General features: G+C 37.6%; 4 protein-coding genes across 4 annotated transcripts; 2 read left to right on the top strand and 2 right to left on the bottom strand.

The window, feature by feature from the left end:
• Positions 1-20,537: 20,537 nt before the first annotated feature.
• On the bottom strand, positions 20,538-23,329 carry LOC111919982 (glutamate receptor 2.9). Its single transcript, XM_023915556.3, has 5 exons — positions 22,967-23,329; positions 21,857-22,848; positions 21,470-21,758; positions 21,003-21,400; positions 20,538-20,904 (listed from the first exon to the last, which is right to left on the bottom strand). The coding sequence occupies exons 1-5, from the start codon at positions 23,217-23,219 to the stop codon at positions 20,638-20,640; spliced, it is 2,199 nt and encodes a 732-aa protein (XP_023771324.1). The 5' UTR covers positions 23,220-23,329; the 3' UTR covers positions 20,538-20,637.
• Positions 23,330-39,006: 15,677 nt separating this feature from the next.
• Positions 39,007-42,333, bottom strand: LOC111919983 (glutamate receptor 2.8). The gene is made up of 5 exons (XM_023915557.3): positions 42,021-42,333; positions 40,709-41,889; positions 40,276-40,588; positions 39,811-40,208; positions 39,007-39,641 (listed from the first exon to the last, which is right to left on the bottom strand). The coding sequence occupies exons 1-5, from the start codon at positions 42,250-42,252 to the stop codon at positions 39,186-39,188; spliced, it is 2,580 nt and encodes an 859-aa protein (XP_023771325.1). The 5' UTR covers positions 42,253-42,333; the 3' UTR covers positions 39,007-39,185.
• Positions 42,334-58,041: 15,708 nt separating this feature from the next.
• Positions 58,042-60,323, top strand: LOC111919984 (uncharacterized). Its single transcript, XM_023915559.3, has 2 exons — positions 58,042-59,055; positions 59,158-60,323. The coding sequence occupies exons 1-2, from the start codon at positions 58,926-58,928 to the stop codon at positions 59,385-59,387; spliced, it is 360 nt and encodes a 119-aa protein (XP_023771327.1). The 5' UTR covers positions 58,042-58,925; the 3' UTR covers positions 59,388-60,323.
• A 3,893-nt stretch (positions 60,324-64,216) lies between these two features.
• On the top strand, positions 64,217-68,375 carry LOC111920014 (uncharacterized). The gene is made up of 12 exons (XM_023915592.1): positions 64,217-64,418; positions 64,502-64,602; positions 64,740-64,997; positions 65,091-65,304; positions 65,377-65,712; positions 66,118-66,180; positions 66,289-66,978; positions 67,093-67,486; positions 67,582-67,699; positions 67,962-68,014; positions 68,080-68,206; positions 68,361-68,375. The coding sequence occupies exons 1-12, from the start codon at positions 64,217-64,219 to the stop codon at positions 68,373-68,375; spliced, it is 2,571 nt and encodes an 856-aa protein (XP_023771360.1).
• Positions 68,376-72,089: the final 3,714 nt, after the last annotated feature.

Here is a 72,089-nt window from a genome sequence, read left to right as displayed (position 1 = left end):
TCATTAGTTGATATGAAGTTTAGAACGTTAGAAGTGAAAATAACAACATTTAAAGTTAAAGGCCCAAAAGTGTCAAGTTAGAAAAGTAAGTTGACCAAAGGATTGACTGAATTAATAGAATGGACTACAAAAGTTATATAATGGATGGAGAATGACTTATTATGTCAAAACCTAAGGTTAAAATCACAAATATTGAAGTTTTGTGAGTTTTGGCCAAAACTAGTAAACTTGAGGGATTAAATGTGAATATATTGGGGGAATAAGATGCATTTATTTCCTCTCATTCATAAAAAACGTGGAGAGGAAGGTAAGGAGCTCTCTTATGGTGATTTTCTCTTATTTTGCATCTAAGAATTGATCCAAGACAAGATTTGAGCAACCAAGCAAAGGAAAGAGGAATCTAAAGCTTGTTAGGTATAGGGCGTGTTTGGCAAAAGTAGCTGTTAGCTGGAAGCGGGTAGCGGTTAGCTAGTAGCATGTAGCTGGTAGCTGGTAGCGGGAAGCTGTAGCTTTTACTTGTTATATGAATGTTTGACAAAAGTAGCTGGAAGCTTTTGAAATATATAAAATTACATAAAAGGACAATTGATTAAAAATAAAAAAATATATAAATATATTTTTAAGGGTAATTATGGAAATTGATTTCAAAAGCTCCGGAGCGTTTTGTTAAAAGCTACATGAAGTAGCTTTTAGAATTGGAGCGTTTTGTTAAAACTAAAAGATAAACGCTCGTACTGCTAAATGAAACTTTTTGTTTAAACTAGAGCGTTTTGTCAAAAGCTAAAAGCTAGAAGCTCTCAAACGCTTCCAAAAGCTCCGTGCCAAACACGCCCATAATCTATTATCCTCTAGCTCTAAATTTCAAATTCAAGGTTTTGCGAAAAATCCCCAATGTCAATTTTGGCTTCAATTGTTAATTAGGGTTTGGTTTTCTAACCTCCCTTGATTGGTTTCCATGGTTCAAATCTCAATTCAATCATCCCATTAATAGATTTGATGATTTGGGTAAAAAGCTCCATGAACCCTAGAAATCCAAATTTTGGGATTTCATGTTTATATGTTATATTGGGTTATGTTCAATGACCTACATGCCGTTTGATGGTGATAAATACAATTGGAATGCTTCAAGTCATCAATGATGGTAGAATCATGTTTATGCTAGAAATAGAACTGAATTGAGTGAAATGTGATGAAAACAATGGAATCCTTTATTTATGAGCATTCGATGAGTATATGACACTCATGAATATGAGCTGGTACTAATAATGTGATTTGAATGAAAGAACATGAAGACTTGAATGATTTCTAGTTGAATTTATGAAATATTTGGTCATAAAGGTTTTTTGGGAAATATATGGATTACTACATAGATTTTGAAATCTAAGAAGTGAATGACATTCATGAACATGAATTGACACTCTAAGGATGATATTGGAACAAAACATGAAAGGATGCTAGTAAGGTTTTAGCTCTAGTGATTGTTTTGCTCCAAAGGGCAATTTGGGGATATGGAATGAAATTAAGGATTCCATAGGTAAATTAGGTGTTTAAAATGAGATTAGTTATGGTTTCATTCACTTGACAACATCCTATTGAGTTTTCAACAAGTTTGGGACAAGTTTTGTGGACTTTGGAATGTTCACGTGCAAAATAGACTAGTTTACCCTTCTTTTAACACTCTAAACGGGTTTTAATGAGTACTTAAGGGGTTAAGAGGGGTATTTTAGTATGATAAACACTTCTTAACTATGTGTGAGAACCCATATAATTCGTACAAAGTGAATTGGAAAGGGCATTTAAGAATATGCAAAGTACATAGCCTTAATGAGAAAAATGCACATTTTGGAGCATAGTATGGTTACGTAGGATTATGGTAAAACCTCTCATCATTATGGTAAACCTTACTGTCAGTACGGTGAACATTGTCTCAAAAGTTCTTGTTTTTCACCTTTATGTTTCAAAACATTACCGAAACCTTTTAAACATATACCTTTATCATATTAAAGCTTAGGAAAAATTAAGAACCCTTGTAGGGGTATTTTGCTCATTTTAAGGATTTATGTCCATATATGGTTTATGTAGTGTTTGAAGATGATTTCTTTAGGGAAAGGAACTAGAAGAGGACTAGATAAACCTACGTGTGATTGAGGTGAGTATGTGTTGGTATTTTCCCACTGTGGGGTACATGACAAAATGTTTTTATGATAGTGAAACACTAATGCTTGATATATGAAATGATTTGAGATGAAAGTATCAAACGTTTTTTGGAAATGATATTTTGAAAGAATGCCTTGAATGCAAGAATGTTTTTTGAAAGAAAATAACGTTTTGCAAGATCGAATGTTTTGAAAATATGTTTGAAATGTTTTGAAATATAGATGTTTTGCTTTTGAAATGAGTTTTTTTGATACTAATGTATGAAATATGTAAAGAATGGAAAGTAATGACAAGAAATAGAAAGTAATGAAAAGAAATGAAAAATAATGAAAGGAATCGACAAGTAATGAAATTAATATATTACTTGAGCCATGTTGTCACTATAATGGGATATAGAGGAATCTACCAAGGTGACGCCTCCTTTTTGCGAGATAGATGTCTTAATGGAAACAATGCCTTGGTGGACTAATTTTGTTCTTTCCACTTTGGTATAGACTTGGGGATATTGCTAGGTCCTAAGTATAAAAATGGCAACGGTTCACACTAGAATTAGCCCTTAATGAAAGAAGGAATGAAATGTGTTTTGAATGATGTTATGACTAATGAAATGTTTTGATATGGAATGGAATGTGGAAAAATGTCTATTTGAAATATGTTTTACAAAGATGAAATGTTTTGATATAGAACAGAATGTGGAAATGCGTACTTGAGATATATTTTGCAAATATGAAATGTTTTCGATGAAAATGTGATAAATGTTTTGGGTCACAAACCCGTATAGTTCACGAGACATTATTATCTTCCGTATCTCTTTTTAATGTCATGTGTTTAAGGTTATAGATAAGGAGTAAAGATGATAGAAGGAAGTTAGAAGTTAAGAGATAGAGAATAGAGTGGAGTTGTCAAGTTCCTTATTCATATTATTGATGTAATTCATATTTGCTTGCTATAGTTATATGATGCTTAATGGTACCACCCAAAGTTTTAATTGTAAATGTTTTTATGGGACCGGTTTTACTAAGTGTGGGTTAATACCCGAATGTTTTTATAACCATAACACTTGAAAAAGTTTTAAAATTTTTGAAAAATTAGGGTGGTACAAAAACAATAACCACGTTCACCATTATTTATTTAAAGTTATTTCAAATACTTTCTTATTTATTTAAAGAATCCATTCAATAAAAAATTATTGTTATGCCATGTACCCCATAAAAAAATTCACAAATACTCACTTAGGGAGACTAGGTAGCACCTGGTCTTTAATCCACTCCTTGCAATCCAAATTTTGCTTCATACCTAATTAAGCATCCCTTTATTCATTACATAAAACTACTTTTCACATTTAAGCAACCTACATTTAAAAATTACATAATACTTCACTAATTACACTTAGTGTAGTTTGGTCTCATTATAGAAATAAATTAATCATATGGTCTAGGTTTCCAAGTATATCACATATCATGTAGGTCTCATTTTTCATAAATAACAACTTATTTTCTTTCTACTGTTTCACTTATTTAACAACATGCTTCAATTCTCATAACTATAACTATGTAATGACTATATTAATCTAATCATCCTAACATTATTCCAAATCCATTTCAATAGTTATGCATGCATTATAAGAGCAAAATACTCCTCTTGGACATTTTTGCTATTTTTGTCACACTTTATCGAAATAATATTTTTTTCTTGCATGTATTGCTTTACTAGTTGTTATTTAAGCTTAAACACGTTTTGTTAGTGTTTTAGACTTGCTACTATAATCCCAAGATGTCATTTGGACCAACTCTCATTTCAATATTTTTTGACACTTTTCTCATTTAGGCATTCTATTTTGCCTAAACATGATTTTCTTGAATTTTAAGATGACGTTTCTTTAACTTTCAGGTTTTAATATGTTTATAAGACAATATCAATATTTAGTTAACAAAACATCTCCCATTTTAATCACTTATACAAGATTTGGTAATTTGAGCCGCTAAATTTTCTAAATAATAATTATTTTAGTTCTAATTTTTCAACATATTTTGTTGCCAAATCCATCCAACGTTACATAAATATCATTAAAACCAATATTCCACACTCATGTGTGCTCGTATATTTTAAAAGTGTAACATTTTAGTTTGACCATTTTGGTCATTTTTTTTGGCGTAACTGAAATACCTATTTTCTCGATCCAAACTTTCTGTTTCTTTCTTTTTTTCATTTTTTATGATAAGGGATCATAGTAGTTAAGTTTCGGGTCGTTGCGAAAAAAAAAAACAATTTTCACTTTTAAAATAGCTATTTAACGGCCATTTTATCAATTTTGAGCCTTTTTTATCAAACTTGGACATTTTTAGCTTATAACTCATTATTCAAGTTCAATTAACTTATTCTAAGCTAATATTATTCAATTTATCCAAAATTCCCGAATTTGTAAAAAATCAACCAGAAAGTCAAAACTGACGATTGTTTGACAACATCGAAAGTGAACCTGGAGCTGACTTTAAACCTTCACAACATTTGCATATGATCTCCAAATGAGTTGATTCGTTTTGCTGCACCTTCCTCTCATTCCACACTATATGTTATGATCAAGAATCAATTGATTTAGACATTTATAGCTCAAGTTATAAAGCTCCAAAAATGATATCTCCACACTTTAATTTTTCAGCATTAGAAAAATTCAGCATTTCCAACCTTGTGCATAATTTTTCCTCAACTTTGTACATTCATAAAGTTTTCATACGAAGTCGGATTTGGTTGATTCTCTTTCCTATGTACTTTGTGTTGTATTGAATACAAATTAGAACAAAGAATCAACCGATTTGTTTCATTTATGCTTAAGTTACATAGCCTCAAACATGGGCTGCTTGGCATAAAAATACTAATATATTTTTGCACTTATAAAATTACCTATTTTTATGGGTCTTTCCATTCCAGTAATGGATTATATGTTACTTAAATAATTTAATGTATTCTAAATTCACTACTAGAAACATGGGTTTTAGAGACAGACGAATCCATCGCTATTCCGTCGCTAAATGTTGTTTGCGATGGATTAGCGACGGAATCACTCCATAGGTAATTTAAACGTGGCTAATTTCTCGGCGAGGGTTTTAGTGACAGATCGGTTTTTCCTTGCGACAAATGTAGCGACAGAATATCCGTCGCTAAATGTCACTCAATACATTTACTCAGGACATTGGCGACAAATTTTGATAAAGTCATTCCATCGCTGTTTTGTCGCAAATTTTCGTGATCAGTTTTTTTTTTCATAGCTAATCTCTTGCAAAATTCATATACTTATTTTTTTTCCGTCGCTGATCCGTCGCAAACTTTAGACATGATTTTTGTTTTCCATAGCTAATCCCTCCCAAAATTCATACGTTAAATTTTTTTTAATTCATTGATCCGTTGCAAACATGTAATATCATTTTTTATTATGAACCTAAACGAAAAAAAATACTACAATCATCAAATTATTATACAAAAAAAACAACAAATAATGACACAACCAAACATCACAATACCAAAACTATCAAAGTTTACCAAAGTATCATTCAAAAAACATTCAAAACCAAAATTTTATATGCTAGTGGAGATCTTCGATAATGATACCATTACTTCAAATTAAATAACACACACAATTATTGTTTATACAAAAATACCAAAAGAAACAACTTTTGATATCTTAACTTGGTACTAGTATCTTCGGAATTGCCGAATCCTCTTGCACGTACTGATTCCATTACTGTTTTGACATTGGAATTAGTGACAGGGCTGTCTGCGATTGCATGTACTGATTCCATTACTTGCATGCCACCAATTTTTACAAGAGTGACAGATTTTGCATCCCCTGACTGGAAAAGTAACTTTTAAGTGCATATTTATTTTTAATTTAAATAAAATGTGTAACAGCCCGGATCTCCAGATATTTTATTGTTTTAATATTTTGAGTTTTGAGAAGGGACTCGGCGAGTTGGAGCTCAGACTCGCCGAGTAGGGTCGCGATTCTGGACGCGGGATTCGTTCGGACTCGGCGAGTCCAGGATATGGACTCGGCGAGTCCACGCTGTTTAATGAAACCCTAATTTCTCGGGTTTGGGACCTATTTAAATGGCCTTATGGCCGTCATTTGCATCCATCATTCCATAGAGAGAAACCCTAAAAGTGCTTTAGCGATTTGAGAGTGAAAGGAGGCATTTCTTGACATTTGTGTGTTGTTTAGCAAAGAAGAAGGAGGCTCTAGCCAAGAGGAGGCAAAGGGGACTGCTATTTGGTGGATTGGAAGCTTGACCCTTCAATCTAAAGGTATAATTTCGACTCATCTCCTGTTTTGTGAAGTATATCCGATTTTAGGGTTTCTTGTGGCCTTGTTGAGTTGATTTGATGGCCAAATAGTCCCATGCTAGTGATGAGACTTCGGATCTGGATCCATAGAGGTCCAGAGAGTCTCATTCTTCAAGCTTTATAGAGAACAATGGAGGTCATGACCTTGTGTAGTGAGATTTGTTGAAGATTCTTCATAATTAGTCATATAGAGGTTGTTAATGCATCAAGACTAGGACTTTACGTGATGAATCAGTCTAGGAGGGCCAGATCTATGAATTGTTGGAGTAGATCTGACCTTAGAAGCAAGTTTGAGTGATTGCATGGAATGGACTCGCCGAGTCCGATGAGCAGACTCGGCGAGTAGCTTGAAGATTGCCTTGGACCGGCCAGAGAGTGGTCCAGACGAGTCAGGAGTTGACCCAGTGAGTCAGGGCGAGTTAGAGAGGATTGTCATGTGGTCTGAGTCGAGCTGGGACTCGCCGAGTCGTTCTTGAGACTCGGCGAGTTGAGTCGGGGTGGTCCCGCGGTTCTTCCAGGTGGAACTCGTCGAGTCAGGGGGAGTACTCGACGTGTAGAAAGGGAATCCTAGAGAGTTGGTGAGAACGTCTAGACTCGCCGAGTTGCCGCGTGCACTCGCCGAGTCCGGTCAAAGTTGACCGTTGACCGTTGACCTGTGTTGACTTCTTAGGGATAGTCAACCTTAGAGATAAAAGTGTTAATTAGAGTCTTGTGATGTTATAGGAGGATTAGAGCTCGGAGGATCGAGTACGAGGGATTTCCAGGGATCGTGAGATACCGAGACACGCGAGGTGAGTCTTCTCACTATACTTTACCTTGAGTAGGTAATCAGAGTCATGTGATAGAGTATGTGTATGTTATGTGTATGCTATGTGTTGTACTGCATGATGTCTATGTGATTTATGTTGTGCATGCTTATAGAGTTGGAACCGGAAGGTTCCCAGAGTTAGAACCTGAGGGTTCACAGAGTTGGGTGCACGGACCCATAGAGTTATGGCCTCGAGTGGCTAATATGTGTTTTATGTGTGGTATTTTGGGGAACTCACTAAGCTTTGTGCTTACAGTGTTAGTGTTGTTGTTTCAGGTACTAGCGATGACCGTGGGAAGGCGCCGGCTTGATCTGTACACACGTAGAGGAATTCGATATAATTATGTGATCTTGGGATTTGTATGATACATATTGGAATTTGAAATTTGATGTTTTATGAAATTAAGAGAGAAATGCTTTTATAAATTGTGAAAAATAAATTTTAAAATTTTCAGTGTTACAAGTTGGTATCAGAGCCTTGGTTTGAGGGATTCGAGTACACCTTCGGGCGTATTTGAACTCAAACTGAGGATTTGAGATGTATTTTCAAAAAGAGTAAAAGATTTTCGAAAAACGCAGAGCAAGAGATGTGTGTACGATCAGTCAGCGCCCGAACGGTGATTTCCCAAAATACCTTTATATATTATGTGATATTGATATTGATATGATGTATCCGCATGCTAGAGTAGGCTAGGTATTGCTATTAGGACTAGAGTGGCCTGATGTGTGATGCCTTAGCCTAGAGAGAGGTGAGCTGCTATGAGATGCTTGAGAGTGAGTAGGTAGCAGCAAGGGACTTATGAGAAATCTATTAGAGAGTAGTCTATGCATGATAAAGTACTTGAGACCTGGGATCCAAAGAGAAGGACTTGGAGTGTATTCTGGTGCGGTGCGGACAGTAGTATTGGGCCCGTACTACTGGAAGCACCGGAGCAGTGTGCAGCGTAAGTCAGAATCTTTGGAATGCCAAGAATCAAGGAGAAAAGAGTTGTCGAGTGTGAGCATACTCGTGTGGATTCTAATTTATCGTATGTTGTATTTCAGAGGTAGATCATGGTGAGGACACGTTTGATGCCCGAGAGGAGTGGTACCAGTGAGGAGGAGATCCGCCGGATCATTCAGGAGGAGGTGGCTGCGGCCATCAGGGCAGAGATACCGGAGATGTTTGGGTCTATAAAGACCACCTTGATTGAGACGTTTGATGAGCGTTATGCCGCTCTTTCTGAGGCTGCTGCTGCAGCGGCTACCGCAGCGATTGCTGCTGCGAGGCCGTAGGGTGGGGATGCGTTGCTGTTCCGTGAGTTCAGCAACACAAAACCACCAGAGTTTGATGGTACTCAGGATCCGGTGGCAGCTATGAGGTGGATATCTGATATTGAGGGGTGTTTCTTCACTTGCTCGTCTCCTGAGCATTTGAAGGTACGGTTCGCGCTGAACCAGCTTCGCTTGGGAACGAAGGACTGGTGGAAGTTTGTGACAGCGCATTATTCGCCTGCTGAGCTTTCTGCGGTGACCTGGGAGAGGTTCACCACTATGTTTCGGGATGAGTACGTTCCCCAGGTGGAGAGGGAGCGTTTAGCACAGGAGTTTCTGACCCTCAAGCAGGGTACTGAGTCTGTTACAGCGATCACGAGGATGTTCCACGAGAGGGCGATGTTCTGCCCTGAGCACGTGTCCACTGAGCAGGCACGTATGAGCCGCTACTTGAGCATCTTGAGGAGGGATATTCGGGAGTTCGCTGCGAACTCCTCGTACCGGACATTTGCCGAGCTTCAGGCAAATGCCCGGAAGAGGGAGATTGAGCTTGAGACCCAGGCCAGGGAGGAGGCAGAGTCTCAGGGGAGGGATCGGCGACCGGCGTTGTCGCAGCCGGCCGCCAAGCGGGCCAAGCCTGCTGATCCCAGACCAGGGAGCCAGAAGGGCCGCACTTGCGGAAAGTGCGGCAAGGGTCATGACGGAGTCTGCCGAGCAGGGTCTTGCTACAAATGTGGTAAGGAGGGGCACATGGCCAAGGACTGCCCCAAGGGGTTTGCAGTGTGCTTTCACTGCAACCAGACCGGACACCGGAAGGCCGAGTGTCCGCAGTTGCGCGGAGCATCTCAGGGGTCTGCTCCTGCCGCCATCAGAGTTACAGAGAGTCGGCCTGTGAAGGCCGAGACACCGAGAGCTCGAGGGAGAGCCTTCCAGCTGACTGCGGAGGAGGTCCGCGCTGCGCCCGATGTTGTGGCTGGTATGTTTCCTTTCGTGTATTTATTTTGACATATGATGTTATGCTTATATTATGATATGTGTAGGTACTTTTCTTGTGAATTCCGTACCTGCTTTAGTGTTATTTGACTCGGGTGCGAGTCGGTCTTTTGTATCTTTGGCCTTTAGCCAGCATATCAGTGCTAGTCGTGAGGCACTGAGTCGGCCTCTGAGAGTCTCCATAGCTGATGATAGAGTGATTTGTGCCGCAGAGGTTTTCCGGGGATGTGTGTTAGAGATCTTCGGGATTGAGTTTCCGATTGATCTGATTCCTATTGCGATGGGTGATGTTTGTGTCATTGTGGGCATGGACTGGTTGAGCCGATTCGGCGCGATTATCGACTGTGAGCGTCAGCTGGTGACTATACGAGACCCTAGTGGGGGAGTTCTTTCGGTGTACGATGAGGGTACACGTTCGGGATCAGCCTTTTGTTCGGCCGCCAGGGCGAGGCAGTGTCTACAGCAGGGCTGTAAGGGTTTTGTGGCGTATGTGATGGATACGCGAGCGACTTCCGAGAGACCGAGTTCAGTTGGGGAGGTACCGGTGGTATGTGAGTTTCCAGATGTCTTTCCCGAGGAGCTGCCGGGAGTACCTCCTGTGAGGCAAGTAGAGTTTGGTATTGATTTGGTTCCGGGGGCTGCGCCTATAGCTAAGGTGCCTTATCGTCTTGCACCTCCAGAGATGCAAGAGTTATCCTCGCAGCTTCAGGAGTTGCTGGGGAAGGGATTTATTCGGCCGAGCAGCTCGCCGTGGGGAGCACCTATTCTGTTTGTCAAGAAGAAGGATGGTTCATACCGGATGTGTATTGATTACCGGGAGTTGAACAAGCTGACGGTCAAGAACCGTTACCCGTTGCCGAGGATCGACGATTTATTTGATCAGTTGCAGGGAGCATCTTGGTTTTCCAAGATCGATTTGAGGTCGGGATATCATCAGGTGAGGGTGCGAGATGGGGACGTCCAGAAGACAGCTTTCAGGACGCGTTATGGGCATTATGAGTTTGTGGTGATGCCTTTTGGGCTCACCAATGCCCCGGCGGTGTTCATGGATCTCATGAACAGGGTATGTAGGCCGATGTTGGATCGGTCGGTGATTGTATTTATCGATGATATTCTGGTGTATTCGAGATCTAGGGAGCAGCATGAGGAACATTTGAGGGAGGTCCTTGGGGTACTGAGATCGGAGAAGCTTTATGCAAAGTTCTCCAAGTGTGATTTCTGGTTACGGGAGGTCCAGTTCCTAGGACATCTCGTTAACCAGGAAGGGATTCTGGTCGATCCGGCCAAGGTTGAGGCGGTGATGGGTTGGGAGGTGCCAAAGTCACCCTCTGAGATCAGGAGCTTCCTTGGATTAGCAGGGTATTATCGGAGATTTATCAAGGATTTCTCCAAGATCGCAGTGCCGCTCACCAGGTTGACCCGGAAGGGTGTTGCATTCTCATGGGGTCCCGAGCAGCAGACCTCCTTTGAGACACTTCGCCAGAGGTTGTGCGAAGCCCCGGTATTAGCTCTCCCGGAAGGGATGGAGGATTTTGTAGTATATTGTGATGCATCGATTTTGGGGTTGGGTGCGGTGTTGATGCAGAGGGGTCATGTGATAGCATATGCATCGAGGCAGCTGAAGCCTCATGAGACAAGATATCCCACGCATGATCTAGAGTTGGGGGCAGTAGTGTTCGCCCTCAAGATTTGGCGCCACTACTTATATGGGGTTCGATGTACGATATACACGGACCATAAGAGCTTGAAGTACTTGATGGATCAGCCCAATCTAAACATGCGTCAGAGGAGGTGGTTAGATGTGGTCAAGGATTATGATTGTGAGATCCTGTACCACCCGGGCAAGGCCAACGTGGTGGCCGATGCGTTGAGCCGCAGGGCGGAGAGCACTCCATTGCGAGATGTATGTTTGAGATTGACCATGATAGCTCCGGTATTGGATGCCATTCGTGGGGCACAGGCCGAGGCTGTGCAGCCGGAGATGCAGAAGAGGGAACGGGTCGTTGGTTTGGTTTCAGAATTCGTTACGGATGGGCGAGGGCTTATGACTTTTCAGGGTCGGATTTGGGTACCGTTCGTGGGTGGTACGCGCACTTCCTTGATGGAGGAGGCTCATCGGTCGAAATTTTCGATCCATCCGGGGGCTACGAAGATGTATTTGGATTTGAGGAGAGAGTATTGGTGGCCCTGTATGAAGAGGGACGTCGCGTGGTTCGTTGAGAGGTGCTTGACCTGCCGTAGGGTTAAGGCCGAGCACCAGAGACCGCATGGCAAGTTGCAGCCATTGGAGGTTCCCGAATGGAAATGGGAACAGATCACTATGGATTTCATCACCAAATTGCCGAGAACTACCAGGGGAGTTGATGCAATTTGGGTGATTGTGGATAGGTTGACGAAGAGCGCTCACTTCCTTGCCATCAGTGAGAGTTCTTCAGCAGAGAAGTTGGCAGAGTTATATGTGAGGGAAGTGGTATCTCGGCATGGGGTGCCGATCTCGATTGTTTCAGACCGTGATGTGCGCTTTACTTCCAGATTCTGGAAGAAATTTTATGAGGAGTTGGGTACTAGATTGCATTTTAGTACCGCATATCATCCCCAGACAGACGGTCAGAGTGAGCGGACGATTCAGACGCTTGAGGACATGCTTCGAGCATGTGTGTTGGATTTTGGGGGTAGCTGGGATGCGTATCTACCCTTGGCAGAGTTTTCCTACAACAACAGCCATCATTCGAGCATTGGTATGCCACCCTTTGAGCTGTTGTATGGTAGGAGGTGTCGGACCCCCATTTGCTGGGGAGAGGTCGGGCAGAGAGTGATGGGCAGTACCGAGATCGTGCTTCAGACGACAGAGCAGATTCAGCAGGTCAGACAGAGGTTGTTGACCGCCCAGAGTCGACAGAAGAGTTATGCAGACAGATGCCGGTCCGAGCTTGAGTTTCAGGTCGGTGACTTCGTTTTCCTGAAGGTCTCTCCTTGGAAAGGGGTGATTCGATTCAGGAAGAGGGGCAAGTTGGGGCCCCGGTATATTGGGCCATTTCGCGTGATTGCGAGGGTAGGCCGGGTAGCCTATCGTTTGGAATTGCCAGCAGAGTTGGGGCAAATCCACGACACTTTTCATGTGTCGCAATTGAGGAAATGTATTGCCGATGAGTCGGCAGTAGTTCCATTAGAGGATATTCAGGTAGATGCGAGCCTGAATTACGCCGAGAGACCAGTAGCCATCAGAGATCGGAAGATCAAGGTTCTGAGGAACAAGGAGGTACCTTTGGTGTTGGTTCAGTGGCAACACCGGAAGGGATCAGAGATGACCTGGGAGCCGGAGCGCGAGATGCGGGCTCAGCATCCGGAGCTATTTTAGAGCGAGACTTCGAGGGCGAAGTCTAATCCTAGTGGGGGAGAATTGTAACAGCCCGGATCTCCAGGTATTTTATTGTTTTAATATTTTGAGTTTTGAGAAGGGACTCGGCGAGTTGGAGCTCAGACTCGCCGAGTAGGGTCGCGATTCTGGACGCGGGATTCGTTTGGACTCGGCGAGTCCAGGATATGGACTCGGCGAGTCCACGCTGTTTAATGAAACCCTAATTTCTCGGGTTTGGGACCTATTTAAATGGCCTTATGGCCGTCATTTGCATCCATCAGTCCATAGAGAGAAACCCTAAAAGTGCTTTAGCGATTTGAGAGTGAAAGGAGGCATTTCTTGACATTTGTGTGTTGTTTAGCAAAGAAGAAGGAGGCTCTAGCCAAGAGGAGGCAAAGGGGACTGCTATTTGGTGGATTGGAAGCTTGACCCTTCAATCTAAAGGTATAATTTCGACTCATCTCCTGTTTTGTGAAGTATATCCGATTTTAGGGTTTCTTGTGGCCTTGTTGAGTTGATTTGATGGCCAAATAGTCCCATGCTAGTGATGAGACTTCGGATCTGGATCCATAGAGGTCCAGAGAGTCTCATTCTTCAAGCTTTATAGAGAACAATGGAGGTCATGACCTTGTGTAGTGAGATTTGTTGAAGATTCTTCATAATTAGTCATATAGAGGTTGTTAATGCATCAAGACTAGGACTTTACGTGATGAATCAGTCTAGGAGGGCCAGATCTATGAATTGTTGGAGTAGATCTGACCTTAGAAGCAAGTTTGAGTGATTGCATGGAATGGACTCGCCGAGTCCGATGAGCAGACTCGGCGAGTAGCTTGAAGATTGCCTTGGACCGGCCAGAGAGTGGTCCAGACGAGTCAGGAGTTGACCCAGTGAGTCAGGGCGAGTTAGAGAGGATTGTCATGTGGTCTGAGTCGAGCTGGGACTCGCCGAGTCGTTCTTGAGACTCGGCGAGTTGAGTCGGGGTGGTCCCGCGGTTCTTCCAGGTGGAACTCGTCGAGTCAGGGGGAGTACTCGACGTGTAGAAAGGGAATCCTAGAGAGTTGGTGAGAACGTCTAGACTCGCCGAGTTGCCGCGTGCACTCGCCGAGTCCGGTCAAAGTTGACCGTTGACCGTTGACCTGTGTTGACTTCTTAGGGATAGTCAACCTTAGAGATAAAAGTGTTAATTAGAGTCTTGTGATGTTATAGGAGGATTAGAGCTCGGAGGATCGAGTACGAGGGATTTCCAGGGATCGTGAGATACCGAGACACGCGAGGTGAGTCTTCTCACTATACTTTACCTTGAGTAGGTAATCAGAGTCATGTGATAGAGTATGTGTATGTTATGTGTATGCTATGTGTTGTACTACATGATGTCTATGTGATTTATGTTGTGCATGCTTATAGAGTTGGAACCGGAAGGTTCCCAGAGTTAGAACCTGAGGGTTCACAGAGTTGGGTGCACGGACCCATAGAGTTATGGCCTCGAGTGGCTAATATGTGTTTTATGTGTGGTATTTTGGGGAACTCACTAAGCTTTGTGCTTACAGTGTTAGTGTTGTTGTTTCAGGTACTAGCGATGACCGTGGGAAGGCGCCGGCTTGATCTGTACACACGTAGAGGAATTCGATATAATTATGTGATCTTGGGATTTGTATGATACATATTGGAATTTGAAATTTGATGTTTTATGAAATTAAGAGAGAAATGCTTTTATAAATTGTGAAAAATAAATTTTAAAATTTTCAGTGTTACAAAATGTAATGCCTTAAGGTTAAGTATCTTACCTCAAATCCAATAGTTGTTCTTGTGGGTATATTTAGTCTCATGCCATATGCTTTTCTTTGATCAAAAATTAAACTTGGATTGACCTCGATAAAATAGTAATGGCTTCCAACCTGTAAAAGTAGTATTTATTTAAGTAATTATATAAGAGAAAAATATTAAAATGTGAAAAGGAAAGTAGGAAGCCACCTGTATTGGTCTATCTCCATTGTTAGTTACTTTAAGGACTACTGCTCCCCTTCCAGAATTAAGCGTTACATCCATGTTTGAAGGTTGGTTCTCCAGGAATCTTACAACTTTCTAGATTTGGAAGCTTTTCAAGTGAAGGAACTACAAATATCCATCAAATTTGGCACCCAAGATAAGTAAAATGGATCTGAAAAGATGAAAGTACAGATTGCTGACCTGGAAGAAAAGATCCATGTAAAGCCATTTCAAGATTTCCATTTTCACAAGATACTGGATCATCTATAGTAATTAACTTTGTTCCATCAGGAAAGGTTCCCTCTACCTAAACATAATGTAACAGATCACCTTTTAGTTGACAAAATAGTCTAAAAAATATATGTACATCTATATCTTCTCTCCCAGTAGCATGAAAGTTGTAGCTATCACCATTACACACAAGAAGAATGTTCCCACCAATAAGCTTCTAAAAAGTTCGCCAATCTTTTTCACAATTTAAAAAAATTAAAAATGACTTGTTTTGCAAAATGAAAATTTAGCGAATACTACCTCAACATATACCTCTCCTTTCCTTTCTTCATCAATTATCCCACAGGTTTGACTCACGTTTCATGAGAACTAATAAGAAAAAAGAGCAGACTTATTAGTAATATTAAGTATGAGTATCATTAAATTAAGTCAATAAACAACATTCACATGTAATCCAACGCTTAGTGTAAATTAAAGGTCTTAGTAGTTTCCAAAATAATGTAAGAGTGTTCTCTAGTATTGATGCAACAACCTGTGATATAGTGAAAGTTCATGTAAAAAAGCATTTGGATTTTTCTCAATATGAAAAATAAAAGATTAAAATGATAAATTTGTAATGCTGATAAGATACCTTGTCAATGTTATTTTTGGTAACTACCACACCAAGTGCTCCACCAAGAGACCTTCCAAAGACAACTAGTTGAGAAGTGTCAATGTTTGTCCTCTGGCTGAGATGATCTAGAGAAGCCTAGTTGAAATGTATGTGATTGAGTTCGAATAAATTAGATAAAAAAGAGAAAAAAGAAAAAGAAAATCATTTTAACGGATTATGGCTAGAATGAAACCTGAGCATCCCTAATGATTCCTTGTTGAGAAGGATAACCACCACTAGCACCATATCTATTTATTGTCAACAAGATAAAGATTAGAATTAATTGCATCTAGAATTGACTCCAATCCCTACAAGTCATTATCCATCTATTTGTTTAAACGGTTTCCTTTAGTTTTATGGTTAATTATTATCTAACACCATATTCAATTAACTTTGGATCCAAAATATGAAACTTACTTGACCTAAAACAAATAAATCCTTGTGGATGAGATCCCTTTCTCAATATTGTACAATTTAGTGTTCAAGTTGAACTTATAGGAACGAAATGAACTCTCATATGAATCATTTAGGTAAGCTAAAACTTAAAATACTTTCAAATATCGATCAGCAATGAAGATAAGTTAAAACTTAAATTACCTTCAAATATTGACTGCCAATAAAGATAAGAGCCCTAGAACAAACCCGTGTCATGTGACAAGGTTGATCAACCTAAGAGAAAAGAGAATAAGATAAGATAATGTTTTCCAGTTGCCTCTCAAGTTTTAGCTCATTTGACCTTAATCTGAGTGCCTACAAAAGACACATGTATATGAATATACTATCTACAAAAGATTTGACATTGTATTTTTAACTTAGTTAATTAAATTTATACCTTCTCTTCTAATCCAATAACTTCATAAGCCAATAGCTTGGAACGTTCATCAACTGCACTACATTCTAACTGAGGATTTCCATACCCTGTACTCATAGCCTCAAGTCCCAACTAATCACATAAATAAATAAAACATATTTCAAAATTCAATCATCAAGTTAATGTTTATTGCATCTTATTAGATAAGATACTAACCAGTTAAGCCTTAATTTCTTCCTACAATCTCTCTATATCCAACTTTAACTAGTTCACAATGCCTCTCTGCAAAAGAAACAAAAAAAGATTTACAATAGTTAAAATTTTCTTTTTCAAAATGATTATCTTAGAAAATGAACAACCTGTTGGTTATAAATGTCAGTAAGTGCTGATCTTTTCCAGAAACTAGTTCAACAACTGTATTAATCAAAAACAATTGTTGATATATAAAAGGTATTAAAGGGAAATCACAATGTCATTGTCCCTATAGTAATGAGTAAGATACCTGAAATACCCTGGGCACTTGCTGCATGAGCAAGCATCATCTTTCCATTAGCATCACCAATGCAATACAAGTGAGGGACCTAAAAAGACTAATATTTTATCATTTTATGTTTAAAGAAATAAACTTAAAAAAATCCAATTAAAATTTTGATGTCAATTTTGAGTGAATACTAGTTCTCCCTTTGAGTCAATCACTCTCATGCGTTCATCAACAGGAATAAAATCACGTTGTGTTTGAACATTCACCTATAAAAATCAAAAAAGACGATAATGGCCTCTGTATTTTCATCATCGAAAATATCCTAAAACCCTAAACCCTAAGAAATGCAGCTTTGTAGATGTATTGATGAGTTCACTTACAATCTCAAGACCAAGCCCTTCTGTGAATGGAGCTCTTCCAGTTGTAATAAGAGCAACATCTACCTATAACAAATAATAAATTCACAGAGGTAAAATGACCTCCTGATGATCAGATGACCATATCCTGAAAAGACTACTATATAAGTGGATAGAAACATGTGACAATACATACCAGTTACATCTTTCTATCTTGAATTTGCAACCATGCAACAAAGTCTTTGTATTTATTTATCTATTGATTTGAAGTATGCAGAGTATGCTCTGCTAAAAAATGATGCAGAGTTCGTTGCTAAAGAGCCACATTCAACTTTTCTTTTCAGCAACTATGTTCAACAAACAGTAAATGCCACTATTCATCAATTGTAACATCAATTTGCAGCTAGTACTATCATCTAACACATAACATTGGCCTAAAATTATGCATATCATCCATAAAGTTCAAAATTACCTCCTAAGTTAATCAAATTTGTAAGAACAAGATCTTGGAGGGGATAACCACCACAGTTTTCAAGCAACCAATAGATCGAACTATGTTGGCAGGAAACATCGAGTGGACGAGGAAAGGAGACGGACCAAGAGGAAAGCCAACGAGAATGTTCCTTGGCGTTGCTTCAAGTAAACTTCAAAGAGGGGAGATACAGGTAAGAGAGGCGATGCAGGCGGATGGTGGTGGAGGTTATTTCTAGGGGGAGGAGGGAATTGATTCGACGTACTATGGTTTAGGGTTTTGGGAGGAAATTATGTTTAGGGCTTTTGGGAGGAAATTCAGAGAGGATGAAAATAAAACGAGGGAACAAAGAAAAAAATAGCACGAAATGAAAAAAAGGGAGTGTGCCTTTCAGTGACCGATTGGCGAGGCCCAAGAAAAAATCCTCCGTTTCTAAGAAATCTGTAGCTATTCCCTAGCTAAAGATCTTTAAATTTGCGACAGATTAGCAAGGGATTCCTTTTGTCGAAAAAAATAGATCAATTTGTCGTTTAATCCCTGGGTAACCCCTCACTAAACTTCTGAAATTAATTTGGTTGAGGTATTTGTGAAATCTGTAGCTGATCCCTTGGAAAACCTTAGCTAATTAGCTATAGAAAAGTTCTGTCGCTGATTCCGTCGCAGAAAGTCAGGTTTCTAGTAGTGAAACTTGTTATCATATAGTAGCTTCAAAACGTTTGTATCTGCTCAATTTCTAATACTTTTTTCATAAATATAAATCAAGTTTAATAGTACTTCCATGGTTTTAAAGGATGGAATTCATGATTCCATTCCATTTTGTTATTTTACCAACATCATCTATTCATCTATATATTGCATAATGTCTACTAAAATGTTAACACTATCATCTTTATCTTAATTATCTAAATTTTGAAGTCCAATTTCAACACCAAACAAAGTGGATGTTTGTGTTCTGTTTTGTTCTCCCGATCATTCTAGAGAAGCACAAGGAAAACCTTTTATTAACCTTTCATGAAAAAGTTGCTGATATTTGAAATGAATTGGATTTTGGATGTATTTTTATAAGATTGGGGTGTTACATACCTTCTTGACAAGTAAATTCGATACAATGGAGAATTATTAACCTTTCCTCCTAGTTGGGATTGAAATCAACAAGTTGTCATTACAATATTTTTTCAAGAAATACAAAAACATACCATGCTATAAATTGTGAATATCTGACTGCAAATGTGTTTATGAGGAGTGTGGATGTGCATACATCAATTATGTTTTATGGTAATCAAGATCTAATATATCATTTAAGAAAAGGAGATTCACATTATGATTGTTTTCTCTCTCTTCATGTTTGTATGTTTATTATTCGTAGAACATTAAGGGCTTGTTTAGTACGATGGAACGAAATCATCAAAGAATGGAATATGAACAACATAATGGACTTAGCAAAGTGATTAATGAAATAGATCGTTACATTCTATTGCTTGGTTGGCATGAAAGAATGGAATGAATCATCAAAACATATTGTTTTTTATCAATAAATAGAAACCCAAGGGTGGGGGGAGTAGATGTTATGATGTCACATCAGCCGATAGTACTATAAGTTGGTGGTTTATAAGTCTAAGTGTCCCCTCCTCCTACAAGCTGACTTTTGGGAGTGAGTTCTACACTTGAGCTTATGACATGATATGGGCCTAGTATGAGATGGGTTCGTATCAATTGGTATCGGAGTCATCCCCATCTTTCGGGGTGCCAACACTTAGAGTGGTGGCCTACGGAGTGGTGGCTTGGACTTGAAAAAAGGGGTGTCAACCGTGACCAACGTAGTCATGACCAACAATGACTCGGAGTGGTGGTTTGGACCAAAAGGGGGTGCCAACCGTGACCAACGAGGACGTCAGCTCTTAAAAGCGTGGGGTATTGTTATGATCTCACATCGACCTTAGTCCAAGTGTCCCCTCCTCCTACAAGTTGGCTTTTGGGAGTGAGTTCTACACTTGGGCTTATGACATGATACAAGCCTAGTATAAGATGGGTTCGTATCAGTAGACCACTCCCAACCTATCCAACTCAATATCAACTTTTCTATTTCTTCACTCTTCCATCTTTCCTAATCCACTATACATGTAAAACCATATTCCTAGCCCATTTAACCCACTAACTAATTAAAAACATGCAAAATTATTTTATTACAAGCTTTTATACATGAAGTACAAGTTTCAAAGGTTGAGAGATAGAGAGAGGGGTTCCACTACAAACCGCAAGAGGCTTCTTCCGGTGGTACCCACCGAACTCGGATCCATCACCCAGGCAGTACTGTTGGAGCCTGTTCACGACTCCGAGCACCCTAAATGGAGTAAATTTATAAATAATGAAAAGAACACTATTTTAGGATAACAAACTTTAATTAAATCAAAACATATTATAATCATTTGGACGCCTATCCTACTTTACACCTACAATTACACCTATACATACACACTTGCTGAGGCCCACACTAACAAGCCCATATATATTTGAGCAAGTAAGAATTTAATGAATGAAAGTTTTAAAAGTAACAAGTAACAAAAAAATCAATAAAAAATATTTTGGTCATCATACCTAATTTACTTTCTAGTTTATTTGACAAATCTATAAACTAAACAATAAACCAAAAAGAAAATGGATTTCATTTCATGTTAATCAAACTCGTTACAGATTCCAATTTCTTCATATTCTAATACTTTGACAGAATCATTCATTCCAACTACATTATGCGAATCAATCGCCTCCTAATCCTTTTCAAAATGTAGACGACAAGACAAACAGTTGATGTCCCTCCCGTTAACACAAATAGTGTCGAGAAGCTCTGAGGGCTAAGACTCTCATATTCGTTAGGAAACGATTCATCATCGTCCACACACTTCCCAGATGTAAGAAACGTGTCTTCAAGTTCTTTCAGTTTCCCACTTTCTGATGCAGTCATTAAGGCTTTGTTTGCCTCAGAAAGCCATGAAAATTCCCTTGGAAATGCCTGCATGTAACAACACGATTTAATTTGACTTTTTAGGTTAAAAAAACTTTGGAATTCGTAGAATCGACCTCAAAAGATAAACTGACGAAACCACTTACGAATCCAAATCCACCAACTTTGAATGTCTCTCCAGTTCTAACGAATCTCTTGCAGTACTGAGCTAGGAAGACTTTGGCTACCGGAACTTCAAGAAATATGGCTGCGATTTCGCCTCTGTTTAGGGCTTGTGCGTATTGAGGAGTTGAGTCATAGCTCTTGATCTTGATGCTCTTGAAACCGAGAACATCCTTCAAATAGTGGTTGATAAAGGACCCGTTGCAGTACCCCACTGTTGCATTCATCTTCCTGAGCATCTCAACACTGGTTATGGTGGGTTCGAATTGTTGAGCAGTTAGCATGCTGGCCAAGCTAGCCGTGTAGCTCTGTGTGATGATTAGCGCCACAAACAGCCAGACGACAACAGCCACTCTTGACCAATTGCTACGCAACCTGTCCCCTGATAATGATTATGTGTGAAACGACGAGATCAAAGATTAGAAAAAGTTTGTAAGTTTGTAAATGGTACCTCGCAAAGTAAAGAGTGTAGCGAATGCAAGCCAAATGATGGAGCCTTGAAGATAGTTGGGGCGGGGTCTCTCGATCAACCAAATGACGAAGCCGTTGTAAAGGGTGATTGCTGCTATTAACCACCACATTGTTGCAGTGAAAGGCATCATAAACCATGGCTGGTTTGATAATTTGGATCGGTTGGGGACGATCATCTCCAAACCAGATTCGGTGTATGGTTGCGTGAAATCGACGTAGTCGTGCCTTCTCGCCACAATTGTTACATCGCCTGCTATCGCGTCGAATTTCTGTTTAGAATTAAGAAAAGAAGAAGACAAGAAATCAGTGATATACGTCAAAGTTTAGGGTTCGGTTTTGTTCAAGATAGAGTTTTATGATGAAAGACCTCTGCTGGTATTTGGCTTATCAGTTCATCATAAGAACCATTGAATGGAAAATAATCGTATGGCAATTTCAATTCTCTCATCATCTCATCAAACACAGCGATTGCGAATCCACTAATGACAGTTTCATTCTTCTTGGGAGTATATTCCACGTTTACGAATTGCTTAAACAGAGATCTACCAGGCACGCCGACCCTCATCCGAATCTCTGTACTTTTGGCTAGATCCCGGCGCTTTTTATTGGCATACCACGGTTGCTCAGACCACATAGCTTGCCCGACGTTGTCCATTGCTTCATTGACGCCATCGTCAATTGTCTCTGAAAACCCTGATCCTTCGGTCCTGTGCACACTGTGATATCCCTTTCCTACCACGTTCACGATCTCCACAGTACTCTGCGGGGGTGGAATTTTGCGATCAAAGTTTTCAGGTGACATTTCTTCTAATAATTTCACGGTTTTGTATCCTTGCACGCCAAAAATTCCAGGTTCGTCCTCCTCTTCTTCTGGGTAATCGAAACTGGAATTTTGACGGAATCTTTTTCTGAAATCTCTAAAATCCGGCGTGTTTTCCTGGAAGTAGCTTTTGACTCCAGCCATGCCTTTCAATGAAGAAATCGTGGAATGAAAACGATTTGTGATTCCATTAGTTGCAATCCATAGGTACCTAACTCCGGTCATTTCCATCTCCGTGACTTCCTGAAAGAGACGAATCCCGAGTTCCAGAGACGTATGAGTTACAAAGAATTTAACTTGTTGTTTCTTGAACACCTCAAGCTCTTCTTCTAACAAACATGAACCAGATGTGAGTGGTAAGATATGGTTTAGCTCAGAACCTGTTTGTCGAAATGCCTGAGAGAGAGGAGAGATGATTGATGCTGTTGAGGCTAGATGTGAAGCTTCATATATGATAACCTCGGCTATGGCAGAAGCTTCTTCCCATGTATGACTTCCCAAAATGGCTTTCAAATTGTCTTCATCAATAAGATGTTTTGCTGCATTCCCACATCATCTCTCAGTATGTTAACATATGGGTACGATTCAAAACAACCAAATTAAACTTCATTCACATGAATTTGACAACTTTTGAATAAGAAAACCAGAATAATTTACCTGCAATAGCTGCATGAAGGGGTTTGTTTCGAGAGTTTTGAAGATATAAAACAGAAGTCTGACTGGTTTTGATATTGAAATCTTGAATTGCTATCTCAATGGCTACTTTGGCCTCTTTTCCAGGCCTAGAAGTTTGATCAAGAATCACACCAATGCTGAAATTTGTAGTGATCACTGATGCTTGTAGAAGAAACCACAACATTGAGAAAGCAACCAAAGAGACCTGGTAACTTGCAGAATTATGCATCTTCATTTTGATTCTTCTTTATTCTTTTACATATATTAATATATATCTCAAAATTTGGTGCACATTCTCCAAATTATATGATCCATTTGATGTATATTACATCTTTTTGTACACAAAAGTCCATCACAAGGTTTTTAAAATTTTCCCAACAAAGAAATTTCTTGGAAGCTTTCATTGATGTCGACCCACGGGCTATTGTAAAAAAAAAAAATATCATAAATCATACTCATATATGTAATCTCAGACTTATTTCTCGTTTTGTAATCTCAGAAATTTCTTGGAAGCTTTCTTGATAACTGTTTTAATATGAATAAAAGTGTCTTAATCTGAAAGAGCTATGGCCAATGGTTTAAAATGCGATGACATTTTGATTATCTTTATTACTCATTCAAACTCTTACAAGGCAAAGGCCCTTTTTGTCTACGTGTGTCATTTTCAGAAGTCAACATGTAAGAGACTGTGGCCTGATCATCCATCGATATGCTCTTACATTAATATCTATAAATAATTAAGACAAAACTGCTAAAAGTCCCCGTGCTTAGCTGAAAATTGCCATTTTTGTCTAAAAATGTTTAGGAAATCCAAATATTTCATTTTGTTGTGAATTTGGTCCAATTTCCTTTGAACTTTTTTATAATGATGATATTGTCATTTTTCCTTTTTCATTTTTTTATTAATTTATTAGTTTTTTGATTAAAATAGATAAAAACAAAATAGAAAGCCAATTAGAACACACCATCTTCACGCCACTGGCAGAGAATCAAAACGCCGCTGCCATCTTCCTCAACAAACCCTTCGTCGGAGTTTAAGCGAACAACACCATCTTCACTCACCTTCTTAGGCAACCATGTTCCTAGCAAACCCTTCGATTCTAACAGCGATATGGGTGGGTGTTGAAGATCTGGAAGGAGGGAGGCCATAAGGCGACAACGGTTCAAGATGAACAGAACATAAGGAGGGAAGATTGAGGAAGATCTCTGAAGTCCAACGAATAGATCTGAACTCTTGTGAACAACAAACAAATGTGAAATTATGCGAACGACGAACATATGTTAACTTCTGCAAACGACGAAACATTGGAGATGGAGAGAAACGAAGGCGGTGGCAAGCTTGGGTTCGTTGACGAAGATGGCGACAATGGTGGTCCGACGAAGGGTTTGCATATCGATTTGAAGAAGGACGATCGTCGCTAGAGACTCGAGCACAAACATCGGTGACAAACAGGTATGATGGCACATGTGAAGTCGTCGTCGCCGACTTCGATAGTTTTCAGATCTACATAGTTGTTCCCGAAAAATTAATGTTGTTGGTGGTGTTGGACTAGTGACGATGGTTTATGGCCGATGGCGGTGGTGGTGGTGGTGGTTCATATTTTCCCGGCAGGCGACAGGAGTTGTACTAGCTTTTTTTTGGTGTGTTAAAAATCAGAAAGTTGAGAGAGAGAGAGAGAGAGAGAGAGAGAGAGAGAGAGAGAGGGAGAGAGAGAGAGAGAGATGGGAAGGAAGAAGAGAGTTGAAATTTTCTTTTAATCATAATAGTATTTAAATAAATAAAAAAAACTGAAAAAACAAAAACATAAGGCAAATCGTCATTATAAAAAAGTTCAAAGAAAATTGAACCAAACTCACAACAAAATGAAAAGTTAAAACCTCCGGTTCCATATATATATATATATATATATATATATATATATATATATATATATATATATATATATATATATATATATATATATATATATATATATATATATATATATATATATATATATATATATATCATGTCATAAAGATTGTCCGGATGTTTTAGACTTTTCCATGCCAAACTACTCCAAATTCGAAAAATGCCTTCTATCAGAAAAAAGCTCGAACATTTGTAGCTATATGTGGATTCTTCATATAATTATATGTGATTAATTGAAAATAATTTGGTTTTCTTCGATTTTGATAGTTGTTACGCTTATTGTATGATTATATATGATTAATATAACTAGTAAACCATAAAAAACAGTTATGAACCACTCTGCAATGCAAATATCTACTCCGGAATTTGTAGAACTATTCCAGAATGTCTAGAATTAGTCGGAAATGAAGAGTCTAGAATACATTCCGGAACATTGCCCGAATGCAATCTGAAACACTACCTTCTGATTTGAACACACAATAGTGGCCTAATTTAAAGTTGTTTCATTATAGCAAGACGACACATATAAAGTGGTTTTAACTACATCTTGCAAATCAGAACAACTTGCCAGTGAAATAATGGCATGTTTATAGCTTACTCCAACACATGCGACATTTTTTAAGGCGTCCTGTTTTTGTGTGTGGTTTGACTTTCCTATAGGTGTTCCGTGTTACTTATTAGTATGTCATTACTTGTTGTGCAAGGAGGTTGTTAATTCTCCATCTAATGTGTCTCGATAGACTACTATCGGCTCTGCTTTGATAAGAGAGCTTTTTGCCTTGTGATCGGCTAGTGGTATGGGCAATATTTTCCGGCTCGTTTATCTTTCACACAATTCAGACATCGTGTCGTTCCTTTTTTCTTGGTTTTAGAGTCATTCAAAGTTTCTAACATTATACAAGGGTTCAATAATCCATTGCATCAATTATCCGAAAAAGACATAATGTGAGTCTCCATAATATATATGTTAGAACAACACGTATAAAGTTAAAAACTTTAAAATTACGATTTTATATCACATGATTTAATCAAAATTTTGTTATAAAATGCAAATTGGTGACACGGTTACCCGTGTGGAAGAGAAACATGGGATTAAACGTACAAACAGTTATCTACTATCTTTGGTAAAATTGAGGAGCATCTACACCCCACTCATCGAAGAACCGATTGAAGAGCTTCCTCTATCGTGCAAGGATTTGTGTATGCTTTTAAGGTTCGTCTGCTGTCTTTGATAAAGCTTATTATGCAAAAGTATTTTAACATGATTATGTTTCTTAGTTGTTTGAAATCTTATTTTTATAGATTTGGATCATGAATACATTTCCAAACAGTAGGATGGTTGATAACCCCAAAACGGGTGTGATCCCTCGGGAAGTTGTACATGTACTTGACGTTAGTAGAGCATGTATCTTAGTTTACCTTTTAATGTATAACTTTCTATGAAAGAATATGTTATCATTAACCTTTATTTATCATTTTATACATCTGTCATACCCCGTGTAACACCCCTAATCCAGCAGAGCAAGAAAGGAAAGGAAAACCCTAAGTCAAGGAGTCAACTCATTGAGTCCAAGGAAGAACTTGACGAGTCGAAGTGAGTTCTGAGACACGGGATTAAGTGACCAACTCGTCGAGTTGAGGGACCAACTCGGCGAGTCTGGTCTGGGTTGGGAAACCCTAATTTTGGGACTTGGTGCCCTATTTAAGCCTCATATTCTCATCCCCTCAGCCTCATCTTCAGCCCCCAGACCCCAAACCCTCACCCACGAAACCCTAGTGCCTTTTCTTGTGATTGTGAGCCATTTTTGGAGGGTGTGTAGTCTACTTGGAAGCTTGAAGAAGGAGAAAAGCTTGGAGGAATCAAGAAGAGGATTGTAGATCCAGGAGTAGCTTCTCAATCTCATCACTTTCTGGTAATCAAGTCTTGACCTTGCTCATCAACCTCTTAGATCTCCTCATGTCCCTTTTGTTCTAGTTTTGGTTTAAAAGCTAGATCTATGGGGATAAGGACATCCCAAGCTTAGATCCATTCAGATCTGGAGCCCTTAGGTGTGGCTAAGGCATAAAGGTGCAAGCTTTATGCCATTAGGATGTCCCATGCAAGCTTAAAGAGATTATCATGGCCTTTTTGGAGCCCTAAAGGCCATGCAAGGAAGTAAAGTCCAGGACTTTACGTGGTTATTGGATGTCTAGAGCCTCGATCTTGATTTCCTTGCTTTGGTTTGGAGTAATAAGGGTTTTGGATCATGGAGTTATGTCTTAATGAGCTAGGGTTTTATGTAAACCCATTAAGAAGGACTTAGGATGGGTAAAGCTGAAAACTTTACCCTTAATAAGTCATTTCCAGAGTGTTTATGAGGTTTGGAGTTCAGATCTGAAGTATAGGGTCTTAATCCTTTATGATTGTCCAACAGACCGAGGAACTCGGCGAGTCTAGGGAGTGACTCGACGAGTTTCGGTGAGTTGTCCCATAATCCGATTATGGGTGAACTCAGCGAGTCAGGGGGGATGACTCAATGATTTGACTCAGTCTGTCACGAGTCTGGTTAGCCAGGGAACTCGACGAGTCAGGGGCTGACTCGACGAGTTGGTTCACGATTGCAAGATTATGAGCTTTTGGACTCGGCAAGTTGATGGAGCTACTCGGCGGGTCAAGTCGACCTGGAAGTGTTGTCTTTGACCAAAGTTGACTTAGTTTGACTTTTGGAGGGCGTTTTAGGACTAAGTGTTATGTTGGTATTGGTAGCTCGGGAAGCTAGGGGAGTAGCAGTTCGGGGAATTGTCAGATAGCAGCCAGAGGTGTTTTAGCCAGTCTTCAGTCGTGCGAGGCGAGTCTCCTCACTGTGTGAATGGCTCTAAGGCCACAATGCCAACCCATGTAGTTTATGAGTAGGATGACCTGCGGTTAGCCCTAGGCACTGTATGCTAGTATGATATTCCGGACCAAGGTCCGATGTCCGGCGGGTGCCCGGGGCAGGTTTATGTGTATGTTATTCCAGACCAAGGTCCGATGCCGGGGCAAACCCAAGAAAGGTTTATATGTTGAATGTCAGTTTATACTTGTTGGCTTTGTGATACTTGTATGTGCCTGGTAGGGAGGTGAGTGTGGGCGAGGTCCCGCATCTCATCACTAGCCAAGTATGGACGGGGTTCCGTATCTCACTGTCAGCAGGACTGTGAACGGGGTTACATGACTCATCAATAGCAGGACAGAGGCGAGGCCCAAGTCACGCGAGGCCTTAGATCAGGAGTATAGTATAGTGTGTTTAGCTATTTGTTATGTGTTATGTTATATGTTCGTATGTGTTTAGCGGGCGAGGCCCAGAGACGGGCGGGGCCTAAGAGAAACATATATGTATACCGAGCGGGACTTGATGCCAGGCGGGACCTGATGCCGGAGCTAGTCCGATGACGGGCAAGTCCCGATTCAGCGAGCGGGGGCCTAGTATGTGGTTATGTATGTCGTATGAGGTAGGTTGGGGAACTCACTAAGCTTTGTGCTTACGGTTTTCAGTTTTGGTTTAAGGTAGTTCTAGTAGCGGAGGGAAGAGCTTGGGATGATCGCATGGCACACACCAAGAAGTTTTAGCCTGGGATGTTTTTACTCTGATAATTAGAACATGTTTTGAAATGATACTCTAATTTGATATATCAATCTTTAGTTATGGTTGAAATGATTTAATACTTATGGTTTTATTAATGTTTTAAAAAGAAATTTTTGGTCATGACTTTTAGGATGTTACACCCTCGGCCGGTGGTGGAAACGCCGAGCTGTGACAGGATACGTTTGATTATCCAAATCACAGAGCATAAAACGAAAACATAATTATTTTATTAATAACCCACGATTACATTAATTCTTACATGAGAAAATATAACTAGTCTCATGCTTCTTGTCCTTCCTTGTGATGATCTTCTCTTCTTTCGGTTCCCTAGGAACACATGGGTTTTGACAACGGTCAATATAATGTTGGTAAGTTCATTGGTTTATAACTTTAAAAATACACTTTGGTATATGTTCTATGTTTATGAATATATAGACTTTCGAAAATTCTCTAACACTATATGTTTCTAGGGAGTATTTCCTTTTACTATCTTTAATTCGTTACTTATTATATTTTCCTTTAATATTTGATTTGCTTCTTCCATCTTTCAGGAAGAGATTTGAATTATACACTCGATTAGTTTCGAGTAGTTATTAGATAAGATACTTAGGAAAGTATATATCTTTATAATTGAGTGTATATAATTTATATCTTATCCTTTTCATACTTTAATAACTTCCTAGGCATTCTCCTATAGATAGTTTAATTAATTAAGGTTGGCGAGCAATGTTATAATGAGTCCTTATAATCGAGCTATATGACTTGAAATTTCCTCGCAACGCCGCTTCATTGGACGTCATGAAAAGACTATAAAGTTATGATTGTCGGGTTAGTAGCTAGAAACCGAAAGTGGGGGTGTCAATCCCGTATAAATCTATATGCACCTTTAAAGCTCACTTAAGATTAACAATATAGGTCCGGGTTAGTTGAATTTTAAATGGCTAAAGGATGAATAATACGTCTCATTTAACACTTTCTTTGATAAAACTTTAAAGTATTATTAGTTATCCTTGTTATTCTTTTCTTTAGTTTTTCTTTTAATATAATTTCCTTATATATATATATATATATATATATATATATATATATATATATATATATATATATATATATAATAATTATCTTTGTATTGATATTCTAAATAGTATATTAGGGCAGAGTACAATTAAGTACATTGCATATCCTTAAGTTTTCCTCTAATATAGTTTTATTCTATAATTATTCTACTATGTATATATATATATACACACACACACACACCATAAAATAATTATTAAGAATTTCGATATTGATAGGATATTAGGGCAGAGTAACAGCTAAGTACAATGTTTATCCTTAAATTTGGTCAGCATAACAACTAAATACTATGTTATTCTAGGGGATTCACCGGCATAGCCACTAGGTATAATCCTCCGGCGTAATCTTAGGCATTATAACAACTAGAAATAATATCATTCTTAAAACTTAGGCATGGTAACTATTGGGCATAATATTATCCTAACGTTGCATACATTCTCAAAACTATTAATATATTACAAATAATAGTATTTTTGTAAAATCATTGAAATAGTTTATAGCATATATCCCCCCCCCCCCCCCCTAAAACATTTGAAAACAGTAAAAGTGGTGTTGTGAAATCACTTTAGTTGTGTGATTGAAAAGAATTTGACTATCTCTTTGGGAGTTTCGAGTCATCAGGAAGAGGGCTTCGGATCGATTTAGAGAGAAGAGAGGATGTTTGAGGTGTAGAGATTGGAGAAGTGAAGGCCTCTATTTATGGGGTCTATTTTGGCATTCGATCGGCGTAAATATCTATAGGCGTCGTTGTTAGCACACTGTCGCATGCGTATTAAACAAATAAAATTTCACTGCTGCTTGCACTAATAATATAGCACATGGAAGTAGGGTCGAATCCTCAGGGACACAATGTAAGGGTCAAAGTATGTAGTGAGGTGTTGAAGTATAGTTAGGCATGGGTAGTATCGATGTTGAAGTCTTGTATTTCGAATGTATGTATTACATAAGGCATCTTTAAAGGTTGAATCTCTCACGTGTAGTCCTTATGTACTTTTTGTACACGTCTATATGTCCCTATAAACAGGGAAAGTATAGGAGTTGAGAGTACTTTGCTGAGCTTGAGCGCTTGTACTCGTTGGTGTTCTTGTACTCTTTTAGATGTAATCAAAGTTCAAAACAGATTCTATTTGCATCTTTGTTCTTAATTCCATATGTACTTGATTTCGTTTTTAATACCCGATTCAAACGAACTTCATTTGATATCAGAGCGGGATTCATTCAGTTGTTTCTAGTTTTCTCATCGTTTTCAAAAGTTTTGAATCGCTATTTCTGATACTAAAGATTTCCGCACTTTTGAATAAGAAAACCTTATCTAATCAACTTATTTGTTTCTATTATGCGTTTAGTTTGAAAAATTGAGTGTTCTCTGATCTATTTCTGAAAGAATCATTCATTAGATTTCATTTTCTAAATTTAACCATCATTTTAGTTCGTAAAACAATGGCGAATTTCAACATGAACACAATGTCCAGTTTCTCTCATCTTCTTGGATCTTTTACTAAAATTCCAATTCTAATTCCAAAGTACTACGAGCAATGGGCAGATTGCATGGAGGACTACCTCAATGGGATTGATGAGGGTCTATGGCTATGTGTTATGAGTGGTAATTACCGTCTAGGAAGGCTAGAACAAATTTCAACAGCAGGTTGTTCTGTCGATGTCGATGTCGGTTTGAAAGTGGTAGAGAGAGACCCTGTGTGGCGACATCAAGCAGAAAACCGTTCAGAACAGTAAATTGTTGGTTCCTGTTCGTGTGGTCCTGGTCAACCCAAAATCTAAACACGATCGTGACAGGAGCAAGAGTATTCGACGACTACTTGGTGTTCTCACTATGAAATCGTTTATGTCTGTATGCCTCGTATGGTCCTGCTTGTAAAGATTGTGAACCTATGAGCTATGCAGTTATCGCGGTCGAATTTTCAATAGCGGTCACATGTCGCTATTTGAGATCGCGGTTATCGCGGTGATATAGCGGTTTTTAAATATTACTTATAATTTATAATTTTATATTATATTTATATAGAATTTATATATTTGAGTATTAATACTATAATTCTATACAGAATTAATATCATCAAACCTAAAAAGTCATATAAAAAAATAACATAATATTCTATTATAGTAACATGGAAACTAGGTAGTGTCAAAGTGTCAAATAGAGTTCAATTGCATTGCATGGGTTCACATCGTATTAGTAAGTCTTGGTTGATTTAAGGAGTTAAGTCCCAAGTCATAGCGTCATAGGTGTCGGTCGATTTACAAAAAGTATTAATGGAGTCCAACCCATAACACCTCAAGTCTCCGTGAGTACAGAAAGAGATGAGAACGAGAGTTATCAGTAGACGTAGTTGCTTTGAATCCTTTAATTATGTTAGTTGTTCGGGCTTTTTAAAATGAAATTGTAGTGAGATAATTAAAACTAGCTTTTCATTGACAAAGTAACCAAATGGCCCAAAATGTGAACAAAAATGGAATAGCGCCCTTAGCGCCGCTATAGCGGTTATTGAAATAGCGGTGAATAGCGCCGCTAATAGCAGTACTGCGAAATGAAAACGCTAAACTGAAAATAGCGGTCCTTGACCTCCGCAAAATGTTATAGCGCGCAATTGATAGCTTAGCCTACGAGAGATCGGTGCTGCAGACGTCTTTTGCCCTAATGAAAATAAAATACAAACGTGTTGTTTTTACTTGACTTTGGGCCCTTGTCAATATGTGTTTGACTTCTGGATATCTAACCCAATTCAATAAAAACAATATAAAAATCTCATCGCGTTTTAATATATATATATATATATATATATATATATATATATATATATATATATATATATATATATATATATATATATATTTCTTGCGGATTTGTGTGCAACAATAAAAAAAAAATCAACCGTCTAAGGAAATCAATAGCGATGTCGGGAGGAGAATCGTCCCAACCACTAGCTAAGGAACACATGTCGTTCACATTCCAATGTCTGACGTTGACATCGACAAACTACACAATTTGGAGGATGTGCATGGAGGTGCTACTCCGCATTCATGGCGTTTGGGATGTGATTGATCCCGGACTAGATGAAGCGAAGAAAAACAACATCATGAAAGGATTGTTGTTTCAATCGATTCCGGAAAATTTAATCCTTCAAATCTGTAATTTGAAAACCAGAAGAGAGATGTGGGAGGCGATTAAAACTTGTAACCTAGGAGCTGATCGCGTGAAGGAAGCCTGATTCCTAACTCTAATCACAGAATTTGAAAATCTAAAGATGAGTGATACTAGTACAATAGATGAGTTTGCTGCAAAATTATCCAGAATTGCTTCAAAATCCGCTTCACTAGGAGAAGTTATGACTGAACAGAAGCTTGTGAAGAAGTTTCTTACGAGCCACCGTAAGTGATTTGTCTACGTAGTTGCATCCCTTGAACAAGTTTTGGACCTTAAGACGATAGGCTTTGAAGACGTCGTTGGTCGCTTAAAAACTTATGAAGAAAGAATCAAGGGTGAAGACAAAGTAATCGAGACTCAAAATAAATTACTTTATTCCAAAACTGGATCGTCCAATAGAAACACCGATTCATCAAGGGGTAGAGGTCGGAGTTCAAATAACCGAGGAAGATGATCACGAGGTGGTGGACGTGGTCAGGATAACACCCAAAATCACGGTCACTCAGAATCCTCTAAAAATTGTGAAGATCAAAAGCAAAAAGGAAAACAACGCGAGCAAAGAGATCTCTCAAATATTCAATGTTACCGGTGTGACAAGTATGGTCACTTTGCTTCAAGATGCACAAACCGAATAAAAAATCATGAGTCTAACCTTAATTAGACACACGAAGGAGATACAAATCATGAAGAAAGGACGTTCTTTATGATGAATACAATTCAAGAAACGGTGTTCTTGAATGAAGACAAATACATCCCTCCAAAAGTTGAAGCAAATGCCGATGAAGACGGAATTTGGTACTTAGACAATGGTGCGATCAACCACATGACCGACAACTACTCTTATTTTTCTAAATTAAATGTGAACATAATGGGTAGAGTGAGATTTGGAGATGGATTGTGTGTTAGCGTTAAAGGAAAAGGGTCAATTTTGTTCGAAGGGAAAAGCGGTGAGCAAAAATTAATGAAGGATATTTATTATATCCCATCACTTCGTAGCAATGTTATTAGTCTCGGACAGTCTACAATAGGCGGTTGTGATATTCGGATGCGATGTGATTTCCTAACCATGTGAGATGGAGACGGAAGATTACTTATGAAAGTCCCGAGAAGTGCAAAACGACTCTACAAAATAAAGTTAAAAGTTGGAAAACCACATTGCTTACAACCCAAGTTTAATGAGGAAGCTTGGTTATGGCACGCACGACTTGGCCACATTAGTTTGGCACGGTAAACTTGATGCACAAGCTAGCTACAAGGGTACCGGCAATCCAACATCAAGACCAACTTTGTAAATCTTGCATGGTTGGAAAACAAACAAAGCAGTCGTTTGAAAAGAAAGCTAATTATAGAGCTACAAATATTCTTGAGATGGTGCATGGAGATTTTGGTGGACTGGTTGATCCCCCCACCCAAGCGGGTAATATTGATGATTATTCTAGATATATGTGGTCTTTTCTTTTGAAGCACAAAAGTGATGCATCCAGAATTATTAAAAGATTCAAGATATCATTTGAAAAACGAACAGGTAAAGAAATCAAGACTTTCCATTCAGATAGAGGTGGAGAATTCACATCGACTGAGTTGAACCGTTTTTGTGACAAAGAAGGGATTTCACATATGTTGACAGCTCTTTATGCACCTCAACAAAACGGTATAGTCGAACGGAGAAATCAGACTCTACTCGAGATGACACAGTGCCTAATGTAAGCAAAAAATATTCCAAACCACTATTGGGGTGAAGTGGTACGGCATGCAACGTTCATCATAAATCATACACCTACTCGAGCATTGATAAGTGCTACACCATTCGAGAAATTTTATGGTGAAAAACCGAACCTTGAAGACTTGAAATTTTTTGGTTGTGTTGCATATAAAAGAGTAGTCTCAAAACATTTGAAAAAGCTTGATGATAGGTCTCGACCATTTGTATATTTTGAAAAGGAATCCAATTCGGGAGGATTTCGGTTATTTAATCCACAGGAAAATAAAATTATTATTAGTGCCCATGTAATTTGTGATGTAAATAAAACATGGCAATGGAATAATGAACCCGAAAATCAAGATGGAAATGGACCGGGTACATTTACGGTCTTGTGGAGTAACGGTCAAGCAACCCAAGATAATGCTGGTTTGATCCCAACTGCAACAGAAACCGAACAATTCACTGATCTGGCCCAAACCGACCAAATCAATGACACTTATAACGATGATTGCACCCCATCACAACCTGTTGATGATCAAAATAACGATGCAAGTTTTGTCCCACTTCGACGATCCACTCAAACTTCAGTGTTGCCAATAAGACTAAATGCTAACGAGCTAGATGTGGATCATTTAATGTTGTCATTCGATGAAGAACCAAAGAATTTTAACAAAGCCAATGTGAACAAGAATTGGCTCGATGCAATGAAGGCCGAAATTGACTCCATCGAGAAGAACAATACTTGGAAATTAGTTCCTCCACCTAAAAATGCTAAACCTATCGGGTTAAGATGGTTGTATAAATATAAAAGAAATACGGATGGATTAATTACAAGGTACAAAGCGCGTCTAGTAGCAAAAGGCTATGTACAAGAACAAGGCATTGATTTTGATGAAGTATTTGCGCTAGTAGCTCGACTCGAGACAATAAGATTATTGATTACTCTTGCGGCTGGGAATGGATGGAAGATTCATCACTTACATCTAAAAACAACATTTTTATATGGAGATTTAAAGGAAGAAGTGTACGTGTGCCAACCGGAAGGTTTCATGAAGCAAGGTAAAGAAACAAAAGTCTACAAATTGGCAAAAGCTTTATACGGTCTTCAACAATCTCCGAGAGCATGGAATTTGAAGCTCAATAACACGTTCAAAAATATGGGTTTCCAACGATGCATGCAAGAAAATATGGTTTATAAAAAGGTTGCAAATGGAGAATTTATCATCGTTGCGGTTTATATAGATGATTTGTTCGTGACGGGAACAAGTTTAGAGTCTATAAATCAATTCTAGAGACTAATGGCGTTACAGTTTGAAATGTCAGATCTTGGTGAACTAACTTGCTTACTTGTGTATTGAAGTATTGCAAGAAAATGGTTGTGTAAAGGTGAAGCAAGAGAGTTGTGCTATAAAGATTCTAAAAGAGGCAGGCATGCAAGAGTGTAATGCAACTCAATGTCCGATGGAGCCAAGACTAAAGTTCTCAAAAGCTGAAGATGAACCAGAAGTTGAAGCTACATATTATCAAAAAATAGTAGGTTGCTTATAGGGATGAGATTTAGAACCGGAACCGGAACCGTTTGAACCGAAATATATAGAACCGGTTCCGGTTCCGGGTTTAAAAATTTACTTTATCCGGGTTTGGGTCCATCGGGTCCGGGTAAACCGGGTCTAAAAACCGGAATCAGTGTTAGGAACTGGAACCACATTTAGGGTCGGAACCGGTTTTTGTGAAACACTTAAAAGATACATATCTCATTCGTTTCAACTCCGATTGACATGCGGTTTTTTCCAACGTGTAGTTTATAGTTTGTACATGATTTTAGACTATAAAGTTGTCATTTTTAGTTTTATATTCATTGACTTACAGTCCCCCAAAGTCGAGATATCAAAGCTGAAAGTTTTTAGTTTTTCATTTTTTTTGTTCTGTGAAAGTTTTAAAACATGCATATCTAATTCGTTTGAAGTCGGGTTAAGATGTGGTTTTTTCCAACTTATAGTTTACAGTTTGTACATGAGTTTAGACTATAATTTTGTCATTTTTAGTTTAATATTCAATGATTTACCGTCCCCTGAAGTCGGGATATTAAAACTGAAAATTTTCAACTTTTTAGCTATTTGTTTTTGTACATTGTATTTTGTGAAAATGTTAACATATACATATATCCTTGGTTTAAAGTCGGATTGACATGTGGTTTTTTCCAGAGTGTAGTTTAGATTTTGTACATCATTTTCGACTATAATTTTGTCAATTTTGGTTTCATATTCAATGAGTTGCAAATCCCGAAAGACGGGATATCAATATGTAAATTTTCAAAGTTCAACCCACTAAGTAGTAAGTAATTATCAAAAAATTCTGGTTTTTCCGGGTTTTCCGGTTCTAAACCCACTTTATCCAGTTCCAACCTACCCACTTTGACGTTTCCAGGTTTTCCGGTTCTAGACCCACTTTACCCGGTACCGTACCTTGGATCGAACCGAAACCGATTCCTATATACCGGTCCGGTTTCCGGTTCTACAAAATCTCATTAACTGGTTACGGGTTTTCCGGGTCCAGGTCCATCCGGTCCAGGTTTGGACCCACTTTCATCCCTAGTTTCTTACGATGTCTCTAACACACTTGTCCAGATTTAGCATATTCGGTTGGAGTAGTTATCCGTTATATGCAAAGTCCAAGAGAATCTCACGCACGCGCTATTAAGCAAATTCTTCATTACTTGTGTGGTACTCTATCTTTTGGGATAGTATATAAACGAAGTAAAAAATATGAGCTTGATAGGTTACAGTACAATCACAATGTGGATGTTGATGATGGCAGAAGTACAACAGTGCAATCATATGAGCTTGGTGACTCACCTATCACTTGGTGCTCCTAGAAGCAAGATACAATAGCTTTGTGCTCGTGTGAAGCAGAGTTCATGGCAACTATTGTAGCTGCGTGTCAGGAAGTATGGTTAAGGGAGTTATTGGTTGAGCTGACAGGAATGAAGAAACATAAGGCGTTGATTCGCATAGACAACAAATCAGCAATAACATTGTCAAAGAATCCTATCTTTCATGGAAGAAGTAAACACATTCACACTTGATTCCACTTTATTCGAGAGCGTGTGGAAAACGAGCAAGTGATTGTTGAACATGTTTCAGGAGATAAGCAACGAGCCAATCCACTTACGAATGCCTTAGCTCGAATAAGGTTTGTAGAGATGAGAGTGTTGCTTGGTGTGCAAGAATTACCCTCGACTCAGAAATTCAGGGGGTGATTGTTGGTGAATTTACTGAGATATATATGGCATGCTTACATGTTTTGTCCTAGATCGTCCAAGACTTGGAGTGTTGTCCAAGGTTTACTAGTCTTCCTCGAGCTATAAGGAATCCTTATATGGAAAGTTTTTAGGGATCCTAGTTTAATACTAAGAAGATACATTTAGTATAAATTAGATAGGATCTTGTACTGTTTTTTATCAGATATTATAGTTTTGAGTTATTTTCTACAATAAAAGGTTTATGTGAGTTATGCAATTCCAATTTCATGTTTACCTGTTTTAGCTTTTACTCTTCTCCTATTTTTTTTGAACAATGACATATTATTGTCCTCTCCACCTATTTGAGGTTGAACTCAATAAATTGTCCTTAGAATATTTTTTCACAAAAAAAAAACAAAAAACAAAAAACAAAAACCTTTTTTTGTTTAGATGATAAGTCGAACCTCGATCTTGTTGTATAAATTGCGAAACTTAATCTAAATCTGACCGTGAGGAGTGTGGATGTGTATGTCTATGTAATACTGCATGATATCTTGATGTGTGTCATTAGATTGGTTATTGCTATCACTTTCTAACAAAAAGGTCGATTAATGTTCATACATCAAATGAAAACAAATCGATTAATGTGCATACATCATTTTTTTTTTGTTGATAAGATTTAACACATCATTTAAGAAATGAGATTAACAATATGATTCTTATCGCTCTTTTCATGTTTATATGTTTATTTTGTGTAGAATATTAAGGGTTCTTTAATGCCATGGAATAAAATATCAAAGAATGAAATCAACAAGTTATAAATAGATTTTTCTATTTTACTGTCATGTTTTGTTGGTTCAAAAGAATAGAATCATTCAAACTATATTATTTTATATCAATAATTAGAAAACTAAATAGAGTAATTTGATAAATACAGAAAAGACTGTTATTTTATTATAATAAACTTTAATTAGATAAATATATACCATTAAATGAATTGATATAAACATAATTAATTTCGTGTAAAGTACTTGCTTTTTTTAGAAAATCTGTAATACAACATATATATATATATATATATATATATATATATATATATATATATATATATATATATATATATATATATATATATAGAGAGAGAGAGAGAGAGAGAGAGAGAGAGAGAAAGAAATGTTATTTTTGCTAAAAAAAAACTTATCTATTTTTGCTAAAAGACCTATCTATTTCAGTTTTATTTACATAAAGAACCATATGGTTTTTGGTTCTAGATTCGCCACTCACACTAGCAAAAAAAGAAAGAAAGACAAGTTATATCATACTGGTCAGCAAGCAAGTGACTCGATTATTTATATGCTATTGCAGATCTAAAATGTACATCGATTTACATATATAGAATACCATGTACAGAAATTGCTATACAGGCAAGGAAAATACCAAAGTTTTGAAGTTTTTTTTTACCAAGAATCAACAATGAACCTAGCTATGATCATATCTGCAACTAGATCCTAACCTCATAAAATATACTGTCATCGTCTGTTTCTTGTATATCATCTATGTCATCTTGAGCCGATCGATCACCGTGTGAAGCATGTCTAGCACTTTCCACATTAACAACTATGCTCGATGATCGTTTCATTTGACGTTTCAAATCCTTAAAAAATGTGGATATAAGTTCCAAAAAACCTTTGTTTTCTTCATCAGATTTTTTAACTTCTTTAATTCTAATGATGATGTAAATCACAAGAGCAACCGTGGACACCCCTACAGTTAACACAAATAGCACCCAAAAACTGCGAGCACTAAGACTGTCTTCTTCATTAGGAGCAGAGTCTTCATCAATACACTTTTCGGATATAATATGGACTTCCTCAAGTTCTTTAAGTCTCCCACTCTCTGCTACGTTCATTAATGCCTCGTTTGCTTCCGAAAGACGATCATACTCCTTGGGAAACGCCTACAAATATAATAATAATATTGTGTAATTAAGCACTCTTTTAGAGAAAATCCAACACTCCATATATCTTACATGGTATCAAAGCTAAAACATGATCCAAAAATCAAAGACTCTACATATCAAACAAAAGTCACCTAAGATATTATAAATTTGAAAGAGGGGAACTTACGAATCCGAAACCTCCAACTTTGAATGTCTCTCCGGTTCTAATAAAGCTCCTACAGTACTGAGCTAGGAAGACTTTGGTTGCTGGAACTTCAAGAAAGATGGCTGCAATTTCGCCGCTGTTTAGTGCCTCCGCATATTGATGGGTTGAGTTATAGCTGTTGGTTTTGACGTTTGGAAAACCTAGAACCCCCGTCAGATATCTATCTACAAAAGACCCATTGCAGTATCCAACGGTTGCATTCATGTTTCTCAGCATCTCAACACTGGATATTGTTGGTTCCAGCCGTTCAGCCGTGAGCATGCTGGCTAAGCTAGCCGTGTAGCTCTGTGTGATGATTAGCGCCACGAAAAGCCAAACCACAGCAGCCATTCTTGATAAATTGCTATGTAGCTTGTCACCTAAAGTAATAATTATGTGTCAGATAACAGATAACAAATAACAGATTGGTGGATGTTGGAATGTTACCGCGCAAAGTGAAGAGAGTGCTGAATGAAAGCCAAATGATGACTCCAACTTGGTTTATAATAGAGCCGCGGAGATCCTTAACATAGTTCTTTTCGATCAACCAAATGATGAAGCCATTGTAAAGGGTGATTCCTGCTATTAACCACCACATTGTTGGTGTGAAAGGCTTGAGGAACAACCATGCCTGGTTTGATACTCTTGATCTAACAGGTACAATCATCTCCAAACCGGATTCGGTGTAGGGTTGTGTGAAGTCAACAAACTCGTGTCTATCTGACAGAATCGTTACATCACCCGCTATTGCATCAAAATTCTGCATAAATTCAAAAAAAAAAAAAAAAAAAAAAAAAAAAGAAGAAGAAGAAGAGATTAATAACATGTGGGTTTTTTTTTTCTGACACAATTATTTGATTTTATGTGTGTTCTTGCTAACCTTGTTAGGTATTTGTTGGATCAATTGATCATAAGAGCCATAGAATGGAATATAATCAAATGACTGATTCATCTTTCTCATCACTTCCTCAAACACAGAGACTACGAATCCAGTGATATCACCCGTATTAACATCCACTTTCACGAATTGGTTAAATAGAGATCGACCAGGAACACCAACCCGTATCCGATTCTCTGAACTTTCTGCAAGATTCCGGCGACGACTGTTAGCATACCATGGTTGACCCGGCCATAGAGCTTGTCCAACATTATCGATAGAATGAGTGTAAGTAGTTGCGCCATTGATATCCTCTTCAATCGTCTCTGAAAACCCTGATCCTTCGGTCCAGTACACAGAGTGATAACCCTTTCCGATGACGTTAACAATCTCCACTGTAGTCGCCGGAATTGACCTCCAGTGACCGAAGTTCTCAGGTGAGTTTTTTTCCAGTAATTCCACCGCGTTATATCCTTGCACGGCAAAGATTCCAGGTTCGTCCTTTTCTTCTTCTGGGTAATCGGAACGGAACTTGTGACGGAACTTTTTTCTGAAATCTTGAAACTCCGGCGTGTTTTCAGGGAAGTAGCTTTTGACTCCGACCATACCTTTTAGTGACGTAATCATGGTGGAGTTAATGGAATGAAAAAGATCCGTGATTCCATTAGTCGCGATCCATAGATACCCATCTCCCGTCATCTCCATCTTCTTGGCTGTCTGAAAGAGACGAATCCCAAGTTCCATAGACGTATGAATCACAAAGACTTTACGTTGTTGTCTCTTCAGCACGTCAAGCTCTTCATCTAAGAAAGATGAACCAGATGCGAGTGGTAAGATATGAATCAGCTCGGAACCTGTTTGACGAAATGCCTGAGAGAGATGAGAGATGATCGACGCCGATGAGGAGGCTAGAGGCAAGGTTTCGTATATGAGAGTCACTTTTCGCATCCCCAATGACTGTAGAACAGCAGCAACCGCTTTCATCTGAGTGGATTCTGTAGGAACGGCTTGAACAAAAAAAGGCCATTGATGTGGGACCTGTGGTGGAGCTGTTCCAGCGAGGGAGAGAAACACCGGGAAATCGTGATTACAGTCGCTGATAACCTCGGCTATGGCAGAAGCTTCTTCCCATGTATGACCTCCTAAAATGGCTTTCACTTTGTGTTCATCAATAAGGTGTTTCGCTGCATTCCCACATCAAATCCTGGCATGTTAGCATATGGGTATGATTCTAAACAACCAAATCGAAGTTCTTTAATATGAAATTGCCAACTTTTTAAGAAGAAAAAGTGTAGTTTTGAATAGAATACTTCACCTGCAATGGCTGCTTGACCAGGCTTGTTTCGTGAGTTTTGAAGATATAAAACCGAAGTCTGATTGGTTTTGATGTTGAAATCTTGAATCGCTATCTCAATTGCCACTTTCGCTTCTTTTCCAGGCCTTGACGTTTGGTCAAAAATGGCACCAATCGAGGTTCCATCGATTATCTTAGCTTGTAGAAGAAAACATGACGACAAGAAAGCAAGACAAAAAAGGGTTTTAAGCATCTTAGTGTGATTCTTCTTTATTCTTTTTATTTGGATTCTTATTTATTTTATTCTGTGATGATGGCCATATGATTTATAATGAACTTTTTGTCACCAAAAGTCCATCAAATATCACACGGTTTTGTGGAAAACGAAGGTGCAAGAAATTCCTTGAAGCTTGCATTGCATTAAATGTTATAGGAGACACTCGTGACTTGTGGCACAATCATACTCGTAAGCATGATTTCACCTTTATATATTTTTAATGAGTTCATGACGAATGTATTATATATTCTATTGAATATGAGGAATAAAGTAGGGTCTTCTAGATATATATAGCCATGGTCAACGAAGACATTTTCAGCAAGTTGACATTTTGATGTCCACTTGTGTATTTTCAGTGAGGACATTTTCAAACATGAAGAATAGCTTTGTCTTATCTATGAACTAACTAGTTCTAACTTCTAAAGCATGTGCATGTTTGACAATTTAACAAGTGTAAACCGTAGAGGCTTGCTTGTTCAGACCGCCCAATTCGTTTGACAATGCAGGCAAATAGAAAAAAAAAAAGAGAAATTAAATATCCTTCTACTTTTTGTTCCTAAATATCTTCCTACCCAATGAAATGATGACACGTGTAACATTTAATGTTCATTTAATGAGATTTAATGATATTTTAGGATACTAATATGACACATGTCATCAATTAAATGGGTAGGAAAATTTGTAGGATTAAAAGGTAGGAGGATATTTAATTTCTCAAAAAAAAAATGACAGTTTACACGTATTTGATAAAGCTAATTGGAAGATTGGTTTTTAAATATTATAAAATTACATACAAACTAAAAGTTAAAAAGCTCCAAAACTGTAAGCTTTTGTATTAAGAACTTTATGTTTAAAATAAAAACTGAAAATTCGTAAGTGCGAATGCAGTTTAGTAGTTTTTTCTTAAAAGCTATCAAAAGTTCGCTCTAAAACACATCCTTTATATTTGAAGAAAATAAAAGAAAAAGAAAGCAAGGGGCAAGGAATTCGATCCTATGTTTAAAATATAGGTAATACGATCTAACTATTGAAGTCAAGACTAATCTACTTGTTTATTAGTAATTTTAATACATTATTATGTATATGCATGGTATGATTTAGTCGAACATACCCATTTGAGTGACCAGGTTTCAAAAACATGAAACTGACCATATTGTGTCGATTTGACGTTTACTCGGTTTGAACCAAACAGTGTTCAATATAAATTAATTGCCTTGATTATTCTTCGAATATGGTAAAATTAAGAAAATCTTGTGGATCGATCAACATCATTTCCATAAATAAATACATGTGATGGGTCAAACTGGTAAATCTAAAGAGTCAAAACTAAAATAATATAATTTATATAACATATATTAACGTTGAAAGTTTTGTGATTGTATATCCAATGTGCCTTCATGAATTCATGATATTGCGCTACATTTTAGCTTCAACTTAGTGAGTTGCCATGAGTCGCAATTAATTGTGAAAGAAATTTGCATGCAAAAGTTGGAGATTTTTTCATGCAAAAGTTGGAGATTTTTTCATTATCCTGATCTATTGTGGGTGAGGGTTGTGAAAACCATTTATGGGGGCAGACGGTGGTCTTTCTTCTTTATCTCCACGTGGTTTTATTTTGGGGATTTGAAATAATCTTATTCGCAAGCTTGGGAATCTTAGAGATCGTGGAATTAACCTTCTTTCTCTATGCCCTATTAGGGTAGGAGATGGTGCTTCTACAGGCTTTTGGCATGACAATTGGTTACTCGACAATCCCTTTGCTATTTCTTTTCATAAGATTTATGCCTTGAATAATCATAAAAGATCGAGTTGGTATAGGTTGGGACCCGGGAACTCTTCGTCGGTTTCCTAGGGGAGGGATAGAGCATTGCCAGTGGGATGATTTTTTTTGGAGATTGTGCAGAACCATCCTTTGGAGGACAGATCAAACAGATTGGGATGGCTTGGTGATACCTCAGATGTATTTTCCGTTTCCGTGGCTCGCTCTCTTATAAATTCTACCATGCTTCTTGTCATTGGTGTAGAGACCAGATGGAATAACTGGATTCCTATTAAGCTCAATATAATAACTTGGAGGATAAGATTGGAGAGTATCCCTACTAGGGAGAGATTATCGTATCGTGGGATTGAGGTGCAGTCGATTATATGTCTAGTGTGTGATACGTCTGTTGAGACTATTGATCATATTTTTGCAGGATGTAGGGAGTTGATTGATATTTGGAGCATGATTGCTATTTGGTGGGATGTTCATTTACCAGAGCGTCTTTCAGTTTCGGATCTCATATCATGGCTAAATACCCAGCCCGACTAAGAGCGGAAATTATCTCTGTCGGTCTAAAAACTGGTGTCACTATACCCTGTTACTCTCAAGTCATCATTCCCACCGAGGGTAAGGACCCAATCCTTAGTCCTTCGCAAGTATTTAAGAATGTTTTTTACTGTAGTCCAGTGAGCTCTACCAGGGTTCCCTTGATATCGGCTAACCATACTCAAAGCAGAAGCCACATCAGGGCGAGTACACGTCATAACATACATGATCGAGCCAACAACGAAGGCACATGGCACTTGACTCATATTGTCTATCATTTCATCAGTTCTCGGACTCTAAGCTTTGCTCAATTTTGTATTGCTCTAGATGGGAAAATCACCTTTCTTGGAATTCTCCATGTTGAAACGTTTCAACACCTTATCTAAGTTGGTACTTTGACTAAATCCTATTAGCCTTTTACTCCTATGTCTCAATATCCTTATCCTTAGAATGTAAGCAGCTTCCCCAAGGTCCTTCATAGCGAAACACTTCCCAAGCAAAGACTTAACCTCCTACAAGGTTGGGATGTCGTTTCCTATGAGCAGTATGTCATCCGCATACAATACCAGAAAGATAACTATACTCCCACTAGCTTTAACATATACGTAGGACTCATCTTCGCTTCTCGAAAAACCAAACTCTTTGACTTTCTCATCAAAACAAAGATTTCATCTGCGAGATGCTTGTTTCAATCCATAGATGGATTTCTCAAGCTTACACACTCTATTAGGGTACTTGGCATCGACAAAACCAACTTCCCATAAGGAAAGCGGTTTTGACATCCATTTGCCATATTTCATAATCATGAAATGCAGCTATGGCTTGCATAACCCTTATAGATTTAATCTTCGCTACTGGTGAGTAGATCTCACCATAGTCAACTCCATGAGTTTGAGTAAAGCCCTACACAACCAATCACGCCTTATATGTATGTACTTTCCCATCCATGTTGGTCTTCTTTTTGAAGATCCATTTGTAGCCGACCGTCTTACGACCTGGTACATTGTCAACCAGGTTCCAAACTTGATTGTTATACATGGACTGAATCTCAATGTCCATAGCCTTTTTCCATTTTGCAGACTAGGGACCTGTCATGGCTTCCTTGTAGTTGTAAGGTTTATCCAAATTTACCAGTGTACTATCACTGATAAACGTATCACATTTAGTAGTAATATGGAAACCACAATACTCAGGTGTCGTTCTAACTCTACTGGAACGCCTCAGAGGTAAGGACTTGTCATTTGGTTCAACAGGAGTTTCCTCTTCAGGTTGAGTGCTAGTGTTTGAGGTTCCTTCATCACTTAACTCTTGAAGCTCTTCAAGGTCAATTTGCCTCCCACTGTCCTCTTAGCATATGAGTTCTCTCTCTCGGAAAACCCATATCCTCGCAACGAAGACAACATTGTCACTCAGTCTATAGAAGAGATACCCAAAGGACTTCTGCGGGTAGATGATGAAAATACATCGCTCACTACGAGGTTCGAGCTTGTCGTGAGTCTCTCGTCTTACAAAAGCCTCACAACCCCAAACCTTGATGTGTGCTAACGAGGGAACCTTCCTTGTCCACATCTTGTGAGGTGTTTTGGTAACCTTCTTAGTTAGGACTAGATTAAGGATATGGGCGGCAGTCTCTAAGGCATACCCCCAGAAAGTGATAGGTAATGAAGCTCGACTCATCATGGAACGAACCATGTCCAACAAGGTTTGATTGTGACTCTCAGCCACACCATTAAGCTGCGGTGTCCTAGGTGGTGTCAGTTGTAAAACAGTTTCCACATTCCTTAACATGGTCATGGAACTCGATACTAAGATACTCACCACCTCGATCGGATTGGAGCATCTTTATCTTCCTGCCCAGCTGATTCTCCACTTCTTATTTAAACTCTTTGAACTTTTCAAAGGTTTCTGACTTATGCTTGATTAAGTAAATATACCCATATCTACTATAATCATCATTAAAAGTCACATAGAAGCAGTTAGCATCCTTTGTGGTAGATCTGAAGGGCCCACACACATCGGTGTGTATGAGATCCAACAAACCCTCGCCCCTTGCACAAGATCCAGTGAAGGGTGACTTGGTCATCTTTCCAAGAAAACAAGATTCACATGTGTCATCCGACTTTAAGTCAAATGACTCCAACACTCCATCCTTTTGGAGTTGGGCTATGCGCTTCTTGTTGACATATCCAAGACAACAATGCAACAAGCATGCTTTATCCAAACCATTAGACGAATCGATATGCAACACATTATTTTCTAAGTTATCTACAACCATCACTGTTTCATATACACCATTACAAGGAAATGCTTCAAAATAAAAAATACCATTATAAAAAACATTTATAGAACCAATTTCATTGTTAAATGAAAATCTAAAACCTCATTTATACAAACCGTGAAAGGAAATAATGTTTCTCGCTATATCAGACGAGTAGCAACAATTATTCAACTATAAATTTAACCCACTACTAAGCAATAAACTATAAACTCCAATCTTGGTAACGTGCGACACTTTCCTATTCCCCATAATTAAGTTCATCTTCCCGTGCTCCATATACCTACTTTTTAGACCCTGCAAATCAGAACAAATGTGAAAACAACATCATGTATCAAGGACCCAAGAATTAACATGTGATGAGTTATTTGATAGAATAGTGTAAATACCTGCGAAGATGGGCTTTATCTTCATATCCTTAATGTCCTGCAAGTATTTGGGGCAGCTTCGTTTCCAGTGCCCTTTTTCATGACAATTGTCTCACCCCCAAAACGAGATGGCAGAAACATTCGGGGGCGGAGGACGTCATATACAATATCATAACAATGCATAATAGTAAAATAAGCAACAACATCCATTGCATTAATAAAATAGTTAATACATGTGTGTTCTTTGTATAGTTGCAAGACACCAAAAATATATATATCAAAATAAAAGACGAGTCTTGAACATGCTTTGTCTTCTCAAAACCTCATCCAGTGTACCTAACTACTGGTTCCCTAATAATACAAGTTATTTTGAAAAAGAGTATCAACATTTAAGTTGGTGAGTTCATAAGTATTGAGTGTCAAATGATTGTAGTTATATCATGAAAATGTTTGTATTTGATTAGTGAAATGTTTGTATACTTCCTAGAAAATCCTATATTTTCTTCTAAAAATGAAATGTAGTCTTCTACCCAAGACCCGACTGTTTCGTATGTTTGTTCTCTTGTAATAGTGTAAAATGTATGTTTGTACTTGAAATAGTATAAAATGAATGTTTGTACTTGAAATAGTATAACATGTATGTTTTCCATATTTGCAAACCATCTTTACTAGAAAAATAGTATGCATTTCTCATGAGAGAAAATCATTGTATAAATGTAATGGAAAATGAAGGTTTGTAGTAGAATTGCATGAAATACACTACTGATGCATTAACTACCTTGTAACCAAACTGGTTAATTAAGTTTAAAATGTGATAAGGTTATAACCATGCTTGATTGACTAGTATAAAACACGACGTTTTTCAGGCGTCGAAAATGATATGACATTTGTCACCCGTAGACCTGTAGGTACCACTGTAGCTAGCAGCAAGGTGTGGGGTGGTCAATCCCGTATAGATCTATACACAAACTCACACTCTCCCTTCAGGAGTCTCTGGTTACAAAACGTAACATAGCAATATTATTGCTATGCCATGAAATAGTATCTCACATTTTAGTTATCTTGTTCACGTATAGTTTGCAAGTTCCTTTCTGTTCTTGTAAATGAATAGTATACTTTGTAATGAGTAGTAATAGTATGTATGTATTGATTCATGTACTAGTTTACAACCCGTGGGATTCATGGGTGACAAAGTAAAAACATATTGAACTTCAAAACATATAATCGTTAATTATAGATTTGTAAACAAAGATTTATTTGTAAAGTTAGATGTTATGGGAAGTGAACTGTTTTTTTTTCGGCGAATGTATTCCTTTATCGAATAGTTTATTTCGTATTCTAAAGAACATCAACATAGGATATATATTTTTATTAAAAATCGGAAATGTAATTAATCGCTCGACACATTCATTTAACTATTATATTCATCATTAAACATTTATTTGTCAAATTTCAACTTCGATCACAGTTATACACTCATGTATGTTTAGAGAGTTTCACAAGAAATATAAGTTAAAAGATATATATTTACTTAAAATACATATTAATGTAAAATTTATTTTAAAAGGTCTCTGAAAATTTACAAAGTAACTACCAATTTGATGTTGTAAAAAATATTATCCTATTAACCTACCAAATATAACATAACTATTTAATAAGTTAGCATTATCAATATGTACCTTTTTAGTTTTTCAATTTTTGTTATGTTCTATGTCATTATCATATTTGAAATTATTTTTATATTACATTTTCATACCAAAGTTGAAAGCGCAAAAGCAAAGCAAAATATAGTGTACTGTTTTAGAAAAAACATTGATAGCCAATACTATGAGAGAACCATTCTAACCTTTTTAAAACCCATGGATTCTTCCAAAAAAATCCAAAATTAGAAAAGTATGAGAAAAAAATATGCAACAGAATATTAATCCAAATATGATAGATAATTCCTTGATGAATTCAAACACACATGATTCTACATTTTACTTTTTCAAACATTATAGATGTATTTTTAAGAACTGACATGTAGCACCTACATACATTTTTATTTGTATTTTTGGTTTTTGAATATGTCTTACTTACCTGTTACAATCTTTCCATCACCATCTCCTTGAATTTCATATAGGCTCATTATATCAGACTCCATATAGATTTGAATAATAAGTTCATCCATCTCTTCCTTAACTTCACAAATGCAAATACACTGGTATCCAGGACCATATTGTCATAGGAAAAGGTATTACCATCAAATGTGAAACAAATATGAAAAGAAGAAAATATTAGCTTATCGATACACAATGTAAATTGCAATTAGACAACATGGAAACAATGGGAATGGATAGAAAGAAGAAGACTCTTCCCATTTTCAAGTAATGAGAAGAGATAATGACAACAAATGTGTTATCCAATCTATTTAGAGTTACCCTTTTAAAAAGATATTTTGGGCATTACCAAAATTTCCTTCACAATTAGTTGTGATGAGATGAAAACCACCAGGAGTTTATTAGACCACCATCGGCCTCTTCTATGTTCTTCCTTCTTAACAAGGACTCGTTTTACTACCAAAACGTTCTTAATAAATTTCAGCATGACCATCAAAACTTGAAGCTAAAAAGACATTCAAAAGGCATGACCACCAAAACTTGAAGCTAAAAAGACATTCAAAAGTCATGAGGCTACCTTGAAGCTACAACACCATTATAAAAAAGAAACAATGAATAATAATTTATATATTTGTTTAAATCCCAGAGAATCTCGTAAGTGCGGAAACCAGAGAGTGTGTGTGTGACATGCTGCTACCACGCCGGCTCCTTTCCCCTAGCTGAGGAGGTACCTGAAACCAAAACTGAAAACTGTAAGCACAAAGCTTAGTGAGTTCCCCCACCGTACCACATACCAAATAATCTCATAACATACATATATTGTCAGGCATATCTGGGTGCCCGACCTACCCCTTCGACCCTCTCGACCGAACATTGCCTAGCATATCTGGGTGCTGGCCTCCCCTTCGGTCCTTTCGACCGGATACTGCCTAGCATATCCGGGTGCTGGCCTCCCCTTCGGTCCTACCGACCGGATACTGCCTAGCATATCTGGGTGCTGGCCTCCCCTTCGGTCCTACCGACCGGATACTTCGGGGACTATCTCCCCCTACTGTCACTAGCACATAGCATCATATCATACTAGCACATAACATAACACAAGTAGTGGTAATACCTAGATGAATATCACAGAGACAAACATCTACATATAACTCCTACTGCTGGGCCGGCATTGTGGCCGTAGACCCACCGCTACTGGAAGGTAACTCACCTCGAAGTAGCTGCTGCTCTGATCGGGAACTGACTGCCTACTGCTGCTGCTGCTGCTCCGGAAATCCTCCGGCTGCAATTCCCACAACATACTCAATCAAATACTGCTAACTGTCCTTTGGGTAAAATGACCATTTTACCCCTGATCATGACCTAAGTCAAAAATCAGAGTCAACTTTCAGTTGACCCGACTCGCCGAGTTGGCTTTCCAACTCGCCGAGTCCCTACCCAAACGATTGCCCTTAATCCCGATCTTACTCGTCGAGTTAGGCGACGACTCGACGAGTTCACCTTCTAAACCGATATTCAAGTCCTTCATCCTACTCACCAACTCGCCGAGTCGTATGAACAACTCGCCGAGTCCATCTTCATCCGAAGAACACTTATGCTGCGACTCGCCGAGCTGTATGAACAACTCGCCGAGTCTGTTCTTGATCTAAGGAGATTGTCTTGAACTTGCCGAGTCAGGGCATTGACTCGCCGAGTCAGGGCATTGACTCGCCGAGTACCTCCATAGATGAGTTCAGCTTCCGACTCACTGAGTCACACCCCGTGACTCACTGCTCACTCAACACTACGAAAAGGGGACAAACTCGGGGACTCGCGAACAGACTCGCCGAGTCACATGAACGACTCGCCGAGTCGTTGCCATGCACCCACTAAATACACAGATTTGCTCGATTCCAGTCCATGCCATTCACAGATCTGGACTTCTAGGACACGAATCACATGTAAAGTTTCCAACTTTACGTGTAGATATTCACCAATATGGATTCTAGGGCTCAAAATGCCTCAAAATGGTAGATCTAGGGTGAACAAGCAACATGGGACCATAAAGCTAACAGATCTGAGCTCCTGGAGCTCAATCTTGCCTAGATCTAGAGGCCACTCGACTTATTACAAACCCTCAAGCATACACAATCTTGGAAATGGCTCAAAAAGGGCTTTAATGGAGCTATAAGGGACAATAAGCTTAAAAACAGAGGGGAAACGAGCTATACCTTAGGGGAAACGTTGGAATGACACAGAGATGTTTGGCCTCCTTCTCCTCTTCTTGATTCCCTCTTCTTTTCCTTCAAAGAAACTTCAAGAACACCATAAAACACTTCAAACTCACAAGGAAGTGAGGCTAGAGAGAGATACAGGGCTCTGAGGATGAGTGGGGGCGAGGTTGGGGCGGATAAGTCGCTTAAATAGGGTGCAAACCCCTGGAACTTAGGGTTTCATCCAACAGCTGTGACTCGCCGAGTCCAGGATATGGACTCGCCGAGTCACCAACTTAAACGTGTCCCGGGTCCTGCATCCACTCGGCGAGTCGGACCTATGACTCGCCGAGTCCAAGGCTAAAAGAAGGGAAATACTCAAATAAGATTTACGTACCAGGAACCGGGTGCTACACTTCTTCCATAGCGGAGGTGATGGAAGAGAAAAAGAAAAATATACTGATTTTTACTGATGATTTATTGCTTATTTAAGGGATATGAAGAAGAAGAACTAAAATGAAACTTACATCATCGTCATCATCACTCATTAGTGGTAGATTGATAGGTGAAGGCCATCCATTTATTTCTTGTTTGGATGAGTATGTAACATTTTGATTAGAGGAAGCAACGGCGATGGGAGCAAGGAAGCCATGACGGTGGCCATCGATTCAAAATCGGAGAATAGATGACATTTATTTGGATTTTAATTAAGTTAAGAATTGATTGAAAATTATCTGATTGTTAATTTTGTGGAAGCAATCAAAAGGAAACCGAGTATCCAGAGAAAAGTCAATTCCAATTCAATTCAAATATGTTTCTAAGTAGGAATAGAAGGGCAAATAAGTAAATTGACTTACCAATGTATTGAGAGAAAAAATGACGACACGTGGCAATATTTCTTTTGTTTATTAAGATAGGGGATTATTTCTCTGTTCTAGAAAATAGTATGTATTGATCCTCTAAACTATAGCTATTATAGTTTATTAGTATGTTTGTTTGAACTGTAACTGATTTGGAGAAAAGACTCAATTACCTAATGTATGCAACTGAGTTAAGTATGTACTTTGAAAATAGAGTTTAATATTCATGTATATATTTAGCAAGTATAAATATGATTTAGCCGATAGGCGGACTAGTGTTCCTACCCTAAGTCCACAACCAAACATGGAACATGAGTCAAGGTATTTAGCAATAGTCCTAAGTCCGTTAAAGCATACTTATACATAAATATATAAATGAATACGATTTTGATAATAAACAACAATCTAAAATAGTCTAAAATTGTTTTTGAAATGATTTTAACAACATTTAAAAGTATAAGAAATCCTTTGTTTTCACATGTAAATGTTAACACAAATAAATTGTGTTCTACTTGTATTACCCCTAAAAGCATTTAAAAAGGTAAATTGTAGAGGTATGAACTCACCTTAAGTGAGTGATTCGTTTAGATGTTCGATATAGGATAATTGTTTCCACAAGTTAGGATCCCAAGACAAAATAAGTCCTAAAATGCATTTCATGCGATATATTGGCATGAAATTAGTGAATATAACCTCAAAGGTGTTAAGGAAACAACCTAGGATGTAAGAATTACTTACAAAAGAAGAGTTAGAAGCAAAATCGAGTGACTTCTTGGAGTTCATGGATGGGCTTCGATGTTAACGGCCGTAAACAGTTCACGACCACTTGATGATTCAAGTGTTTTTAGCTGTAAACTCAAGTGTGTGTTCTTGGCGTAACTGAGAAGATTCAAGGGTTTATGGCTGAGTGTTCTTGATGAAAAGAAGGAGATTCAAGGTTTTTCGGCCCAATGATCTTGATGAATGAAGAACACTTGAAGATCCTAAGCAATATCCTAAGAAGATTCAAAGGAAAAAGAATGATAGTTGAGAGAGATTGAGGGTTTGCGGTTGGTGTTCTTGAGTGAGAAGGGGGTGAGTTTTCGACTGGAACAAGAAGAAGTGAGGAAAGAGTTCACGGCTCAGCCCTCATATAGGGTCCAAAAACTTGATGGGACACCTTCGTTGGATACCACACCGAGAGGATAAGACCGGAGTTTGCGGCCGAAGAGTTTATAGCTAAGGTTTGCGGCTCATGCGAGGGTTTGTGGATCGGATGCAGGTTCTCGGTTCCAAATGTTTTCTCTCCAAAACACACAACAATTTTGAATACAAGGTTGATACACTTATAACTCATTAATCTAACCAAATTAAGATAATTAAAGAAATAAGTTTGACCTTTATTTGATATGTTTGACTTTCGTTAACCAAGATTGACTTTTACAAGATTTGAAATTACGGGTTGTCACAACAATGGAAGCACTCTGCTTCCTTTTGGATTAGAAAAGGCAGTGGCAAAACCACCTTTGGTCCCATTAGAAAAGGATCCATCACGAGACTTTCCCTTTTGGCTCTTAGAAGGAGCTTTCCTCTTCTTCCCTTTCCCATATCCAATTGCCAGAATAGGGGTTGCAGCAGTAGGAGTGGATACAACAGACTTGACTTTCAAATTACTTTCAACAGTTCTTAGTATGCCTTGAAGCTTTCTTAGAGTGACTTCCTCCTTGTTCATATGATAAGTCATTCTGAACTGATCATAACAAGGAGGCAAATAGTGTTGGATAATGTCGATAGCCAAATCTTCATCGAATTTGACATTTAACTTCAGCAAGCGGTCTACAAACCTTTTCATCTTTTTTCAAGTAGGTCGTGATGGACTCTCCATCCTTCATTTTTGTTGTAATCATGGAGTCAATGATTTCATACCTTTCATGTTGAGCACTTTGATGGTACCTTTCCATCATGTCTTGGTGCACCTCGTAGGGACAAAAGTCCTCATAGGACTTTTGAAGCTCAACAGTCATGGTAGTAATCATGATGCACGACACCTTTGTCACGTCCCTCTCATGAACCATATATTCCTTGATTTGTTCGGGAGTAGTAGTTTGTTCATCAATCTCCTTTAGCTTTTTATCGAGGACATATTCTTTGTCCTCGTAGCGAAGGGCCATACAAATGTTTCGGATCCATTAGTTGAAATTTGACCCATTGAAGATAATTCTCCCAACCAAGTTCATGAGGGAAAACGAGCCAGAAGGGTTGGAGCCTGAAACGTAGTTTGTGGTAGACATATGAAAAGAAAGACAAAGTTTAGATTAGATAAGGATCCTTAATATAACACCCAAATGAAATATTAAGGCTAGAACCCAACACAATATTCTACAATTCAGAAGAGGGGTGCCGTAATCCAATTGCAAAATATCTGAAGGTAGGTAAATGACAATTTACTAACTTCCACCATGAAAAACGAAAAGGAATATTAAGTTTTAAATGAGTTGAAATTCCTAGATTCTTTTGAGATTCATTGAAATTTTCAATGGCATGTTTAAATCTCGATTATGTCGTTCAATTTTATGACTAGGATACCGAGGATTACAAACAAGGTGTGAATAACCATTTAAATTGCTTGGTACTCTTGATGTCACTTATCACCTAATCAATGTGTCAGTTAACCACACACGCTCCATTGATCTATGACAAACATCAAGCTACCCTTTGCCACCCTTGATAGTCCCAAATTAGTGTGTCAGTTAACCACACACGCTCCACTAACGACTTGACAAGGTACAAATTGCAATTTCATGGAATAGCACCATTTTCACATTTTTCCTAAAGTAACTAAGATTGGGAATTTATAAAAGTTTAGTTACTTTATAATATCATCATACCTATTAATGAGGATTATTGTCCTATCCTACCTGTTCAGCTAACGACCCTGCACTAGTCAAGGGAGCGGTGAGTAAGAGTGGAGACTCATTCAATCGCCATTTTATAGGCAATTTCTTTATAACCCCCCCCCCCCCCCCTTATAGACCAGCTTCGTGAATGATGCCTACTAACGGTATGAATGACTTGTCTTATACATATATATATATATATATATATATATATATATATATATATATATATATATATATATAAGTATTAATATTTTAATATTATAATAGTATAGAGGTTGAATTTTAAACTTTTAAAAATCTAGGGTTTAGAATTAAAGTTTCATAAATGAGACTTTTCAAGTTCCAAAACTTGAGGGCAATTTTTGTAACTCTTCAAAACCTTTTGAGTTCCATAACTTATGGAGTTAATATTTCATGAATGAGACTCTTTATATTCCATAACTTGAGGGTAAGTTATGAAACTCTTCAAGAAACATTTAGATCAAATTTTAAACTAATACAATTATCATATAATTTATCATTTACCAATTTGACCTAATTTAACTTATATAGCGAGACAATTCAAATCAAACAATACAAATAATCAAATTATCATATAATCAAATCATTATCTTAAAATTTGATAATTGTCTTTTAATTGGATAAGGATAATCACTACCATATCCGGAAAAACCAATTTTATGATACAAAACAGTTTGTGGTAATGATCCTAATAAAATTATGGCCAAAAACTCAAAAAAACTGCCATCTGACGATCCAACTTGTCGAGTATGGCTATGGACTCGTTGAGTTCATCATCAAATCATCCAACTCGTCGAGTCTATTCATAGGACTCGTCGAGTCCAGCAGTCAGAGTCCAGAATTGCAATTTTTTCAGCTTTGAAATTAACACAATTACATAAATATTACAAAAAACACCCTAGTCTCTAATACCATTATTGGGTTTTGAGCACTATAACACTCTTATGGTGCACATACAACCCTAGTTTCTTTGGATCTAAGTTTTCTCTAATTATACATGCAATTTCATTTTTCCAAAGCATACACCCTAGCTAGCATGCAATTGGAGATATACAACATAAAACCTATTTAGATGAATACCTCTTAGTGTAGCTTGTAGTTCTTGGCCTTTAAAAGCTTTAGCACCTCAAATGTGATGACTCTAATGTGTTACAAACACCAAATGCAAGAGGAGGCTTATGAGAAAGAGAGGCTAGGTAGCACCAAATCGGTTATGGTTCTCCTTTAGGATGCATTACCCGATTTTAGGGGTTAAGGGGCTACTTTTATAGTGTGTAAATCCTAAGGTTTCTTCCATGCCAACCCGAATTCACTATGACCCTTCATAATTCTTAGGCCCTTTGCGTTAAACCTTCATGGACTATCATATAGGTTTAGGTCATCCCTAATCAACATGGATCATTAGCCTAAACTATAAGTATTACTGATTCACTTAATCAGTCCCCGTAAATTTAATCAGTTTCTTTTGATCACTAAATTAATTCAAAATTAATTCTTGATCAATGCTAATTAAATAATATGATTTCTTAATTAATATATTATTCATATAATATATTAATAAATCACAAACATCCTCTTTCTCAAAAGTTCATCCTATCAAATTGCCCTAGTGAAGGCAACCCAAAGGATCATGCTACTATCGGGTCAAGTACATACCAATTATAGGTATGGGCTTAGACACCTAATCCAACAGTTACAACCTCTCATTTGGTTATTATCATGACGAGCATCGCTATATGATGTCTGATGCCTTCCTCCATAGGGCAAGTGTTACATTACTTTATGAACCATATTTGGTTACATAAACATCAAATAAATTTGTAAATTTTAACTTGATTTTAGGAAAAAAAAAATGGTGTCTTTTTGGTTAAACCTAAAGCATCAACTATATTTTCAAATAAATTTATGCTATGAGGCAAACATTTATAGTAGGGTTCAAAGTAAAGACATGACGGAAGAAGGTAACTCCATAAAAATATTTTTTTAAAAACTTATTTCATTTTATTGATCTTATCGTTGAAAAGAACATTGTACTTCATATTTTATAGGTGAAACACCTTCCATATGAGCTATTTGAAATATTCAATTAAATTTAATGTTTTAAAACCTTTTGTAAAAATTAAATTATAGTTAAGGTCCCAAATGTCCAAGTTCAAAAATGTTTAATTTTTTGGTAGTTTTATAAGTACGAGGATGTATCAATATCATCAATATACATAATTTAAGTAGTATCTTATCACATAACAATCAAGTCTTTTAAATATTCTAAAAATTGTCATATTTTTAGTCTTCACTGAAAACTCCTAATCTAAACACATGTTGAAACAAGTATGTTAGTTTAGAAAGCCTAATGGGCATTAACGAGGTTAGACATTGATCAATGCATGTAAACTTGCATGGTCTATGCACATTATAAACCCTTAACGGTTTTCAAACTCAAAAGATTACTATGTAATCATTAACTAGGGACAGTGGCGGACGCAGACTGTTTTAGTAGGGGTGTCCCTCGTACTTCAAACGGGTGCACCTAATAGAAAAAACCAAAAAAAAAAAAATTTACACTGGGTGCCGGAAATTGAGCAGTGGCCCGGGACCCCAAAGGCCCTACATAGGTCCGCCACTGACTAGGGATATAAATGTTCTAATAATAATTATACGATTAGGAACATTAACAAGTTTCAATCTCATCAAATTAACAACATCAACAAAATGCAATGAATAATATGTTTCTAGACCCAGTCTTCCAAGTCGTCTCAAAATCCACAAAATCTCATAAATTATGGTTTTAGAGCATGTGTAAAGATAACCACTCTAATGATTTGTCTGACTAGGTAACATGTGAACATCACACATGTTACACACAAGGTGTGGCACCTTCGGAGATCTTATATCCCACTTTAATTATGAGGAATGCTTAAGAGTCACCTAAATTAATTGACCACTAATTAATCTTTGTTATATAATTAAGGTTATTAATATGAACTGACTCATTTTATCCCTTAGACACGGAATTAGAAGCGGCATTGCAAGGAGTGAAATGCTTGGGTTCGTCGCTTACAGTAAACATTGCGAAATTTGATAGGAAGGTATCGTCCAAGCAGAAAATGGAATCAAAGCATAACCAAAACTATGTGCAAAGAACCATTGGTCAGGCGTTCCGGGATGGTAGAACTGTTGCGGAGGTGATGACAGGGAAGATCAAAAATTCCCCTCCCCCACCTAGGCTATCAAAAAAGTCGGTGGCTCTTGCAGACGGAACAATTATGGCGGAATGGTTACACAACCCGTTAACCTTAGTTGGCGAAGTGCATAGCCTGGAGAAACTAAGAAACGTCCCACTCGATATTAGAATGGGAAGTAAGAACACATATGGGATGAAATACCTTGGAGGTTTAATGGTGGGGATGCACTTCCAGTTCCCATCTGATGTTGAAGATTTCTTATCAAAGAAACAATATTGGGGTGAATGGTTTTAAGAGTTCAATTTTGGAAACTTAGTGGATGGGATCTTTGATAGAATCGCTTGGATTAAAATCGTTGGGGTCCCAGTGAAACTCTGGAATGAAGAAAATTTCTCCAGAATTGCCAGTGAATTCGGGAAAGTAGCAGCTCCAGTAGAGATTCTACCAAGTATACAGGACCTCACCATGGGGAACGTATGCATTCTAACAGGAAGCAAAAGGAGAATCAACGACGAAGTTTTGGTGGAATCCAATCGAAACATCCTTAAAGTTGGCGTGATAGAGAGCGAATATGACTGGTCCCCATTTCCTTCTGGTATGTCCGATAAACTAAATATCAGTTAGTCTTTAGTGGATGTAGACTCATCAGAGAACCTTGATGGGAATGAGCTGGAAGAAGGTGAAATCAATTATACAGGAAACGATGATGACGAAGGGATTTCGGAGACAATCCTGGCTAATGATTCGGAGACAATAGCCATGGAAGCAGTTGCGAATGACATTCCGGTGATGGTAGCAGTGTCGTCCCCTATGGTGGGGGAGGTTGTCGCCGATCTGTATGAAGGCCAACAGTCGTATAGGGAAAGTCAACAGCCGATTATTAATTTTGATAGGCGGGGGAATAAGGATATAATTAAGGGAAAATGACCTTTTAGGGTAATAAAGTCTTCTACAAGTATTCATTTCGTCACTTTTCTTTTTTCTGTATTCCATTTACCATTGATCTTGTTGTAGATGTTCAAAAGATACCATTATTACCGGGTATTGAAGGTTTATGTCACTCCGATCGTCTTCTCCGGTGAGTTTCCGGCTAAATGCTTTTAGCAACAATTTCCGATCTAAAAACGATTTCAAGAACACTCACTTCCATCTGTTCGTTTGTTTCTGTGAACGATTTTAGTTTTCATGTTCTTCGTTCATGTTTAATTTCTGGGTTCATGTTCAAGAACACACAAAAAAATGATTGTGTGTGCTCATCAGTGGGTTTGAATGTCAAGAAAGTGAAGGATTGAAAGTGTGTCGGATCTGAGAGGTGTTCATCTTCATCATGTTCAAGAACACACAAAAAATTTATGGGTTCATGTTCTTCATCTTCACCTGTTCAGAAACACTTTGGTTTGCACACAAATCTTCAAAGATCCCAACGATTTCAGATCAAAAAAATGATTTCAAGAAAATTTATGGGTTCATGTTCTTCATCTTCACCTGATCATCTTCATCGTGTTCATCTTCATCATGTTCAAGAACGGTTTCTTATTGTTCTTGAAAACCCAGAAATGCAACCCTTGAAATCGAAGGTTTCAGTTCATTGGGTTTGAGTTCGAGAAATAAAAACAGATGAAGAGTTTCAGGTTTTGGGTTTGAACACATTTGGAATCGTTTTCTGGGTAAGAGCTTCAAGAAATTAAGATCTTCATTTCTTTAGTTCTTGAATCGTGAGTTCCAGAAGAAAACGAGCCCTAGATTTTAGGGATCTTGATTTTCAAGTTTTGGGTTTGAATCTAGATTCTTGTGAGTTCCCTTGGTTTTGAAATCAATTTTAAGAAGCACACCACAAAACAATCTAGATTTCAGATTTGTGTATATGTGTGTTTGTTCAAATTGCCCAGAAAATTCATAGTGTTCATCGGAAATTTTATGTTTGGCCAGAAAATTCATAGGCTTACCGGAAAATTAATTTTGACCGGCTAAACTTACGTTAACCGGTCACAATGGTATATTATGACGACAACAACAAGTTAAATGACAAATGAAATACAAAAAAAAAATAGTGATCAAATGAATACTTGTGGAAAACTTTATTACCTTAAAAGGTCATTTTCCCTATAATTAATGTGGAGAATTCCCATGAGAATGAGTCAAACCCTCCTACTGGGGTGAACCGTCCAAATCAAACAAGTGTGGATGGTAGGCCTTTTGGATCAATTGCTAAATTGGCATCTATGGGATGTTTTGGGCCTTTCCAACATGAGCGTGATCTAGCCACACCAGTTGGACCATCTTTCTTAGTAGAGCTAGTTAATGACCATAGTTTGGAACCATTGTACGACACGGGAGGTATCGTTAGATAAACGGAGAAGAATTCATAGGTCTCTAAGCAATGAAGCACCCCCAAACCAAATGACATTTGATCTAAACCGCCCTGATGATTCAAGTCCCATCCAAAGCCATCTGTCGGAACCTCATGGAACTCCTGGAATTCGTTCGACAATGGATGAGGCCCAGAAAACGGTAGAGATTGGGCAGATTATTGGCTTTGAAATTGAAAATGGCGATCCTATCCTCATGGAGGTGATGGAGGAAAATGGCGAGATCCCAGCTGTAAAATGAACTTAATGACATTAAATATTTGTGGGATTGGAGAGACCCATAAAGTAGATTGGGTATGCAGATTAAGGATGAAACACAATTTAGTTCTCATGGTGATTCAAGCAACTCATTTGGGGGACCTCCGAAACTCGCTAAACCTGTCAAGATGTTGGGGAAACGAAAACTATTGCTTTGAAGGTGTGAATGATGTTGGAAGATTAGGTGGCCTTCTCACAATACGGGACCCTAGCTTGTTCAATGTGGTGGAAACGATTACGTCTAGGTATTTCCTTGCAATATTTGGATCTTGCCCATTTTTCAATGGTGGAAACGATTACGTCTAGGTATTTCCTTGCAATATTACGTCTAGGTATTTCCTTACAATATGGGACCCTAGCTTGTTCAATGTGGTGGAAACGATTACGTCTAGGTATTTCCTTGCAATATTTGGATCTTGCCCATTTTTCAATGGTGGAAACGATTACGTCTAGGTATTTCCTTGCAATATTACGTCTAGGTATTTCCTTACAATATGGGACCCTAGCTTGTTCAATGTGGTGGAAACGATTACGTCTAGGTATTTCCTTGCAATATTTGGATCTTGCCCATTTTTCAATGGTTTAGTAGCTATAGTGAATGTGTACGGACCAAAGTCTATCTCTAAAAAGACGAAGATTTGGAATGACATTCTTAATTTAAAGCAAGCTAAATAAGGCACCTGGATAATTATGGGTGATTTCAATGTTGTCCGGAGACCAGATGAGCGGATTAACTCGATATTTTGCAAATCGAGTGTAGAGTCTTTTAATAGTTTCATTGACAGAGCCAATTTGCATGATCTAAAAATGGGTGGGGAATAGATTTACTTTTTTTCAACAATTTGGGGCAAAACTGAGTAAACTAGATAGAATACCGGTCTGCTGAAAATTCATGGACAAATTTCCCTTGGCCTCATGTATTGCCCTCCCCAGACATCTCTCTGATCGCTCCCCTGTTATACTTAAATCTGAGATTGAAGATTTCGTCCCTCCTCCTTTCAAACTATTTAATTCATGGCTATTGCGAGATGGATTTGAGCAGGTTGTCTGTAAGGCTTAGGATGAATTCAAAGGATTCGGTGCAACAAATGCTTTCCTAGTCTGCAGATTCAAACACCTGAAGGGGGAAATCAAAAAATGGAGGGCAATTGAATATCACAAGGAAAATGATGATCTCTTAAACACGAAAAAAAGATTGGGTGAGATTGAATCAATTGCGGAAGCGGGGCCATTATCTGATCTAGAAATTAAAGAACGAGCTAGTGGCTTTAGAAAGATAGTTGAATTGGAAAGGATGGCCTCCCTAGATCTCAGGCAAAAAAGCGAGAATCAAGTGGGTAGTTGATGGGGATGAGAATTCTTGATTTTTTTTTCATGGTTATGTTAATAGCAGGGCAAGAAGGAACCAGATTCACGGTTTCTCGGTGGAAGGGAGATAGGTTTCAAACCTGAGCGAAATGAAGAGTGAAGCTGTGAAATTATTCTCCAATAAATTTCACGAAAAATGGGTGTCTAGATCACGGTTCTGCAGTGATTTATTTAGAAAACTTTCTCAAACTGATGCGGACTTTTTGGAGGCCCCAATCTCAATCCCTGAAATGAAAAATGTCATCTGGTCTTGTGGTGGTGAGAAGGCACCGGGGCCGAATGGTTCAGTTTCAAGTTCTTCAAAAAGTTCAAGGAAATCATTAAAAATGATATCCTGGAGTTTGTAAAATATTTCAAAAAATGGGGCAAGTTCTCAAGGGGTTGTAATGCCTCTTTTATTACCCTAGTTGCAAAGATTAATCCGACCGATTAGTTTGATTGGCTCGTTGTATAAGATCATTACAAAGATCCTTTCTTTAAAGGTCAAAAAAGTAATTGGGAGTATTATTGATGATGTCCAATCGACCTTTGTTGAAGGGAAAAATATTCTAGATGGACCTCTCATTGTAAATGAGATTTGTTCATGGTGTTGAAAACATTCATTCATTTTTACAATCTCATATTTATTTTAAGGTGGTTATTATGAAGGTTGTATTGTGTAAATATTGTATTCTGTAAGGATGTTAAGTATATGTAGGCTACTATAGAAACATGCGGGTTGCAATCTGGGTCGAGTTCGGTTCGGGTTATATTCATATTTTGATCTAGAGTATAAATAAAGAGAGAGAAGGCTTTGGAACTCATTCGTTCAGTTGAAGTGATCAAATCTAGGGTTTTCTCTCGTTTTCTCTCATAAGAGTTCTTTGGTGTTAGATAGTTATATACATCTATTTTGTTGATTGTATATGTGTATATAAAAGTTTTGTAACTAGTTCTTTATCATATTGTATTGTTTAGAAGTTGTTTAGGTTGAGTGACAGATTGAGAGTTTATGTAGTGAGTTTTGATTTGTAAGTAACTTGAAAACCACCTGTTTCTTGATCTTAAAATGATATGAGAAATGGTGATGTTGGGAAATTTGTCTTGTGCGTTTTTTAACATGGTATCAGAGCTGTAAGGCTCGTGTTCTTTGATCCTGACGGTTGCTTCTTGGTTGTTCGTCTTCTGGTGTTTCTGCACTTGACGATCTGTGAAAGGTATATCTTCCTTTTTATTTGATTTTTGTTCATGTGATTGAACAAATTCAGTTTAGGGTTTCTGTCTTGTTTTTTCCTTAAAACTTGAATCTGGTTGTTAAGACCCTGGTACTGCGAGATTTTTTGTTTAATCTTTCAGGTGTGATGTGATTTGGGTTCTGACTGAGCGTTGTTGTGTTGAAGGTTAAAACTCTCCAACGTAATCGACTAATCCCTGTTAATCTGAAATAATCCTCTTGGGGTCAGATTTCATCACTGATAAATCCTTGTAGGAAACGGATTTAGGGAGTCGATCTCGACAATCTCAGTTGCCTATTGCACCATGAGAGTTTCTCGTTCCTTTCTTTCTCTTTTTTTCTAACTGTAGATTTGGGAGTTCCTGATGTTTTGAGTACATCAGTTAATTGTTGATTGTATTTTGAAGTTGTTATGTTCTTTTTCACACTATGTTGATTGTCTTGGGCCCCGACATACTGTGGTGACCATCTGGACTTTAAGTCAAAACAAGTGTTGGTTGTTGTTGGATTGCTATTTGATTTCTTTGGTTTGTTTTCTGTGATTTACTATGGCTGGTGAAATTCCTGGAGGGAGTAGTGTTCCTAAAGAAACTCCTGTTGACTTTGATGATCCTTTATATGTCCATCCTTCTGATAATACTGTAACCTCTATTATAACAGTTAAACTGACTGGTAATGAGAATTATCGGTTGTGGCGTAGTTCTATGTCTAGAGGTCTTAAAGCTAGGAATAAATTGGGCTTTGTGGATGGTACTATTACTCTTGAAAATACTGAGAAAACTAAAGCTCTAAATGGGAACGTGTAAATGCTGTTGTTTGTAATTGGATTCTAGGGTCGATTTCTGAAACTATATATGCTAGTCATGTGTATTCAGATAAAGCTAAAGATATTTGGGATGAATTATTTGAAACATATAACAAAGCTGATGGATCAGTAATTTTTAATATTCATCAGCAGATTAACACTTTAAAACAAAATTGTTCTTCTCTTTCTGATTATTTCAATAAACTAGATTCCTTGTGGAAGGATTTTGATGGTTTAACTAGTTTAACTGAATGTGTGTGTGTGAGGCAGCTACAAAACTTAATGATCATTCTAAATTGATGAAGTTAATGCAATTTCTTAGTGGTCTTGCTGATGTTTATAATCAAGTTAAGAGTCACATTCTTTTGATGGAGCCTTTACCCAATGTTAAATCTGCCTTCTTTATTCTTTCTAGAGAAGAATCTCTTCAAAAGAATGGGTCTCTTGGGTCTACTGTTTCTTCAAAACCACAAGTCTCAATGTTTAATAGTAAAGTTAATGATTTTAAACGAGGGCAAAATCAAGTTAGGTCTAAGAACCAAGGTTAACAATGCAAACATTGCAATCTTAAAGGTCACACAATAGAAAGATGTTATAAACTAATTGGTTATCCAAAGGATTTTAAATTTAAAAACGATAATAATAATCAAAACAAATCTGTTTCTGTGAATTCTTCTTCTGTTAGTACTAACAATAACAAGTCTGTTCCTTCTGAGTCTGGTCTTAGAAGTGATGCTCATTTTCTCACTGGTGAACAATATTCTAAGTTTCTGCGTCTCATTAATGAGAATTCTGCTAGTGATGATGTGTATGCTACTGCAAATATGGCAGGTATATATGTGTTTCAATGTTGTAATTCTTTTGTTAGTTCGAATGATTCTCAAAGTTGGATTGTTGACTCAGGAGCCAATCAACATATGATAGCTTCTGAGTCACAACTTAGAGATGCTGTAGATGTGTCTAAACTTAATCGGTCTGTTAAACATCCTAATGGTTCATCAGCTTCTATAAATAAAATAGGGAATCTTCAATTGTCCTCACATCTTACTTTATTTGATGTCTTTGTTGTTCCTGATTTCAATGTTAATCTTTTGTCTGTACATAAACTTTGTAAAGATAGTGGTTGTGAGGTTGTTTTTTCTGAACGTACTTGTAAAATCCAGGATTCACTATCAAAGAAGATGGTGGAGAATGGTAGAGAGTCTAGGGGATTATACTATCTTGATTATGTTCCCTCAGGTATTTCAACAAATATTATGTCTAAGTGTTATGTCTCTAAACTAACTTGGCATAGTAGACTTGGTCATCCAGCAGACCAAGCTTTAATATCTTTAAAAAATGTTCTAAAACTTGGAAATGAGTCTCTTCCCCCTTGTGATGTTTGTCATAAATCAAAACAAACTAGAGAGTCCTTTCCACATAGTCAACATACTTCAACTAAATTAGGTGAATTGGTTCACATAGATGTATGGGGTCCGTATAGACTTGCTTCTGTTGAGGGGTTTAAGTATTTCTAGACTATTGTGGATGATTTTACTAGGTCCACTTGGGTTTTTCTTTTGAAATATAAAATTGAGGGTTTTGATTGTTTTAAATCCTTTGTTAATATTCTTCTAAATCAGTTTAATGTTAATGTTAAAATAGTACGTTCAGATAATGGTACTGAGTTTGTTAATAATCAAATGAAGTTTTTTTATTTTGAAAAAGGTATAATTCATCAAACATCATGTGCTTATACTCCACAACAAAATTGTGTTGTGGAGAGAAAGCATAGGCATATTCTCAATGTAGCTCGATCTCTTTTATTTCAATCAGGAGTACCTATTAAGTATTGGGGAGATGCTGTTTTGACTTCTGTTTTTCTAATAAATAGAATGCCTACCTCTGTTTTAAATGGTCAATCATCTTATGAACTTGTTTTTCAAAGAACTCCTAGTTTTGATTATTTAAGGGTTTTTGGTTGTCTATGTTTTGCTGTTAAGCCAAATGTTTCTGATAAATTGTTTGAACTTGCTGAAAAATGTATTTTTTTAGGATATTGTTCTGATAAAAAGGCTTATAAACTTCTTAGTTTGGATACTAATTCTTCTTTTATATCCAGGGATGTGAAGTTCTATGAATATGTTTTTCCATACAAGTTGAAATTAACTTATGTTGATAAGGTTTCAAATAATTTTGGCCCTAGTGATCTCTTTTCCTATGATGAATTTGATAATAATAAATATATAAATGATTATATTAATCTTGATGAGCTGAGAGTAGAGTCTCAGTTGGATGGTCCTGATGCAGCCATTGGTATGGATGATGTTGATTTTAGTAATTCAGTCAACCCTGGTGGCGAGGCAACTGTGCCTCCTACTGGTTCATCTGTTCCTTCTTCTTCGAGTGTATCTGAGGAAAATAGTCAGTCTATCTTAACCCCTTCTATGGATCAGTCTGTAGGTGTCTCTAGGTCTAGGCGTGAGTCTCATATGCCTGTTAAGTTTGCTGATTATATTGTCGAAGGTAAGTATAAATATGGTATTGAAAGATTTGTTAACTATTATTTTCTTAATTCTGAAACTAAATGTTTTATTTCTAATCTAAATAAAACTATTGAACCTAAAAGTTATAATGAAGCCTTTTTTGATCCAAATTGGATTAAAGCTATGAATGATGAAATGGAAGCACTTCATTGGAATAATACATGGGAAATAACTGATTTACGAAAAAACAGAAAACCAATTGGATGTAAATGGGTTTATAAGATTAAATACAAGTCAAATGGTGAAATTGAGAGATATAAAGCTCGTTTAGTTGCTAAAGGTTATAATCAAAGAGAGGGGATTGATTTTGAGGAGACTTTCTCTCCTGTTGCAAAAATTGTAACAATTCGTATTGTTACTTCTCTTTTTGTTCATCATTCTAGGCCTTTATATCAGTTGGATGTTAACAATGCTTTTTATATGGAGATCTTACTGAAGATGTTTATATGTCACTCCCACCTGGTTATTATTCTAGTAATGATACTAGAGTATGTAAGCTTACTAAGTCTTTGTATGGACTAAAGCAGGCTCTTAGGAAATGGAATGAAAAACTTTGTGCTTCATTGTTTATGTTTGGTTTTAGACAGAGTATAAGTGATTATTCATTGTTTATTAGGAAAGTTGAAGGTTCAATAACTGTGTTACTAGTATATGTTGATGATATTATTTTAACTGGAAATAGTGAAGTAGAGTTAAAAAAGGTGAAATCTTTTATGACTACTCAATTTTTAATCAAAGATCTTGGAACACTTAAGTATTTTTTAGGGATTGAAGTAGTTAAATTTGACAATGGTTTATGTTTAAACCAAAGGAAATATTGTCTTGAGTTGTTACATGAATATGGTATGCTTGGTGGTAAACCTATGAACACACCTTTGGAAACAAATTTTGTTATAAATTCTGGTAATCATGATGGAAAAAATGAATTGTTGGAAAATAAAAATGAATTTCAAAAATTGATAGGTAAACTTATCTATCTTACATTTACAAGGCCTAATATTTCTTATGCAGTTCAGGTTCTTAGTCAGTATATGCATAGTCCTTGAAAATCACATTTAAATATTGCTTTCATGTTATTAAGGTATTTAAAAAATAGTCCTGGAAAAGGAATTGCTTTAACTAGGTCTAGTGTGTTAGAATTAAAAGGTTTTGTGGATGCAGATTGGGCTAAGTGTTTAGCTACAAGAAGGTCTGTATCTGGGTATATGGTATATCTTAATAACTGTCTTATTTCTTGGAAAAGTAAGAAGCAGTCTACTGTTTCTAGGTCCTCCACTCGGGACGAAATTCCCTCTAACGGGGGGATGATGTCACAACTAGAAATTTTGTGTATTGTAATCACTACATTCAAGTAAAATGTAGAATCCAAAAACTTAAAAGCATGTATGATACCTACTCTATGACAACAAAATTTCAATCAAATACACCATACAAGTGCCACAAATAGTCAATAAGCAATTGGAAACCCTAGAGGTTCTTGTTAGGTCCATTTTGGACTAGGACTTCCTTATTGGACTCAATGGGCCAATAAGCTTCCAATTTGACTATCAAGGGATTAGAACCTTTAAATGGGCTCTAATTGGGTTCACATTCATTTATTTCAATATTTTGGGCCATATTGGGCCTAGAATGGAATAAATTAAATATTATGAATCATAATTAACTCAAACTAGCTCAACAAAGTGTAAAAATCATATTATATTTTTGTTTGGGCCAAAAATCATCCAAACTAACTATAATATGGGCTTAGGGGCATTAAAGCCCAATGTTTTCCTTCCCTTCCAAATTCTCGGCCCAAAGCCCAAATCCAAGAAGAAAGGAGTTGACCTAATCCTTGCCACCTCACTTATATCCCACATATCTCCATGCATGGACCAACATGCATCTAGGATTGTCAACACACCTCTCTCTCTTCTCTTCTTCTTGACTTCGGCCGAAAGCACCCACACACACACATACTTCATCACTTTTCACACATCAAACACTCTCAAAAACACCTTCACCTCTCTTCACTAAATTTTCGAAGATTCAAGGGCATTTCAAGGAGATTTTTCACAAGAATCACCATCCAAGGTAAGGTTATACTTAAATCTATGATCTAAGTTCCTTGATCTATCAAAAATCTCTTCCTAATCCATGCAAAAATCATGACCTTGCATCCTAGAAACACCTCAAGGCCGAGATCTTCATCAAGGTGTGCTAGAGGCCGAAAATCACCTCATTTTCTTCCATCTTTTCTCCAAAACCGAAACCACACCCAAATGTGAGCTTCATACCCCCTATTTTTCGGTTTTTACAAGTTTTGTGGGAGGGGGGGAATACAAGCAAATGTGTAGATCTATGAGTATATGTATGCTTTGTATGATTTCTATGCTTATATACATGTTTATATGTGATTATGGTGTTGAAACTAGTCAAAAAGCCCTTAAAATCGAGATTTGCATTAGGATGTTTGAAACAAGTGTTAAACATATTGCTATACACAAATCATTTCTAGAAAAATAGCCAACTTGGTTAACATGAACTTATTGGGCTAAAAATCCCATTTTTGGACTCAAAATGTTAAAAATAAGAAGTTAAAGGGCCCAAAATGTCAAAATACAAATTCTGAAGGATGAAATGATTCAAAACAGTTTCCATAAGTTATGTTTCTGGAAATATTCTCTTGGAAGGATTAAAATGTGAATTTTTAAGCATAATGGGCCAAAAATGAACTTTTCGGCCCAATAAAGCCCAATATGCGAGATTTTCAAATTAGAAGGGCTGAAGCTGTGATTTTCTGTAAAACAGGGGACTACTAGTGCTCCAAGCCCATTTCAAGGGTTAAAAATGCTTTTCATATTTAAAAGGGACCAAAAATGCAAAAATATTCTATTTTGGGCCAAAAGTGTAAAAACTGCGAAATTAAGGGTTCTAGCCGTGAAAAATTTCTTTTGTTGGACTAAAACTGTTTTTCAAATAACTTTGGGCTGAAAAATAACTTTTCTACAAGTTTTGATACTAAAGTGTCAAGAAAAATAGTTTGAGGACTAAAATAGAAATTATTTTATATAAAGGATTAAATTTGTAAATTATCCAAAAGAAAAGGGGCTGCAATAATGAAACATCCTAAAGTTTTAAATAATAAATCCTTCATGATGAAATTCTAACATCTCGACTATCGGCAAATTATAATACACCTTCAACACCAAAATCGTTATCAAACGAATTGATTCGGTCTCGAATCAATAACAAATCCGAAACTACTAACGCGACGACACTTCAATACACACATGAAACTCTCAGGAACTCAATACACACGCGGGAATACACCAGACGTCGATACACCGTCTTTGGGCCCAAAAGTTTCAAATCATGTTTGTTGGGCCTAGCTAGCCCAATGGCATGATCTTTAGGCCCGAAGGAAACTCGCTTACATGTAGTTGGGTCTTATATGACCTAATTTCGTGTAAAAGGACTTTTACAGGCTTTGTGCTGATGGACCCCAAGGGCCTTCTGGTGCTGCTAGTAAAGTCGAGAATTCACCAAATGCGAGTCGGACTAAGGGTCCTTCGCATTCACGATAACCTTGAACGACGTAGGGAAATACCGGGGTTTCGCACCCTCTTCTTTTCCCCTCGGTTGTGGGGCTACATGAGTCCGGGTGGTTGGGTTAAGTGAATAGTGCAAACGACGCCTAAGGGATCATTTGTACGGTTGTCAACTGGTCGTTTTCATTAATGTACGTTTACAACAATTCACAATCCGCAATTAATCCAACGTCTCCGGAGCTCAACGAATACACCTGTCGTAACGAAGAAACAAAACATAAATTATTTAATGCAAAGTAATAGGGAAACGTCGGGTTTTCCTAGGGTTTTCAATTAATACACCTCCGAATTACATACCGAGTCTTACAAATCGTATTCTTACATTTATAGAAACAAACAAGCATACTTACGGATCTTCACACTTTTTACACTAAGTTCTTTTCAGAAAATATCGGATTTTCTGGTGATTTTCAAACAATACAAACCACTATATTTCAAACATTACTTATGAACTCACCAACATTTCATACGTTGACGTTTTTGAAAATACTTGTATTCTCAGGTAACCGGTAAACCGAAGGGAAAAATGTACTCAGTGATGTCTTGTTGTTGTTTAACTAGTATTGAACAATCTACTTTTGAGAATGTAATGTTTTGAGACTATGTACTGAATGTAAACGCTACCAGTTGTAATATTCCAATGCTTGGTATTGTATGATGTTATGTTTCATGTATATTCATTGTGATGGTATTCAATTGAGTCACAACAGCCCCCGGACGTTTCCGCCGTCTGGTTCGGGGGTGTGACAGGTTGGTATCAGAGCATTGTTTATAGTGAACTAGCATATCGAACCATACATTGATATGCAACTATAAACTAAAAGAGGGACTAACATAACTCTGAACAAAACAAGTAAAATACAATGATAAAACACCTTGCTTGCATTAGGGATAAGGAACATAACGTCGAACCAAACAAAATAATGCTAGTATCTCGGTTAATTCAGGACTGTTCTTAGTGGTACCAAGGAGTGGATGTAGCCTGATCAACTACACTCTCTCCAAAGTATGACTAACACACGTTCTGATGAGATCGGGATAGCTAGGGAACCTAAAACTATACCCATTATCACCAAAAAGAGAATGTCTGTTTAGTATATACCATAGCCATGGGAGTGACGATAGTTTATACTTTTCCCCAGTCGTCATGGAGGGAGATCAGCCGGGTATCCAGTTCCATCAAGTCCTAGTGGCTCACGGGATGCTTGAAGCTGAACCAGAAGGGAATCCAGAGGAAGCACACGACGTCGGACCTGACGAATACAAAGACACTGACTACGAATTTGGAGAGACCGACGACGACGTCGAGGAAGGTCAAGACGGGGACAAGGACCACATCCCGCCGTGTGAGAATGAGGCACAACCAGACCACCCCGCTTCACTAGTGAACCCCTCAAGGGAGAACCGTTCCCCCGAAGCTGAGATCGCCGCACTGCGACAACAGCTGTATGCTATGGAGGCTCGGGCAGTGCGAGCTGAGCATGAGAGGGATGAGGTTATT

The sequence above is a fragment of the Lactuca sativa genome, chromosome 5 (genome assembly GCF_002870075.4).
Source record: "Lactuca sativa cultivar Salinas chromosome 5, Lsat_Salinas_v11, whole genome shotgun sequence".
NCBI lineage: Eukaryota > Viridiplantae > Streptophyta > Magnoliopsida > Asterales > Asteraceae > Lactuca > Lactuca sativa.
Note: the sequence above shows the minus strand (reverse complement) of the source record. Positions and strands in the feature narration are given on the sequence as shown.

What these genes read in the sequence shown, in the direction of transcription:
- LOC111919982 (XM_023915556.3), bottom strand. Translation starts at nt 23,219, where the DNA reads ATGAAGATGCATAATTCTGCAAGTTACCAGGTCTCTTTGGTTGCTTTC. An exon ending in TAAGCCAAATACCAGCAGAG is followed by an intron (nt 21,759 to 21,856) that starts GTCTTTCATCAT and finishes AATTCTAAACAG; the next exon opens with AAATTCGACGCGATAGCAGG. An exon ending in TACACTCTTTACTTTGCGAG is followed by an intron (nt 21,401 to 21,469) that starts GTACCATTTACA and finishes AATCATTATCAG; the next exon opens with GGGACAGGTTGCGTAGCAAT.
- LOC111920014 (XM_023915592.1), top strand. Translation starts at nt 64,217, where the DNA reads ATGGCTGGTGAAATTCCTGGAGGGAGTAGTGTTCCTAAAGAAACTCCT. An exon ending in ATAACAAAGCTGATGGATCA is followed by an intron (nt 64,603 to 64,739) that starts GTAATTTTTAAT and finishes TGTGTGTGTGAG; the next exon opens with GCAGCTACAAAACTTAATGA. An exon ending in ATATTTCTTATGCAGTTCAG is followed by an intron (nt 68,015 to 68,079) that starts GTTCTTAGTCAG and finishes CATGTTATTAAG; the next exon opens with GTATTTAAAAAATAGTCCTG.
- LOC111919984 (XM_023915559.3), top strand. Translation starts at nt 58,926, where the DNA reads ATGGGGAACGTATGCATTCTAACAGGAAGCAAAAGGAGAATCAACGAC. An exon ending in CTGGTCCCCATTTCCTTCTG is followed by an intron (nt 59,056 to 59,157) that starts GTATGTCCGATA and finishes TCAATTATACAG; the next exon opens with GAAACGATGATGACGAAGGG.
- LOC111919983 (XM_023915557.3), bottom strand. Translation starts at nt 42,252, where the DNA reads ATGCTTAAAACCCTTTTTTGTCTTGCTTTCTTGTCGTCATGTTTTCTT. An exon ending in TCCAACAAATACCTAACAAG is followed by an intron (nt 40,589 to 40,708) that starts GTTAGCAAGAAC and finishes GAATTTATGCAG; the next exon opens with AATTTTGATGCAATAGCGGG. An exon ending in CACTCTCTTCACTTTGCGCG is followed by an intron (nt 40,209 to 40,275) that starts GTAACATTCCAA and finishes TTATTACTTTAG; the next exon opens with GTGACAAGCTACATAGCAAT.